Source organism: Mustelus asterias, chromosome 1 (genome assembly GCF_964213995.1).
Source record: "Mustelus asterias chromosome 1, sMusAst1.hap1.1, whole genome shotgun sequence".
Lineage (NCBI taxonomy): Eukaryota > Metazoa > Chordata > Chondrichthyes > Carcharhiniformes > Triakidae > Mustelus > Mustelus asterias.
Window position 1 is genome coordinate 11,455,739 of NC_135801.1, and position 52,462 is coordinate 11,508,200.

Genomic DNA, 52,462 nt, shown 5'->3' on the forward strand with positions numbered 1-52,462 from the left:
GAGTTTGCACATTCTCCCCGTGTCTGCGTGGGTTTCCTTCAGGTGCTCCGGTTTCCTCCCACAGTCCAAAGATATGCAAGTTATGTTGTTTGGCCAAGCTAAATTACCCCTTAGTGTCAGGGGGATGAGCTAGGGTAAATGCATGGAGTTATGGGAATAGGACCTGGGTGGGATTGTGGTCGGTGCAGCCTTGATGGGCCAAATGGCCTCCTTCTGCATTCTATGATCAATCCTATTTTCCAGTTCTAGATTTCTGATTTAATGAATTCTCTCAGACTAATGGCCTTGATGCTTATCCATGAAAATTTTTATAAAAACCTTTTATTTCTCATAGCAGCTTCTGTGATTTTTAAACTTGTGTGATAATTAACCCTTTCACCACCTATCTCAAGTTACTTGTAACCTGGGTAAAACCTCTATGAATCATAGAATTCCTACAGTGCAGAAGGAGGCCATTTGGCCCATCGAGTCTGCACCGACTCTCTGACAGAGTATCTTACCTAGGCCCTTTCATCCGCTCTATCCCCGTAACCCTGCACATTTACCATGGCTAAAACAGCAAGCTTCTTATTTTTCTCACCAAAATCCAATACCTCTTGGCCATCTATGTCAAAGTTCATTTGTCAATTGTACGCTAACTCTTCTTGTTGCTGCAAACTCATTCAGATCAAAGCCTTCCTCCTTATCAATGTTATATTAAAAAACAAAATGCTGCATTATTACATTTAATGTCTCTTATGATGTATAAATTAGTGTACCAGTTATTCATAACTTTTTTGCAATATTATGATTCATTAAAATAACTGATTAATTGATTTGATTTATTGTTGTCCCATGTATTAACATACAGTGAAAAGTATTGTTTCTTGCATGCTATACAGACAAAGCATACCATTCATAGAGAAGGAAATGAGAGAGTGCAGAATGTAGTGTTACAGTCATAGCTAGGGTGTAAAGGAAAACCAACTTAATGCAAGGTAGGTCCATTCAAAAGTCTGACAGCAGCAGGGAAGAAGCTGTTCTTGAGTCGGTTGGTACGTGACTTCAGACTTTTGTATATTTTTCCGAAGGAAGAAGGTGGGAGAGAGAATGTCCGGGGTGCGTGGGGTCCTTAATTATGCTGGCTGCTTTGCCGAGGCAATGGGAAGTGTGGATGGGAGGCTGGTTTGCGTGATGGATTGGACTACATTCACGTCCTTTTGTAGTTCCTTGCGGTCTTGGGCAGAGCAGGAGCCATACCAAGCTGTGATACAACCAGAAAGAATGTTTTCTATGGTGCATCTGTAAAAGTTGCTAAGAGTCATAGCTGACATGCCAAATTTCTTTAGTCTTCTGAGAAAGTAGTGATGTTGGTGGGCTTTCTTAACTATAGTTGATATAGTTAAAAAAGTATAACTATAATTGATTTTTATTGTTAAGTTATTTCCTGTTAAGACTTCATTCACAAAAAAGAACAAATAATACTTGGGTGAACTTCTGCTTGGGACTCTGGAAGTGAGGACTCTGCAATTACTTGATAGATAATTTAGATTCTGTGAGTGAGGTCAGTCAGTTCCTGTTGACGATGGGCCAAATGGACTTCCTCACCTGTCTTGATCTGAACCACAATTGCCAAATTTGTCTGCTGAGCAAAGTCCGTACCTCACGTTTAACTTGGAGGCAATGAACTTTCTAATCAGGTTTCAGCCAGGATGTTGTAACTGGGATGTTGCAATGCACTGCAGAAAGGCCACGTGGGCCTTTCACTGAACACCTGGAAAACTCAAAATAAAAACAAAATACTACGGATGTTGGAGTTAATGTTTCAAGTCTGTGTGACTTCTTCCGAGTTGAAGCGGGAGAAATGTGATGGATTATATTGTTCGAGAAGTGGGTGAAGGAGGTGAAGCAGAATAGAAGGTCAGGGATAGGTCGGAGCTAAAGAGAGATTGACGAAGATGCCATGTCTGTGTGGAGGTTAATCAAAACGCTTTAGGGATGTCCGCAAAAGCATGAGTGAAGAGATCAAACATCCCACTGACTCATGAGACTACTTGGCTTGTGACCGACCAAAGTCATAGAATCCCTACAGTGCACCGACTCTCTGATAGAGTATCTTACCCTAGGCCCTCTCTCCTGCCCTATCCTTGTGACCTACACACTTACCATGGCCAATCCACCTAACCCGCACATTTTTGGACACTAAGTGGCAATTTAGCATGGCCAATCCACCTAAGCCGCACATTTTTGAACCATGGGAGGAAACCGGAGCACTCAGAGGAAACCCACGCAGACACGGAGAATGTGCAAACTCTACACAGCTGGTCACCCAAGGCCAGAATTGAACCTGGGGCCCTGATGATGTGAGGCAGCAGTCCACTGTGCCACTGTGTCACCCTTATGTCACCGTGCCCCGAAACTGGAGAGGGTTTATTCAGGAAGGCACAAACACATTGAGAGACTTTGTCAGGAACACACAAGAGTTGAAGTCGAGGCTTCGGGGAGAATGAACAAATCTCCAAACATCTCAGCTACCCGACCTGATGATATCAATGAGAGACGGTATGTCACAGGGGCTGGAAACGTGACTGACCAACTCCAATACAAGATTTTGGATCATGTCCTAAGGCTGGAATATGAGCCAGCCTGGGCAAAGCATACAGTAAATAACTGAGTTGAGAGTCCAGCCATGGACACTGCATGAGCAAGGGAGGGTGACATTCAACATGACACCACAAATTCAGTCTGGAATGAAGATGATTGGTTAAATCACCTGTCAATCATACCTGGGGTAAGTATCTGGGATTGATTTTACATGCCTAATTCATATTATTGTAACCGCCCTCCATTCACTTCATTGTGTTGCAGAAATAATCCTGCTTTTGTCGGGAGATTCTGTTTGCTGTAGTTTTGTTCTTGAGTTCACAGACACTGAATTAAAACTGGGCTACCTCCACCTCCCTCACCTCCAAGGCATTGGCTGACACAATGGTGGTACTATTCACCTTGATGGGAATTTTATCCTGGGCTCCAAAATCTCAGTTCAAATCCAGACTTAATCATCTGTGATGTTTTACAAATGCCATAGCTGAACATGTAGGAAAGTAAATCTTTGTAAATCCAAAGAACAACCCCCAACCCCCCTCCAACTGATGTCCATTGACAGCAACTTTATCATTATTTCCATAATCTATCCCGACACAGCAGCAAGGTACTGTCTGACCTAGAAAGATTTTTAATCAACTCGAATAATATGTTCGCATAGCACCATTTAAATGTGCAGGAGTAAATGCTCCTAGTGCCCTGATTCGTGTTCCCCATCAACCAATGATACAGAGCAACAAATATATTTAGCTCATCACCGAACTTTAGTTATTGTCGTTTACAGATATCTGGCAAAGCAAGGGTTAACGCGGGGCTGGGACCACAGTGTGATATAAAGAGACATGTGACGTAAGACTAGAGAGAGTTGAGGACTGGACCGAGACCTGTGTAGAAGCAAGCATGGAGTTGGCTTATAGATTGGGCTATACCCTGTATATATGTGCATAATTTTATGTTATTATTAAACACTCAATGTTCATAGGAACATAGAAAATAGAAGCAGGAGTAGGCCATTTAGCCCTTTGAACAAGCTCCAACATTCATTTTGATCATGGCTGATCATCGAATTCAATATCCTGATCCCGCCTTTCCCCTATATCCCTTGATCCCTTTAGCCCCAGGATCTATATCTAATTTATTCTTGAAATCACACAACGTTCTGGTGTCAACTACATTCTGTGGGAGTGAATTCCACACATTCACCACTCTCTGGGTGAAGAAATTTCTCCTCACCTCAGTCCTAAAAGGTTTACCTCTTAACCTCAAATTATGACCCCGAGTTCTGGACTCCCCCACCATTGGGAACATTCTTTCTGAATCTACCCTGTCTAACCCTGTTAGAATTTTATAAGTTTCTATGAGATTCCCTCTTATTCTTCTAGCCACACAAGACTCAGATCTACTGAACAGAGAACAACTATGAATGAGGCAAATGGTAACATGGTGGTCATTTTATGGGATTAGTAATTGAGAGGCTGAAATTAATGATTCAGAAGCTCATGCTCAAATCCCACCATTGCAACTAAGGATTTTAAATGTGGTTACTTCAACAAGAACGTTATGGTGAACCTTTATAAAACAATGCTTTACCCTCATCTAGAGTGTTGTGTCCAATTCTGGGAACCTCACTTTAAGAAGGATGTGAAGGCTTCAGAGAAGGCGCAGAAAAGATTAATTAAGAATGGTTCCAGGAATGAGAGACCTCAGTTGCCTGGATAGCTTTGCAAAGCTGAGACCGTTTTCTTGAGAGAAAGAGGGTTGAAAGGAGATTTGATGGAAGTGTTCAAAATTAAGAGGGTACACAGAGTAGATAGAGAGAAACTTTTTTAAAGTTAATTTATTAGTGTCACAAATAAGCTTACATTAACACTGCAATGAAGTTACTGTGAAAATCCCCTAGTCGCCACACTCGGGCACCTGTTTGGGTACACTGAAGGAGAATTTAGCATGGCCAATGCACCTAACCAGCATGTCTTTCAGACTGTGGGAGGAAACCAGAGCACCCGGAGGAAACCCACACAGACATGGGGAGAACATGTCCGCACAGACAGTGACCCAATCCAGGAATCGAACCAGGGTCTCTGGCGCTGTGAATCAACAGTGCTAACCACTGTGCCACCGCAACTGTTGGCAGAAGGATTGAGAACTGATTTAAAGCAATTGGCTAAAAAAAAAAACAACAGTGGAATGATGGAAGATTTTTCAACACAACGACTGATTAGGACCTAATCATTGGGATTGTGGTGGAGCCAGACTCAATCAGAGATTTCAAAAGCAAATGTTTCCCTTATTCTTTCTTAGGATATGGCATCATATGACAAGGTCAGTATTTTTTATCTATCCCTAATTACTCCAGAACTCCATGCCATTTCAGAGGGCAGTTAAGAGTTAATCACAACACTGGGGGTCTTGTAGGCCAGACCAGATAAAGATGGCAGATTTCCTTCCCTAAAGGACATTGGTGAACCAGGTGGGTTTATTTTTACAACAATTGATTATAGTTTTATGGTCACCATTACTGACGCTAACTTTCTATGCCAGATTTTCTTTTAATTAGTTGAATTCAAGTTTCACCAGGTGCTGCGGTGGTGGGATTTGAATTCATGTCATACTAACCGGGGCTCTGGGTTACTGGGTTAGTGACACAATGCCACCCTCTTCCCCTATTAGGTAAGTACTGAAGCGGAAATAATATTTTGCAGGGCTATGAGGAAAGGGTAGGGAGCGGGATTACCAGAGTTGCTCTCACAATGGGCTCACATGGATATGACAGGCCAAATGGCCTCTTCTGTGCCTTAACATTTCTGTGATTCTATCCTTTGAATTAGATAAAAATGCTATCATCAATAATGGTGACCATGCAACTGCCAGATTGTTACGTATGTCCATCTAGTTCACTCATGTGTTTTAGGGAAGGAAATCTGCTGTCCTTACCTGGTCTGGCCTGTATGCTGATGACTGTTGCCCTCTGAAATGGCTTGGCATGCCCCTCAATTGTCAAGAAAGCTCACCACCCCCAGGGATAATTAGGGATGGGTTTGCTCAGTAATGCCCAGTTCCTGTGAATACAAAAAAAAAACCTGTCTACATAAATCAACACACTCAAAAGCAAATCATTTACAGCAGATCACAGTTATCGGAGATGTGATAAGGTACCATGTTTACTCTGCTATTAGCACATTTAATCATCTGGCAACGAGAGGGAGAGAGAGAGATAGATGTATTTATTTATGTAACTGCTTCAGAATGTCACAAAGTCTCTTCCAGGCAAACAATAGACAATTTGTACATTGGATGCTCCCAAGAAAAAGCAAATAAACACTCCAGGAAATCCTCTAAACTGTTCTTTCGATGAGGTAATAAATTTTCCAATCGCTTTACATTTGCAACATTATAAAGTGCGTAGAAAGAGTTTGCATGCTCACCTGTTTCCACTACTGTTTTCATAACGTAATTTAAGGAAGTATTTCCACTATGTTTACATTAGCAGAGTCATGGAAATCCTGTATTTCAGCATGCCAATAGGGCAGGTTAATCATTTGAAATCTTGGAGAACATTCTGTCGTATAACTCACGGCTCACAAGATTTGTATTTAACATAGTGGCACTAAGTATATTGACTCACTCATTGGTAATAAGTAGTCTGCCAATTTGAACACCAACATTGTGCAACAACTTCAGAATCGAAAGATTCAATATTGTCCACCGCTTTATCACAATGATGTGAAATATGCACTTAGTCACACTGCTTACCCGATCCCATCCTTAATTATGAATCATCCCACCAGGTATGGGGGTGGCACAGTGGCACAGTGGTTAGCACTGCTGCCTCACAGCCCCAGGGACCCGGGTTCGATTCCCGGCCTGGGTGACTGTGTGGAGTTTGCACATTCTCCCCTGTTTGCATGGGTTTCCTCTGGGTGCTCCAATTTTCTCCCACAATCCAAAAGATGTGCTGGGCGAGCTTTGACAAAGGGTTTCGAAACGTCAGCTCTTTTCTCTCCTTACAGATGCTGCCAGACCTGCTGAGATTTTCCAGCATTTTCTCTTTTGATTTCAGATGCCAGCATCCACAGTAATTTGTTTTTATTTTGCTGGTTAGGTTGATTGGCCATGCTAAATTGCCCCTTAGTGTCAGGGGGTTAGCAGGGTAAATAAGTGGGGTTGTGAGGATAGGGCCTGGGTGGGATTGTGATCGGTGCAGATTCAATGGGCCAATTGGCTTCTTTCTATGATTCTCACTATATTATGAAAGCAGAACACTTTCCTTCAATTTTATTACTGTAAGGTAGACATACATTTCCATTGGCCACTAGCTCATGCCTTTTAAGACTGAGGTGAGGAATACTCAGTAGAATCTCCCAAATATCTAAAGGCTCTGCGTTTCAATAAAACTAAGGCATCATCGGACAAGAAGAAACAGGGCAAACTCTCTAAACTGTAGGTTTAATGGTTGCTGTAGGACACCCGGTTGCGTTTTTAACTTTGTCGTGTAGTCATGGTCTGGCTGTAGGCAGGAAGCAGACAAGACTGGTGAAGGTGCTGTTAAATTAACTGAGCACCTCAACATTCTCCTGTGAACATTCCACCTCCATCTCTGTGCAAAAGTAGTGTGCTGGCTGTCACAGCAAAACTCCTTCAGGGTGCAACTTTGCCATTGTGATGTGCCCCATAGGTTTCCTGCAATAAAAGTGCAGAGAAGAAAAGTAATCTCTGGACTTTGCATTGCATTACTTATATTTGGATCATGACTTCCAAAATGTATTTGGAGTAGGGTACATTTTGATTTGATCTGATTTGATTTGATTCATTATTGTCACATGTATTAACATACAGTGAAAAGTATTGTTTCTTGCACGTTGTGCAGACAAAACATACCATTCATAGAGAAGGAAACGAGAGAGCGCAGAATATAGTGTTACAGCCATAGCTAGGGTGTAGAGAAAGATCAACTTAGTGCAAGGTAAGTCCATTCAAAAGTCTCACAGCAGCAGGGAAGAAGCTGTTCTTGAGTCGCCTGGTACGTGACCTCAGACTTTTGTATCTTTTTCCCGAAGGAAGAAGGTGGAAGAGAGAATGTCCTGGGTGCATGAGGTCCCTAATTATGCTGGCTGCTTTGCTGAGGCAGTGGGAAGTGTAGACAGAGTGAATGGATTGGAGGTTGCTTTGCGTGATGGATTGGGCTACATTCACAACTCTTTGTGGTTTCTTGCGGTCTTGGGCAGAGCAGGAGCCATACCAAGCTGTGATATAACTGGAAACAATGCTTTCTATGGTGATCTCCAAGTACAGTTAAACTTCTTTGGCATTTCCTCCCAGATCCTGCATCAGTTAGAATACTCCTTTAGTTTTGTCAATCGATGTTGGTTGAGGGAAAAAAGAAAAAGAAACGCATTAAAGGCTACCACATTGTCAAAGGTGGTGGTGAGAGCTTGGCAATGCTATTTAGCTTGTGGATTTTTAGACTTTGCTTGGAGCCACACTTCAAGTTTGGATTGAGGAAAGGGTCTATTGGTGCATTAAACCTTTCACTCTGGTTAGACACCATCTGTATCAAAAGGTGAGTGATTCACATGCTTTGCATGATTTGAAATTGGTCACTCAAAAACAAAACAAAACAAAGGTGTGCAAGTTAGGTTGATTGGCCTAGCTAAATTGCCCCTTCATGTTTATTATTCATAGTTTATTTATTAGTCACAAGTGAGGCTTACATTAACACTGCAATGAAGTTACTGTGAAAATCCCCTAATTGCCACACTCCGGCGCCTGTTCAGGTACACTGAGGGAGAATTTAGCACGGCCAATGCACCTAATCAGCACATCTTTCAGACTGTGGGAGGAAACTGGAGCACCTGGAGTAAACCCACGCAGACGCAACTCATTGGGAATATAAGTTTAAGTTTAAAGTTTATTTATTAGTGTCACGAGTAGACTTATATGAACACCGTAATGAAGTTACTGTGAAAATCCCCTAGTCGCCACATTCCGGCGCCTGTTCGGGTACACTGAGGGAGAATTTAGCATGGCCAATGTACCTAACCACCACGCCTTTCAGAATGTGGGAGGAAACTGGAGCACCCGGAGGAAACCCACACTGACACAGGGAGAATGTGCAGACTCTACACAGACAGTGACCCAAGTCAGGAATTGAACCCAGGTCCCTGGCGCTGTGAGGCAGCAGTGCTAACCATTGTGCCACCGTGCCGCTCCGGGATGTGCAGGTTACAGGAATTATCAGGTAAATGTATGGGTAATGGGGATTGGGCCTGGGTGGGATTGTGGTAGATGGACCGAATGGTCGCCTTCTGCACTGTAAGGTTTCTGTGATTTCTATATTTCCATCAATTCATTCGGCAGCCTCTTTGTAAGGTTGCCAATTGTGCTTTTCACCCCGGTGCCCTTACTATAAGTTCCTTCACTTCCAACCGGTCTGACAAGTCAAACTACTTTTATTCTCCATTTCCAATAAACCAATAAACAACCCATAAACAAAGCATTGAAACTAAAGCCAGAGGTTCAATGGTGTCCACCACTTTGACACAATACCGGGGACCATGCATTTTGTAATAATAATCCCATCCTTTGTGAAAATAAGGCGTCAATACAAAAATAAAGTACTGCGGATGCTGGAAATCTGAAATAAAAACAGAAAATGCTGGAAATAGTGAAACAGGGTGGCACAGTGGTTAGCACTGCTGCCTCACAGCGCCGGGGGCCCGGGTTCGATTCCTGGCTTGGGTAATTGTCTGTGCGGAGTCTGCACATTCTCCCCATGTCTGCGTGGGTTTCCTCCGAGTGCTCCGGTTTCCTCCCACAGTCTGAAAGGCCTGCTGGTTAGGTGCATTGGCCGTGCTAAATTCTCCCTCAGTGTACCCGAACAGGCGCGGAGTGTGGCGACTAGGGGATTTTTACAGTAACTTCATTGCAGTGTTAATGTAAGCCTACTTGTGACACTAATAAATAAACTTTAGTTCACGTTTCAGGCCTGAAAGGTCATCAGGATCTTCATTTTAAAGGCAGAAGACTGCGGCCGTCGGAGATGTGAAATAAAAACAGGGAAAGTGCTGAAAGAGCTCAGCAGGTATTCAGAGAGAAATAAAGTCACGCTGGATCCAAAACGGTTTCTCTTGTTTCTCTCACCACAGAACCTGGCTGACGAGCTGAGCCTTTCCAGCACTTTCTGTACTTGTCTGACAGCATTTGTGGCTAAAGAACAGAGCCAACGATTCAAGTCTGGATGACCCTTCATCTGACTAAGAGCCATCCAGGCTGAAAAAGTTGGCACTACTCTCTCTCCATAGATGCTCTCAGAGCTGCTGAGTTTTCCTAGCATTTTCTGTTCTTGTTTCAGATTCCAGCATCCGCAGTAATTTTCCCTTAGCTTTCTGTACTTAAGACCGGTTCAAAAGAGGGTTTGTATTGGGGCAGAATGGTGGCACCACGGTGGCACAGTGGTTAGCGCTGCTGCCTCACAGTGCCAGGGACCCTGGTTTGGGTCACAGTCTGTGTGGAGTCTGCATGTTCTCCCCATGTCTGTGTGGGGTTCCTTTGGCTGCTCCGGTTTCCTCCCATAAATCCGAAAGACGTGCCGGTTAATTGCATTGGCCATGCTAAATTCTCCCTCAGTGTACCCGAGCAGGTGCCGGAGTGTGGCGACTCGGGGATTTTCACAGTAACTTAATCGCAATGTTGATGTAAGCCTACTTGTGACACTAATAAATAAACTTTGTATTTGCATTTTGCAGGTTTTGACCTACAAGATCTCATCTGAAGGTTACCCTTTTTGCTATGGAGGCTTCATGATGCAGTGCAGGCAGCGAAGCATGAGGATGTTATTGGTCGGTAAATTGACAAATTGGATTGAGAGTTTGGCTACAACGCCCCATTCACACACACACACACAGAAAAGGACGGGGAGGAACGCTGCATGACTCATGCGATCACAACACAAGTAACACTATCACAGCTGGGGCATGACATTTCTCTTCATCCTTCAGTACGAATTATCCTCTATGGAATAAAGAGAGAGAGGGGGCAAAACAAGCATATTTTGGCCAGCCAAAAGGTGAGTTTAACATTTAAAACGAACGAGAACAAAATGTGTTGGGGGGAGGTGGGGGAACCTCAGCAGGTCTGTTGTGAGTGAGAGAGTTGACGTTTGGGGTCGAGTGTGACTTATTCTGATCTATATTAGCATTTTGCTGTCATTATATAGTGAAGGGGGGGACAATTGAGGCTTGATTCAGGCTTGATTCTCTCTTGGCTGTTATTGCAACCGTGCGAATATGGTTTTGTGAGTCGGGAAAGGGCGTGATGTTAATTTTTTTTCTGAGCGAGTGGAAAGTGGGGGCACTTTCTGTAAAAAAAAACCACTAAAATGTGAACTGGGGTGAATTTAAAAAAACAGAAAATTACTGGAAAAAAACTCAGCAGGGAGAGAGAAAGCAGAGTTACTTGGGGATTTTGTATAAATCAGGGTGCATTGTGTCACTGTGAAATATCCTGAGTTATTTATTTATTTTTGGCTGCATTCGGGACAATTACCGCCGGTGTTAAATTTTATCCCGAAGTGGTGGTTTATCAGTTGAGATATTGCTTTGCACCAGGGTGGGTTGTAAGCCTTCTGCAATGTGCAGCGCCCAAGCGGATACACCTCTGAGTGCAGATTGCTACACAGAGCCCGTCTCCCGGGGCAACTGCGGCCCCCCGGCCTCCCCATTGATAAAACGGCCGGCCCGGCCCGCCAACCCGCCCATTGGCTCCTCTGGCTGCCAATCAACAGCCGCCCTCATTAATCTTCTCTCAAAATAGATCAAAAACGTTATAATAATTTGGTTGGGTCCCCTTTCATTTATTCAGGCTGTTATTGATAAATATTTTTTAAATGTTTATGATGTGTGTGTGGTGTGGTCTGTGGCCGCCTGCGCGAGCTGCCCTCCTCCCTCAGCCCGCCCCTCCCGCGGCTGTGGATTGGCTGTCCGGCAGCAGCGGCCGGCGCTGTGATTGGTCAGCAGCGCCTGTCAATCAGCCAGACCCGCTCGCGCCCCCTCTCCCATCCTTTGCGGCTGTTGATTGGCTCGCTGCTTGAGGCGGAACGGGGGGGGGGGGAGGATGTTGGGCGGTGCAATTGGTCAGCAATAGCTGTCAGTCAGCCGGCCCCGCCCCTCCCCCTGCACTGCAGTCTGAGCCCCGCCCAGGCGCGAGCCCCAGGGGGGAGGGGCAGCAAACGGTCGCCGGCTGAGAGTGGGTGAGGAGGCGCGGAGCTGAGACCGAGCCCCGGGGCGGGGATGAGGCGGCACTGAGAGCCCCCCGGGGAGGAAGGGGTTGGGAGAGGGGATCAGTCGGAGGACAGGGGAGGGTGTGATATATTTGTTTGGGGGGGCGGGGCAGAGAGAGATTCCCACGTTAAATCCCCACACTGTGCAACATCTTCTTTCGTTCCCCCCCCTTGGGCGCAGCACCCCCCCCCCCTTCCCTGGGGTGCAGCACCCCCCCCCCTTCCCTGGGGTGCAGCACCCCCGCCCCCCTTCCCTGGGGTGCAGCACCCCCGCCCCCCTTCCCTGGGGTGCAGCACCCCCCCCCTTCCCTGGGGTGCAGCACCCACCCCCCTTCCCTGGGGTGCAGCACCCCCCCCCTTCCCTGGGGTGCAGCACCCCCCCCCTTCCCTGGGGTGCAGCACCCCCCCCCTTCCCTGGGGTGCAGCACCCCCCCCCCCTTACCTGGGGTGCAGCACCCCCCCCCCCTTACCTGGGGTGCAGCACCCCCCCCCTTCCCTGGGGTGCACCCCCCCCCCCCTTCCCTGGGGTGCAGCACCCCCCCCCCCTTCCCTGGGGTGCAGCACCCCCCCCCCCCTTCCCTGGGGTGCAGCACCCCCCCCCCCTTCCCTGGGGTGCAGCACCCCCCCCCCTTCCCTGGGGTGCTGCACCCCCCCCCCCCTTCCCTGGGGTGCAGCACCCCCCCCCCCCCTTCCCTGGGGTGCAGCACCCCCCCCCCCCCTTCCCTGGGGTGCACCCCCCCCCCCCCTTCCCTGGGGTGCAGCACCCCCCCCCCCTTCCCTGGGGTGCAGCACCCCCCCCCCCTTCCCTGGGGTGCAGCACCCCCCCCCCTTCCCTGGGGTGCTGCACCCCCCCCCCCCTTCCCTGGGGTGCAGCACCCCCCCCCCCCCTTCCCTGGGGTGCAGCACCCCCCCCCCCCCTTCCCTGGGGTGCAGCACCCCCCCCCCCCCTTCCCTGGGGTGCAGCACCCCCCCCCCCCTTCCCTGGGGTGCAGCCCCCCCCCCCTTCCCTGGGGTGCAGCACGCCCCCCCCCCTTCCCTGGGGTGCAGCACCCCCCCCCTTCCCCCCCTCCCTTGGGCGCAGCAACCCCTCCCCCCCCCCCCTCCCTCGGGCGCAGCACCCCCCCTCCCTCGGACGCAGCATCCACCCCCCTCCCTCGGGTGCAGCACCCCCCCCCCCTCCCTCGGGCGCAGCACACCCCCCCCCCCTCCCTCGGGCGCAGCACACCCCCCCCTCCCTCGGGCGCAGCATTCCCCCCCCCCCCTCCCTCGGGCGCAGCATTCCCCCCCCCCCCTCCCTCGGGCGCAGCATTCCCCCCCCTCCTCCCTCGGGCGCAGCATTCCCCCCCCCCCTCCCTCGGGCGCAGCATTCCCCCCCCCCCTCCCTCGGGCGCAGCATTCCCCCCCCCCCTCCCTCGGGCGCAGCATTCCCCCCCCCCCTCCCTCGGGCGCAGCATTCCCCCCCCCCCTCCCTCGGGCGCAGCATTCCCCCCCCCCCTCCCTCGGGCGCAGCATTCCCCCCTCCCTCGGGCGCAGCATTCCCCCCTCCCTCGGGCGCAGCATTCCCCCCTCCCTCGGGCGCAGCATTCCCCCCTCCCTCGGGCGCAGCATTCCCCCCTCCCTCGGGCGCAGCATTCCCCCCTCCCTCGGGCGCAGCATTCCCCCCTCCCTCGGGCGCAGCATTCCCCCCTCCCTCGGGCGCAGCATTCCCCCCTCCCTCGGGCGCAGCATTCCCCCCTCCCTCGGGCGCAGCATTCCCCCCTCCCTCGGGCGCAGCATTCCCCCCTCCCTCGGGCGCAGCATTCCCCCCTCCCTCGGGCGCAGCATTCCCCCCTCCCTCGGGCGCAGCATTCCCCCCTCCCTCGGGCGCAGCATTCCCCCCTCCCTCGGGCGCAGCATTCCCCCCTCCCTCGGGCGCAGCATTCCCCCCTCCCTCGGGCGCAGCATTCCCCCCTCCCTCGGGCGCAGCATTCCCCCCTCCCTCGGGCGCAGCATTCCCCCCTCCCTCGGGCGCAGCATTCCCCCCTCCCTCGGGCGCAGCATTCCCCCCTCCCTCGGGCGCAGCATTCCCCCCTCCCTCCCTCCCTCCCTCCCTCCCTCCCTCCCTCCCTCGGCCGCAGCATTCCCCCCTCCCTCCCTCCCTCCCTCCCTCGGCCGCAGCATTCCCCCCTCCCTCCCTCCCTCCCTCGGCCGCAGCATTCCCCCCTCCCTCCCTCGGCCGCAGCATTCCCCCCTCCCTCCCTCGGCCGCAGCATTCCCCCCTCCCTCCCTCGGCCGCAGCATTCCCCCCTCCCTCCCTCGGCCGCAGCATTCCCCCCTCCCTCCCTCGGCCGCAGCATTCCTCCCTCCCTCCCTCCCTCCCTCCCTCCCTCCCTCGGCCGCAGCATTCCCCCCTCCCTCCCTCCCTCGGCCGCAGCATTCCCCCCTCCCTCCCTCCCTCGGCCGCAGCATTCCCCACTCCCTCCCTCCCTCCCTCGGCCGCAGCATTCCCCCCTCCCTCCCTCGGCCGCAGCATTCCCCCCTCCCTCCCTCCCTCGGCCGCAGCATTCCCCCCTCCCTCCCTCCCTCCCTCCCTCGGCTGCAGCATTCCCCCCTCCCTCCCTCCCTCCCCTCGGCCGCAGCATTCCCCCCTCCCTCCCTCCCTCCCTCCCTCGGCCGCAGCATTCCCCCCTCCCTCCCTCCGCCGCAGCATTCCCCCCTCCCTCCCTCCGCCGCAGCATTCCCCCCTCCCTCCCTCCGCCGCAGCATTCCCCCCTCCCTCCCTCCGCCGCAGCATTCCCCCCTCCCTCCCTCCCTCCCTCGGCCGCAGCATTCCCCCCTCCCTCCCTCCCTCCCTCCCTCCCTCCCTCCCTCGGCCGCAGCATTCCCCCTCCCTCCCTCCCTCGGCCGCAGCATTCCCCCTCCCTCCCTCCCTCGGCCGCAGCATTCCCCCTCCCTCCCTCCCTCCCTCGGCCGCAGCATTCCCCCCTCCCTCCCTCGGCCGCAGCATTCCCCCCTCCCTCGGCCGCAGCATTCCCCCCTCCCTCCCTCCCTCGGCCGCAGCATTCCCCCCTCCCTCCCTCCCTCCCTCCCTCCCTCGGCCGCAGCATTCCCCCCTCCCTCCCTCCCTCGGCCGCAGCATTCCCCCCCCCCTCCCTCCCTCCCTCCCTCCCTCCCTCCCTCCCTCGGCCGCAGCATTCCCCCCTCCCTCCCTCGGCCGCAGCATTCCCCCCTCCCTCCCTCCCTCGGCCGCAGCATTCCCCCCTCCCTCCCTCCCTCCGCCGCAGCATTCCCCCCTCCCTCCCTCCCTCCCTCGGCCGCAGCATTCCCCCCTCCCTCCCTCCCTCCCTCGGCCGCAGCATTCCCCCCTCCCTCCCTCCCTCCCTCGGCCGCAGCATTCCCCCCTCCCTCCCTCCCTCCCTCGGCCGCAGCATTCCCCCCTCCCTCCCTCCCTCGGCCGCAGCATTCCCCCCTCCCTCCCTCCCTCCCTCGGCCGCAGCATTCCCCCCTCCCTCCCTCCCTCGGCCGCAGCATTCCCCCCTCCCTCCCTCCCTCCCTCCCTCGGCCGCAGCATTCCCCCCTCCCTCCCTCCCTCCCTCCCTCGGCCGCAGCATTCCCCCCTCCCTCCCTCCCTCGGCCGCAGCATTCCCCCCTCCCTCCCTCCCTCCCTCCCTCCCTCGGCCGCAGCATTCCCCCCTCCCTCCCTCCCTCCCTCCCTCCCTCGGCCGCAGCATTCCCCCCTCCCTCCCTCCCTCCCTCCCTCCCTCCCTCCCTCCCTCCCTCGGCCGCAGCATTCCCCCCTCCCTCCCTCCCTCCCTCCCTCCCTCCCTCCCTCGGCCGCAGCATTCCCCCCTCCCTCCCTCCCTCCCTCCCTCCCTCCCTCGGCCGCAGCATTCCCCCCTCCCTCCCTCGGCCGCAGCATTCCCCCCTCCCTCCCTCGGCCGCAGCATCCCCCCCTCCCTTGGGCGCAGCTTCCTCTCTTCCTTCCCCCCCCTTTCCCCCCAAAGTGGGCGCAGCTCCCTCCCACTGGGCACAGCTCCCTCCCCCTCCTGCTGGGCGCAGCTCCCTCCCCTCCCCCTTCTCTTGGGCACCGCGTCCTTCCCTCACCCCTGCTGCCTTCCACTACCCCCCCTCCATCTTCTTTTCTTGGGTACAATATCCTTTCTCCCCCTCACCCCCTTCTCTCGGGTGTAACTGGGATCTCATGTTTGCCATTCATCCACAATCACACACTTTCCATCTTAATTTAGTTCACTTGTGGAAAATGTTTATTGTGTCCAGGCTTTTTACGTAGATTATATTGTGGGGGAACCTTTAGACTCATCCAGCTTAGTCATGGTGGTACTTGGGAATTGCACAGTTTCTGGGCTTTTCCTCCCTCTGTGTCAGTATCAGGCACCCACTTCAAAGGAAGGGGTGCTCAAGTTTTTCCTGCTACCCATAGACTTCCAGTGGCTAAGTGATGAACTCTTGTTGTATCTGTCTGTTCAGCAAGTATATGACTTCTGATGGTTTTAACCTTATTATCATTATTCTTGCAGCAAACTGCTGGATTCTTCTGATATATGAAATTTGTCATCTGCGTCGAAGGAAATCTTTATTTTTTTCCAACTCAAAGCTTCGTTCCTGGGTGATCTCTCGGAGCATTGAGTTATGTCAACAGCTGCACTAATCACCTTGTGTAGATTTGGTGGTGTTCACGTGAGAAGAAGGGCACTGTTGACCTTCAAGCTGCTGCAGGACGAAAAGCGTGTGGTTCTCCTTTGCCAGAGCAGTACCAGCGATCAGAGGTCTTCGCGATTTGACGTGGACGGTGGTGGTCCCGTGACATCCTGGGATTCTTTTGGGATCTGGGACAACCGCATTGATGAACCAATCCTCCTTCCACCCAGCATTAAATATGGCAAACCCATTCCTAATGTCAGCCTGAGTAAAGTTGGATGCGTCACTCAAATAGGCCAACGCAAAGAGAATGAGGACCGTTTCAGTATTGGCATGCTGACTGACAACGTGCTGTATTTTGCAGTGTTTGATGGACATGGTGGAACAGCAGCAGCTGACTTTTGCCATAAATACATGGCAAAGCATATTGCGTACGTATCTCGTGGCAAACTTTAGCTTAAATAATTAACTTGGAGTTATCCTAAAATGTAATGAGAAGTATCTTTACTGACCCATAGCTTCATTGTAATTGAAACCTCAATAATGCACAAGCCGTTTTAAATTAATGAATATTACGGCAGTAAAAATGACATGGCTTGACTTTGGAAACACCTTTAGTTAAAAGAGGATTTTTAAAAATTCATTTGTGGGACATGGGCGTCGCTGGCTGGCCAGCATTTATTGCCCATCTGTAATTGCCCTTGGAGGGCAGTTGAGATTCAACCACTTTGCTGTGGCTGTACACTGGTGTTTGTGTAGCAGCTCTCCCCCGCTTCCCCTGATCTATACAGTATAAGCCACTTACTGTGGATTTATCGGTACTAATTTAGTTTGTTTAACATGTCAGTTTGTGGAGTGGAGTGTGACATTCTTTGTCCAGTCTGATTCTGTTCAGCCTCTGCCAGTCTTGTGTGGTCCACACTGGCTTTGTCTTTTCCAATCTCAATGGTAGACTTTCCTTCTCGATACTGCTGTATTGTAATCTTTTGAAATCTTTCACTCGCTTGTCTTCAATATTATGTTTTAGTTGTTACCATTCTATGGGGCTGACTCTGTTTCTGACATTCACACTGCACCGCCATTTCCCATAGATACAATGGCCTCCTCCAGCATCTTTTTCCCGAAAGCCTTTGTGTGTTGCAATAAAGGTGGCTGCAATACCATGGGGAATAAGTTCCATTTCAATCATCAAGAACCTTAGTCAGATAGTCAGACCCTGTCCGCAGTAAATAAAAATAGAAAGTGCTGACAGCATCTGCGGAGACAGAAACCGGAGTTACTGTTTCAAGTCCATGGGACTCCTCTTCAAAGCCTCAAATCATTCAGCTTGATTGGACACCTTTTGAGTCAGGAGGTTATGGGTTTGAGTCCCACCCCAGAGCCTTGCACACACAATCAAGGCTGACGCTAGGGCAGTACGGAGGGAATGCTGAACCCTTAGAGGGTGCCATCTCTTAGAACACATTAAATGGATGCGTTATTTCCCTGTGCCCCTCAGGTGGATATGAAAGATCCCATGGCAATGTTTTGAAACAGGTGCATTCTCCCTGTGTTCTCGCCAATATAAATCCTTCAACAACCTTATCACAGATACCTGGTCATTTTCTCATGTTGGTGGGAGCTTGCTCAAATTGGCTGCCACATTTACATCACAACAGTGACCACTTCAAAGTACTTAATTGGCTTTCTTGCCATCTTTTTTCCCCCAACTTCCTTAATCAAATATTCACATTTTCTTGCTTTCCCTCATTTGCTTGATTTTTCTTGGCAGTACTGTATTACTTCATGCTGTTCTGCAGCTTTGGTCTCCACTGACACATAGCCAGTGGAATTATGTGGCTGAGATGGAATAATTCAAATGAAGGGTGTTTGGTTTTGCTTTATATAGTGTCCGTTTTAAATATTTCTTTTGTCCTTGCGACCTACATCCCTGTGTGTTACTTTGTGTTACATATATTTATTATTTGGATTATTTGAAGGTTGTGTTTCAGCCAGACGTAATGCAGCACAGAATGTGGTTACCTGCTGAGTTTAATTAGGAAGGCTCCAATCTGATGTGCAGGAAGAGACAGTGGTGTAGTGGTAATGTCGCTGGATTAGTAATCCAGAGGCCCAGACTAATGCTCCGGGGGCAAGAGTTCAAATTGAATTTAAATTCAATTAATGAAATCTGGAATTAAAAGCTAGCCTGAGTGACAGTGATCATGAAACTTTAATCGATTGTTGTAAACACCTATCTGTTCACTCATGTTTTTAAGGAAGAAAATCTTCCATCCTTCCTTGGTCTGGCCTACATGTGACTCCAGATCCATAGTAATGTGGTTGACTCTCAATTGTAGTCTTAAATGGCCTAGCAAGCCTCAGTTAATGACAACATAGCCAGTGATGTCCACTTCCCATGTAATAGTTTCAAAAACACCATTAAAATATATCTGGGATGAGGATGTAGGTGGCATAGTGGTTAGCACTGCTGCTTCACAGTGCCAGGAACCCAGGTTCAATTCCGGTCTTAGGTCACTGTCTTTGCACCTTCTCTGTGCGGCTTTCCTCTTGGTGCTTGTTAGGTTGACTGCAAAATTGCCCCTTTAGTGTTAGGATGATGAGCAGGGTAAATACGTGGGGTTATGGGGATAGGGTCTGGGTGAGATTCTTGTCAATGCAGGCTTGATGGGCCGAATGGCCTTCTCTACTGTAGGGATGTCTATGCATAGTCACTTTGTATCTTTCTTTATTCACTCATGAGGTGGGGTGGGTTTCACTGGCAAGATCAGCATTTATTGCCCATCACTAATTACCCCTGTTTAGAGGGCGTTTGAGAGTCAACCATCATGCTGCTCCTTAATAGTGAAATAGATGAATTCTACTTTATTATACTTATTTCAGAAGGAGACATAATCCTATCCGTTTAGAACTTAAGTGCACTTTCTTTCTTGCATATTACTGCAGTAGTTGTTAACCTGATAGGTTCCTTCTCAAGTTAAACTTATTGCGACTTTAATGTTCTCAAGGGCATCCACTTCCTCCGGCTCAGCACCACCTTCTCAAGGGCAATCACAGATGGACAATAAATGCTCACCAAGTCAGCGCTACCCACATTCTGTGAATGCGAAAAAAAATCCCATAGCACGTCTCGGCCACTGAATTACTTTTTAACTGTAGTTACTGGCGTTATGTCAGCAAGCGCTGCAGCTGGTTTGCATATTGCAAGATCCTTCACCTAGCAATGGGGGAAAGTTGCAGGTCAACCTGTGAGGGCTTTTTGAAGTGTAAGTAGTGGAAATAATATAGTGAGGCCACCTCTTCTCTAATGCAAATGGAGGGATCTTTTGTATCTAATTGACTTTGAAGAAAGCTGCCCACAAAAAGGATTTAAGGATCTCTTTCTGTGGCATGAGGTTCACTTTTTCTGAGATTAATTTAATTCTGATGCCAACAATTGGACATCTCCAGCGTCCATCAGCAGCAATATCATGAAAAAGGCTAAACAACCCATTACTTTGAAGCGTCACTCCAGCATCTTGAGCACACAATTCAGCCTAACACAGCAGAGTGGTTGTAAGGGAGTGTTGCATTGTCAAGCATTATTGTCTTTCAGAGGAGATGTTAAACTGAGGCTCTTGTCTGCCTTTTCAGATGGATATAAGAAAATAATCCCATGGCATTATTTCCAAGATGGACCCAGGAACATTCCCTCCTATTAACTCCAGTCATCACTAAATCATTATCACATTGCTGTTTGTAGAACCATGAGTGCAAACTGGTCGCTGTCTTGCCCAATGTTACCCCAGTGTTATACCTCAAACATACTTAATTGTTTATAAAGGACTTTTGGATGTTCTGAGGCTGCAAAAGTCTCTACTTACTAAAATCAAAATTAGGATGATGTACCATAAATGCCACATAGGCTATATTTTTTGTTGAATTAACTGTTACTACTCAACGGTGTAACCCTTTATTTCACAAACCAGATATTTTACACTTTACTTCATTGTGACAGTTAAAAGGTTAATGATTCAAAATAGTGGTTAATAATTGGCATTCGTGCACAGAAGTATTATTTACGTATAATTTCATTTTTGCTTCCTATTCAGACAATGCCTTTCCCAGGAAGAGGATCTCGAAGTGGTATTGACCAAAGCCTTTTATGAAACAGATAAGGAATTTGCAAGATATATCCATTTATCTGAAAATCGTAGGTATCTCTATTTAAAACCTGCCTGTAGCATTGAAATGTCTAGTTCTAGCTTGGGCATTCGTAAACATATTTGCATTACTTGGGTAATTTAAATTAATGTTTCAAAATCTTCTAGTTGATCACATTACACTTCAGGGTTAATATTGTACACTAGTTTTATAGTTGATTGCCAAAGTAATGTTGGTATGGAAAAAAGATTCTGCAACTGAATTTGAATAGCATTAATGCATTCTTTCCAACAAAACTGAATAGTTATGCTGCTGGATTTAAATGTCATAAAATGCTGCACTCTAAACTTCTTTGCTTTCAGCTAAGCACATTAGTGTTTCGGTTTCTGCATTAACAGCCAAGTCCTTTAATGCTAGTTCCTAGTGGAATTAAATGCAGCCTTTTTATTGTCACACAACAAGTTAGTTCCATAAACTAATAATATTGCATATTTAATGTTGAATTAGAGAAATGCATGAAATACGCAACACCTTTTTCAAGGCAAAGCCTTTTAGTCGCTAGGAAAATTATAGTAGGTTTCATTTGAAAAATATGTACAAGACCGTATCTCCTGTTCACTTTCACAGTGATGGGATGTGCCTTTTTTCTTTGCAAGTTGTAAGATCTGTTTTAAACAAATAAAATAAATTTGTTAGTTTATTTTTGTGAAACATGCTGCTATGTTTGTCACATTAATAAAGGGTCATAATTCAGTGTATAATAATTTTATTCAAGACCCTTTTAGGTCATTAATGGCTAGATTCTGCTAAACGTGCTAGTCTCTTTTATTTGCCCAAGGGAGCTTATCAGCTCATGCTGCGTGAAGCTTGATTTGTTTTGGATATACTGATGACCTAAGGGCAGTACACACCCTAAAATTGTAAATTGATGCTTAGGGCTGCACTCCAGTATAACACCTGGAAAATTACGACTGTAGTGTTTACATAATTCACAAATCACTCCTTGTTCCATGTAGTTGAAAAGAAATCCTTTGCTGAAACACTAATTTAGGATTTTCTTTGTTGTAAAATCTTTGAAGAAGGGGAAATGAATCCAGTGATCATGAAAAATGTTAAAGCAAAAAAGGGCCAAATAAACAAATAAGCATTCTTCAGTGAATCGAAGTTAAATTTGTCATGTCATAGTTTAACATTGATTAAAAATGCAGTGCAAGTTGAGGAGTAACTGTTATTTTATATATTGCTATTAGTGAGACTAGGTGGCAAAATTCATTAAACCTGTTATTCTACCCCTCGAAGTAAACCTCTGCGACTCTATTTACACGGACAAGAAGGGTATGGCCCAAATGCAGGCAATTGTGATTAGTTTAAGGGTTTTTTAAAAAAAAGGGCGGCATGGACAAGTTGGGCCGAAGAGTCTGTTTCCATGCTGTAAACCTCTATGACTCTACCCCTGACGGTGAGTTTTGGAGTCAGCTGAGATTGAAAATCTCATGTCATCCTTGGTTCAGTTTTCACAAGGATGACTGTACAAACTGCCTAACATAAGTTGAAATTGACCATCCCCTTAGAAGCAATGAGCGGGACCAACGTAGGAAAGAAAATGTTACACTAGTACAATTGGAGCATTTGAGTACTGGATGTAAAGTACTTTGTTGAAGCAACACAAAGGGATCCTTTGCACCAGCTCCATCCCACTTGATGTATAACAGCCTCTTTTTCTTTGAGCAGGACTGTTCTTCCACTCTGGCGTGAATAATATTGCAGAGCTTGACTGGAAGAAGAGGTTAGAATTGTCAGCAGTGAAAGGCAGTGGCAGACATGTGTGCTCGAGCTAAAAGAGGAACACTTTTTAGATTCCGTGTGTTTGAGTTGCTGGCAAATTTTTCAGGAGTCGAGCACTTGACGTTAATGGTGTCGTTTACTTGCATGTGGTTCACTTGTGTGTTGCTGATTTAGAAAGAATGCCAATATGCATCTGTAAATGGAGTGTAGTACGTTTTTGGATGTCGAGTTCATATTGCTTTAATTTCAGGAAGTCATTGAGTTCATGTTTTTTTAAAATTCCCAGTCGAGACTCAGCTGTTCCTGTCAGCAGTTTTTTTTGGTTGTGGGCATGTTTGATTAACAAAGTACTCCTTACTTGTACGCAACTCTGTGCTGTGTGTGGGAGGGAGGATTGCTGCCTTGAGCTTTAAACCCAAATCATCGCTCCCTCTGGATTTTCATAAACACATGGGAGAGGTGCAAAAAAAAGGAAAGAAGTTTTTTAAAAAAAGTAAGTACTGGAGCAGAGAGAGAAATTCATGGGGAAAAGAATAAAGGTTTCAGAAGAGAAAAATCAGTGAAGTGGAAGGAAAAGGAAAATTATTTTGAAACACTTCTCACTTCATGCTTTTTGCTGACTTTAACATATTATTTTCCCAAAATGTTACCTTGCCAAAATTAGAACCATAGTTTTAGTAGTTTACCATCAAAGTACAGTTTATTTATTAGTCACAAGTAGGCTCACATTAGCACTGCAGTGAAGTTACTGTGAAATTCCCCTAGTCTCTACACTCCGGTGCCTGTTGGGGTCAATGCACCTAACCAGCACGTCTTTCTGACAGTGGGAGGAAACCGGAGCATCCGGAGGAAACCCATACAGACATTTGGGAGTGCATAGGAGGAATAGAGTTGCAGGCCAAGACAGAACATCTTTTAACAGCATTGTACAGATGTTTATCAGCCTGCAGGTTTGGGTTTATAAAATGTTCAAGGTGACCCATACTTTCACCTTCCATGTTCCCACTGAATATATTATGGGGTGATACAATTACATAGCTTATGACCAAAGGAAACTTGTAGGATGGTTAGAGAAGAACTATTTCCTTTGGGGGGCTGGGGGACGGGAGATCCAGAACAAGGAACATAACCTGAGAGTTAGAGCTGAGCTATTCAGGAGTGACATCCCAAAACACTTCACTTAAAAGAATAGTCTATAATCTGTAAATTCTTGCCCCAAAAGGATGTGGAGGCTAAATCAATCGAAAAGCTCAGAACTTGGACAGTAACCAAGTTTTGTTAGACCAGTGAGGGCTAGGAAGTAAGGTGCATTGATGGAGTGAAGATTCAGACTTTATTGAATGATAGAACAGGCTCAAAGGGCTGAATGGCCTACAGTTGTATTTGTATTTTTATCATAACTTCTACATTAATCTTTGCACTTCTTTCAGACAGAATGAAGTCAGGCATGCATAAAGAGTCCTGAGTTCAGAATAGTTCTGTGATGAGTCTGCATTCTAAAAGCAATGAATTAAATATTTTGTGGCTTATCTGGCAGATGCAGAGAGGTTTTGCAAAATATTATGGAAGAGTTAGAGGTATCAGTTTTCAGCCAGTGACCTTTGTGTGATCAGGTGGCTGCAGATCATCCCACAGTGGCAGTGTGTGAAAGGTAAAGTCACTAATACCAGATGACCATAGGCTGCCCTCCCCTTTGAGGGGGAGAACTGACTGGTATGATGTACCCTGAAGATCACCACACCTCAGGCGAGAGGCAAAGTTGAGAAGGCAGGAATAACCTCAGCCGACATGGGAATCGAACCCTTGTTGTTGGCGTCGCTCTGCATCACTAACCAGCTGCCCAGCCAACTGAGCTAAGCCAACCCCCATTACTAACATCACCTAAAGTCTTGCTTTCACCGTTTGGCAGGCTTGCCTTTTAGCAATCTTCATCTGAAGGGGGAGGGGGCAAAATTCAGGATTTAAACACTCAAGTGATTTGGTTACATGTGATCCTTCACTAGTTGTGGTGCTAAGATCACGCCTTGCTGTATCAGAGTGTGCAAAGCTTAAATTTTTCAGAGCCAACAGCTATTGAGATCACATAACAAAGGTGAATATTGGTCAGGACACTGGAAGAACACCCCAGCTATTTTTCACATCTTGACGTGGTTCGTTTTCATCTGTCTGAGTGGAGAAATGGCCTCAGTTTAATATCTCCTCTGAGACGTGTCAGCATGCTCAGGATTGCACTGCAGTGTGGATTATGTCCTGGAGTCTAGCTTGTATTGATAATTTTCTGATTCAGAGCCAGCAGTGTTGCCATGAACCAAGGCTGACGTGTAATCGCTGTTTCTCTTTACAGTTCCATACCTGATTTCCTGATCTCTGTGCAGGAGCACTGAATGGCAGCTTAATGTTTTTGTATATTTTTTCCTGTCTCAAAGTAGAATTTCCTGAATAATTTAAGTCACCCACTATGTTGAACATGAATGGTGCAATGAGACAGTAGGCAAAGGGAGAAGATATCTAAGGTGACCTTAAGTTGGCCAATCTTAAACGGGCCACTTGGGGAAATTACTGTTAATGTTGCTGTCTTTGAATGAGGGGTGAGAGTGTTTCAGTCAGGGTTCCAATTCCCAGCTGTTGTTCCTGCTTTAAAAAGTATACTGGTATTTGTTTGATGGACAAGATGAGCCTTGGCTGTGATGTGCTCTGTAATCAAATAACATGCCAACACTTGCTGTGCTGTGTCACTTAAAGAAAGAAAACCTGCTAGATATGGAAACTAAAGGATGGTTAAACTTGTACATGTTTGCTACAAGAGCAGAAAAGATGCAAGCAGCAAAAGTCTCGAATAATTTAAATAGTATAACTTGACCAGTTTGAGTGCAACGCTTTACTGGGGACTCGATCCATTTATTGGTAATAATAAATGCTTGTCATACACAAGCACGAAAGTACACGAAAGCTGTAACGAATTTCGTCAAGAAGAAAAGAAAAGCCTACAAAAGGTTCAGGGAGCTAGGTAATGTTAAAAATCTAGAAGAGTATACGACTAGTAGGAAGGAACTTAAGAGGGAAATTAGGAGAGCAAGAAGGGGTCATGAGAAGGCCTTGATAGACAGGATAAAGGAAAACCCCAAGGCATTCTACAAGTATGTTAAGAGCATGAAGATAAGATGTGAAGGAGTAGGACCTATCAAATGTACGGTGGGAAAGTCTGTATAAAGAACAAAGAACAATACAGCACAGGAACAGGCCCTTCGGCCCCCCAGGCCCGCGCCGCTCCCCGGTCCAGGATTGAATCCTGAATCCAGGATCCCCGCCCAATTTTCCAGCCTATCTACATACCAATATCCTATCCACCGAGCTGTCCCTCACAGCTACGATGCTTTGTTCATTACAACCTATTAACTTACCCCCACCCCCCCATTCCAGACCATGTGATCTCCAGGGAGAGGCGAAAACCCAGAGTGAAAAACCCCAGGGCCAATATGGGGAAAAAAATCTGGGAAATTCCTCTCCGACCCCCTGAGGCGATCGAAACGAGTCCAGGAGATCACAATGGCCCCGATCGGAAAATGCTTCCCAACCCTAGTCATTTCCACTTCCACGGACACCATATGAATTCCCTGCCCCCGAGACAGGTTCCCAACTATCCGCAGTCTCACTCTGTAGTGGCACCAGCAAGATGATCATAGAATGAAGCCTTGAAACGAGAAACCAGGAACAATTAGCCCGCGCCGCTCCCTGGTCCAAACTAGACCACTCTTTTGTATCCCTCCATTCCCACTCCGTTCATATAGCTGTCTAGATAAGTCTTAAACGTTCCCAGTGTGTCCGCCTCCACCACCTTGCCCGGCAACACATTCCAGGCCCCCACGACCCTCTGTGTGAAATATGTCCTTCTGATATCTGTGTTAAACCTCCCCCCCTTCACCTTGAACCTATGACCCCTCGTGAACGTCACCACCGACCCGGGGAAAAGCTTCCCACTGTTCACCCTATCTATGCCTTTCATAATTTTATACACCTCTATTAAGTCTCCCCTCATCCTCCATCTTTCCAAGGAGAACAACCCCAGTTTCCCCAATCTCTCCTCATAACCAAGCCCCTCCATACCAGGCAACATCCTGGTAAACCTCCTCTGTACTCTCTCCAAAGCCTCCACGTCCTTCTGGTAGTGTGGCGACCAGAACTGGACGCAGTATTCCAAATGCGGCCGAACCAACGTTCTATACATCTGCAACATCAGACCCCAACTTTTATACTCTATGCCCCGTCCTATAAAGGCAAGCATGCCATATGCCTTCTTCACCACCTTCTCCACCTGTGACGTCACCTTCAAAGATCTGTGGACTTGCACACCCAGGTCCCTCTGCGTCTCTACACCCTTTATGGTTCTTCCATTTATCGTGTAGCTCCTCCCTACATTATTCCCACCAAAATGCATCACTTCGCATTTATCAGGATTGAACTCCATCTGCCATTTCCTTGCCCAAATTTCCAGCCTATCTATATCCTTCTGTAGCCTCTGACAATGTTCCTCACTATCTGCAAGTCCTGCCAGTTTTGTGTCGTCCGCAAACTTACTGATCACCCCAGTTACTCCTTCTTCCAGATCATTTATATAAATCACAAACAGCAGAGGTCCCAATACAGAGCCCTGCGGTACACCACTAGTCACAGGCCTCCAGCCGGAAAAAGACCCTTCCACTACCACCCTCTGTCTTCTATGACCAAGTCAGTTCTCCACCCATCTAGCCACCTCCCCCTTTATCCCATGGGATCCAACCTTTTTCACTAGCCTACCATGAGGGACTTTGTCAAATGCTTTACTAAAGTCCATATAGACAACATCCACGGCCCTTCCTTCGTCAACCATTTTGGTCACTTCTTCAGAAAACACCACCAGGTTCGTGAGGCATGACCTCCCTCTCACAAAACCATGTTGACTATCGTTAATGAGTTTATTCCTTTCTAAATGCGCATACATCCTATCTTTAAGAATCTTCTCCAACAACTTCCCCACCACGGACGTCAAGCTCACCGGCCTATAATTACCCGGGTTATCCTTCCTACCCTTCTTAAATAACGGGACCACATTGGCTATCCTCCAATCCTCTGGGACCTCACCTGTGTCCAGTGACGAGACAAAGATTTGCGTCAGAGGCCCAACGATTTCACCTCTCGTCTCCCTGAGCAGCCTTAGATAGATTCCATCAGGCCCTGGGGATTTGTCAGTCTTTATATTCTCTAACAAATCTAACACTTCCTCCTTTGTAATGGAGATTTTCTCCAACGGTTCAACACTCCCCTCTGAGACACTCCCAGTCAACACATCCCTCTCCTTAGTGAATACCGACGCAAAGTATTCATTTAGGATCTCCCCTACCTCTTTGGGCTCCAAGCATAAGTCCCCACTTTTGTCCCTGAGAGGTCCGATTTTTTCCCTAACAACCCTTTTGTTCCTAACGTATGAATAAAATGCCTTGGGATTCTCCTTAATCCTGTCTGCCAAGAACATTTCGTGACCCCTTTTTGCTCTTCTAATTCCCCGTTTGAGTATTTTCCTACTTTCATTATACTCCTCCAGAGCTCCCTCCGTTTTTAGCTGCTTGGACCTAACATACGCCTCTCTTTTCCTTTTGACCAGTAAACCGGTAGAAATAGCAGAGGTACTCGATGAATACTTTACTTCAGTATTCACAGTGGAAAAGGATCTTGGTAGTTGCAGTGCAGACTTGCAGTGGACTGAGAAGATTGAGCATGTGGACATTAGGAAAGAGGATGTGTTGGAGCTTTTGAAAAGCATCAAGTTAGATAAATCGCCAGGACCGGATGGGATATACCCCAGGTTACTGTGGGAGGCGAGGGAAGAGATTTCTGAGCCTCTGGCGATGATCTTTGCGTCATTAATGGAGACGGGCGAGGTTCCGGAGGATTGCGGATGTGGTTCCGTTATTCAAGAAAAGGAGAAGAGAGAGCCCGGGAAATTATAGACCGGTGAGGCTAACCTCAGGGTTGGTAAGTTGATGGAGAAGATCCTGAGAGGCAGGATTTATGAACATCTGGAGAGGAATTGTATGATCAGAAATAGCCAGCACGGCTTTGTCCAAGGCAGATCATGCCTTACAAGCCTAATTGAATTTTTTGAAGATGTAACTAGACACATAGATGAGGGAAGAGCAGGAGATGTGGTTTATATGGATTTCAGCAAGGCGTTTGATAAGGTGCCCCATGCAAGGCTTATTGAGAAAGTGAAGGGGCATGGGATACAAGGGGACATTGCCTTGTGGATTCAGAACTGGCTAGCCCACAGAAGGCAAAGAGTGGTTGTAGATGGGTCTTTTTCAGCATGGAGGTCGGTCACCAATGGAGTGCCCCAGGGATCTGTTCTGGGACCCTTGCTCTTTGTGATTTTTATAAATGACCTGGATGAGGAAGTGGAAGGATGGGTTGGCAAGTTTGCTGATGACACAAAGGTTGGTGGTGTTGTGGATAGTGTAGAGGGATGTCAGCAGTTGCAACGAGACATAGATAAGATGCAAGACTGGGCGGAGAAGTGGCAGATGGACTTCAACCCAGATAAGTTTGTGGTGGTTCATTTTGGCAGGTCGAATAGGATGGAAGAATATAATATTAAGGGTAAGATGCTTGGCAGTGTGGAAGATCAGAAGGATCTTGGGGTCCGGGTTCATAGGACGCTCAAAGCAGCGTCGCAGGTAGAGGCTGTGGTTAAGAAGGCGTATGGAATACTGGCCTTCATCAATAGAGGAATTGAGTTTAGAAATCAGGAGATAATGCTGCAGCTGTATAGGACCCTGGTCAGACCCCACCTGGAGTACTGTGCCCAGTCCTGGTCGCCTCATTACAGAAAGGATGTGGAAGCCATAGAAAGGGTGCAGAGGAGATTTACAAGAATGTTGCCTGGATTAGGTGGCATGCCTTTTGAGGATAGGTTGAGAGCTAGGTCTTTTCTCCTTGGAGAAGCGAAGGATGAGAGGTGACCTGATAGAGGTGTATAAGATGTTGAGAGGTATTGATAGAGTGGATTCTCAAAGCCTTTTACCCAGGGCTGAAATGGTTGCCACAAGAGGTCACAGGTTTAGGGTGCTGGGGAGTAGGTACAGAGGAGATGTTAGGGGTAAGGTTTTCACTCGGAGGGTGGTGGGTGCGTGGAATCGGCTGCCGGAAGTGGTGGTGGAAGCGGTTTCGATAGGGTCTTTTAAGAGACTTTTGGATAAGTTCATGGAAGTTAATAAGATAGAGGGTTATAGGTAAGCCTAGTAGGTAGGGACATGTTTGGCGCAACTTGTGGGCCGAAGGGCCTGTTTGTGCTGCAGCTTTTCTATGTTCTATACACAGTATTTATATTCAAAAAGCTATTTGTATATTAATCCTAATCAATACAGCTATCAGTTAAAACAATAACATCTCCATTTATCAATATAATGCTTTGAATTGTACTTGGATTTATCAATTCCACACAGCTTCATTGTGAGTTAGTTCATTATAATTTTTACAAGTACCTGAGCATTGTATCAGCAATTTTATTGATTCCCTTACCGGCTAAACTACTCTCCCAAGTCATTTACCTAATGACAGATCTAAAAGTGCTGATGTGTAATTTATGTTGTAAAATTGGGTGAATAATTTTCAAAATATTTGAATATTAGCCAGTTTGATGCTGCTTTTTATAAGAATAACTTGCATTCTTCAAGTTTGAACCTATCCATTTTTTTCCTCTTCTGCCTTACAGCAACCAATTTGCAGTAATAAGAAGTTATGTGACACCTATACATAGCTCTCTGCATAGTACATCATCTGCCTAAATTTCGTGTAGTGATAAGTCTAGGTTTGCAGAATAAAAGTTTAACTATATTGCAGTTTAAGGTGGGCTGTTTGCCATTGAATTTTTGAAACACCTAATAGTGCAAACACGTGAGCGCAAAATAAGCTTAGCTCACGAAAGCAATGAGTTGCAAAATCTTTTGAAGCAATCAAAAAGCCAACACTGCCCAATTGTAGTTAACACCGCTTTAAGTAAAACTGTAAAATTGAACAGCTGGAAAGCACATTTAATCTTGCAGCATGATTAGTCTCATCTGTTATACAATAAATGACGGTTGTGACATTCATATCCAAATCTGCCTTGACTGTTGAAGTATTGTTGTATTTGAATAAAAATTGTTGCATTTGTAAAATACATTGGCTTTTATTAGATAATGTCTTAAACATTGTCTCCATTCACTGTATTTTGTACTTGGTATTTGCAGTTTATTTTGTTCTGCCTTTTCATGGTTGCTATGAGATGTCGTTGCACGCTTACAGCAGGCTATTCCAGAGAACCAAATGGGAGGAGGGATAGCTTTTAAACTTTCAATGTAGCGCTCAAGTGCATCTAGTGAAACACAACCATATGCCAGATCTGTAGCTTAAAAGTAAAATGTGGGATGTTTCCTCAATTCTATGTATATTTTGCAATTTCTAGAATTTTTTATCGTTGTATAATATTTTGATTCTACAAATCTTTACCATTTTATCAACATGGTAAATTCAGCAAGTTTTTCTTGTACCAGGTTGGGCACCAGTCCATGATGGAATACCTCAATTTGGATCCGAGTCACTTTGGTCAGTGGCTTTGCCAGTTTAATTTTCTAAGTTTGTAGAGTTGTCATTTTTTTTTCTCAATGACAACATGCTGAATGAGAACTACTGTTTTTATGCACTGTTATGATGTAATGTCAGAAAGCACTTTTTTGTACGAAGGGTAGTAGAGATCTGAAATACTCATTTCCAACCCCTCCTCCCACAAAAAACTATTGAGACTAGTTCACTAGAAAAGTTCAAAGCTAAGGGTTCTGTTAGACGAGGCTGTTATGGGGTACAGGATGAAGGCGGATAAATTGAATGGCAGAATGGGCTCAAAATGTTGAATTGCCCACTTTCCTATTTTCCTTTTGTGTTGCTGCCACCACAATGTTTGTAGCCTGATCCAAATTCAACAGAGTAGGGTCCAAATGACATCTGGCATAAAAGCTGACCTTGTGACCAGGCTGTCATCCCAGTTTCTGCAGGAATCTAGAGCGCCGTTCACTACAGAAACACTCCTTTCATCGGCATAATATTGGATAAAAAGCTTCACTTTAGACACTTCCTCAAAGTATGGTCTCCAAATTAAGCAAGGAATTACCCAAGTTGCTTATGAACAGAGCAGTCCTGACCTTGTGTTCAAGCTTCATCCTGGAACAGGTTTTCTGAGGCACAAGGCATTCCTATCACATGTCCAGCATAATATGAGAAGGTGAAGTGGCCTGAATGCCAGCAATGAAGTTGCTGACATTCATGTTACTTCATGGGGGATTTACGGTCTCGGCCTCGTTCTTTCCAGTGCCCTTTTATCTCCCGGCTCCGCTCTCGTTCTTGCTCTTTCTCACATTCTCTTATCCTCCCTGCTCCACTTTTACTCTCGTAAACTTCACGCTCATTCTCAACAAAATGTCTCGTGGACCGCAGTCAGAACCTTGATGGGTCACAGCAGGTTGCCCACCGCTGACATATTCCAGAAAGGAATTATTTGAGGATCAAGAGTAAATGAGAGAACTGGATATAACTGGTTTGATCTTGGTACCGTGCCTTAACAAAAGGCCTGTCGAAAGTAGCAAGGAAACAGGGGTGCACCGCTACCCATTCTCAGTCATCAGCACCAGCCAGCAAATGCCTGGTTGGCATTTCTATAGTGACTTTTTTAAAACTGCAAGATAAGGTTTATTAATTCTGGCATTTAATTTGTACAAATCCAGGTTAATGATGCAAAAACAATTAACTGTGCATTTTTAAATGTTATACTCCAGTGATAGCAAGGGGAAAATCAACAAATATTTGGATTTTAAATCAATTATCTGTTGTATGAAAATGAGCATTTCTTGCAATCTGAGAACACAATTTTTCAGATCAACTTTCACCAAATTCCTAATTGAACATTTGATAAAACACCATTGGACTGGTTTCTATGCAAAAGCTGTTAATTTAATGCTGTGTACTTCATCTGGGCTTCTAGCATGCTTGATAACATCTTGGATTATTCATCAGGAAAGCTGTGGGATCCAAGTGAGATCCTGGATCGGAGCCTGGCATGTGTTTTCTCAACTTGAATGCACCTGACATTTTTCTGGTGCTATTTACAACCCTTATGATCCGCTACAGCTGGAATCTTTCTCCATGTTCACCACTTCCCAGGGATGTTACAGTAGATTAAACAATAATTAATATTCTACAGCCACTAAGTAACCAGCTTTTAAATAATTAGCGCTCTCTCATCTCACAGTCTCATTAACAAACCTTAGCTTCAAGCATGAAGGCTGCCCTGAATTATCTTGATCGCTCTTCAATGGAGTTTTGAGAATAAGGATGAATGTTTTTACTGCTGTTTTGTTTTCCTCTGGGGAATAGTGGGGAAGTGTTTGGAAGGATTAGTAGGCTGATTATCAATCTGTTTGAACTACTTCATGAACGCCCTTTCCATGACCATTGCGTCCTGGAGTGAGGCTTGAATCCCAGAGCTACTGGCTTATAGGAAGCTGTGTTACAAACTGAGCCACAAGGCCTCTGATTACTGATCTGTTACTTGAACAGATGGAGCAAGACTTAGGCTTGACCCTATTGCTCAAAAGCAGCGCCATATTTGTGATAGAAAAACATGTTTCCCCAATCTATAAGCTCAGCAAACTGTAGGCGATGGAGCTAAGCTAAATATGCTCTTGGCAAGGATTGGGTCTCACTGCATGACTGTTGTATCCACTCAATCAATCACGGCCAAGATCCTTGACAACCTTGTGTTGTTTTAGTAGTGGAGGCTTCAGTACACCCCTTACTGTTTGCCTCTTGCAGTGTGAACCACCCAACATTTCTTCATTGCTAGAAATAACAATTTGGGCCAATTGACCAATGGAGAGTCTTGTGGGCCAGAAGAATGTCAAACATCAGCTGGTCTATTGAGGTCCTGTACAGATTTTGATATGTGGAATTAAAATAATCTTTTGTATATTTGTGTCCTGATCTGAGGAATTGAGTCTCATTTTGATGGGTGGTTAATTTGTCTAGTTATCAGGTTGGCTTTTCATCAAATGAGGGAAATGAGGTTGGTTACCACCCAAACTAATTAACAGACAAACTTTTTTTGTAAAAAAGATAATTCAAGGAATATTTTTGATAAGATTTTATGGGCTGAATTTTGCAAGAAAATTAACAGTTTGGTTACAACACACTCCATCATTTGTGCACAAATCAGCCAGTAACTTCAAGGGATAAAATCATAAAAATTAGAAGCAGGAGTAGGCCATTTGGCCCTTCAAACCGGTTCCATCATTCAATATGATCATGGCTGGTTCTCTATCTCAGTGCCATATCTCTGCTATCTCCCATACTCCTTGATGCCATTAAAATCTAAAAATAAGTCTTTCTATGGCATGAGTAATGATCTTCAGATCTTGCTAGTCAATTTACTCTTCGTTTCACACAAATGCCATCTTGTCCTTGGCCTCCCACTCACTAGAAAGTTAAGGCTTGTGATGAAGAGCATTTTAGTATCTTTTTTAGCTGAATGATAACTTTTGATGCAATACCAATCAACCTATCTGGACCAGAAATAGATCAAATATCAGCTGCCCTATCTCCTTTGCTGCATGTAAGGTTTTTAATTCTATTATTTCTCTGCTATTTTTGATTTGTCTTTGTAAATTCTTTGTGGAGATTCAAAAAAAATCTTCATTTTATATCAGTGTTTTTTTTCTTTCTTTTCTCCTCTTTCCTCAATCAAATGCTTTTGGGTTTTTTTCCCGCACCTAATTTGACTCTAATTCTCCCACCTCCGTTGTTTCTGTTCTTTCTCAAATCTTTGATCCCACTGATTAAGAAGATACGCTGTTGGCTATGTGTTAACTAATGTTCTGGGTTGCCATTGCTGCACTTTTATAACCTTGTACTTTCAGCAAAACGGAGCACGACAAGATGTTGAGTTGTTGATGCAGGATAGAGTCCAATGGCAAAGGCCGCAAGATGTTCCAATCGGCAAGATTTGGTCCAACGTTTTTGATATAGATTTCCCTTCTGACGACTGTAGTGATCTAGTTATTGACTCTCGCATATGGTTGTGTGATGTTCCTGCAATGAAATGAGCTACAATATACTGTTGAATAATATAGGTGATCACTTTAACTTTATCCACAGTCTAAAGGTGTGTAGGTTAGGTGGATTGGCCATGATAAATTGGCCCTTAATGTCTCAAGATGTGTAGGTTAGGTGGATTAGCTGGGGTAAATGCGCGGGATTAAGGGGATTGTAATGGGGGTAGGTCTGAGTAAATTGGTGCAGACTTGATGGGCTGAATGGACTCCTTCTGCACTGTAGGGATTCTATATCCATATTTCTCCAGATTTATGTCAACATTCTGATTGGCTTACATTCATGGTCACGTAACTTGCTGATTTGAGTCTAAGAATGTTGCAAAGAACAATTAAAATCTTAAATACTGCGCAGTAGTCTTTTCCCTTTTACTGCTATAAATATTCTTTTTCATTTTATTTCATTTAAAATTTCAGCAAAATATCACACGGTGGCACAGTGGTTAGCACTGCTGCCTCACAGCGCCAGGGACCTGGGTTCGATTCCCAGTGGGTCACTGTCTGTGCGGAGTCTGCACATTCTCACCGTGTCTGCGTAGGTTTCCTCTGGGTCCTCCGGTTTCTCCCCTCAGTCCGAAAGATGTGCTGGTTAGGTGAATTGGCCATGTTAAATTCTCCCTCGGTGTACCCAAACAGGTGCCGGAGTGTGGCGACTAGGAGATTCTCACAGTAACTTCATTGCAGTGTTAATGTAAGCCCACTTATGACTAATTAATTAGTAAATAAATGTTCAGTTCCCTGATTTTAATTATCTAAACCTTGTAAATAAATTCAATCCAGACTCCTTTTATACTTGAGCTCATTGCATTATGCTCAACTTTTAAAATGTGCTAAAATTAGTGATTCATTACCCTGTAAAAGATTTGCTTTGTATGTTTTAAAATAATACACTAATGGAATGCATTGAGACAGTGGTGCACATCCCATTCAGTACTCTGGTATAGCCTGTTATATAGTTAAAAAGCTAATGAACAAAATCTGCACTAAAATCGTATAAAATATATTACGGCATTCTATACTTGATGTATCTGTTAGACCACACTAATTGTAGTATATATTTTCTTTCAAAAACATTATCTTGAAACGAAATCATGTTTTGGAAATCTTCAAATACTGCAAAAAACATTTGGCTTTTTTAAACATTGCCTTTTATTTCTACCATGATCTATTGTTGCCCTGTAACACTGGGTAATATCTTAAGAGCTGCAGATAAATAAATAAATTCATATGTATAATGGTAATTTATGCCTCGATGCCAGGATAGGGGAGTTGGAAATCCAATTTGGAAATTAACATAAGTTTATTTTTGTAATTGCTGAAGCTATTTAGCAGAGGATTGTGTCAATATAAATCGATGCAACGTGTAGATAAGTGAATCTTGCACATTTTCCTACATTACAAATCTAGCCAAGACTGTTTACATGCAGCTCCAGTTATTATATTTCCAGTGTTGCAGATATTGTTTAGACATCCCTGCGTAAATTTCCTATTTGCCTCTGTGTACGTGTTATCTATAGCAGAGTTTGTACCTGGTCTGTTGCGCAGCACCAGCAGCTCTAGAACTGGAGGCCCTGGACACTTTGTTGGGCTTCAGTGGAAGGAGAACTGCTCCCTTTTACTCCCAGGTGAAGGAGTCCAGCGGTTCCTAGCCTGGACTATTGGAAGGTCCCTCACATCCTCTTTGTCCCATTAGTAACGATGGCATGCAATAAACTCTGCTCCAGTGAGTGTTCAGTCCTGTTGAAGAAATTAGTAATGTAGTGATATTAATGTGAGGAAAGTTTTTATTAATGTTATGCTTTTTAAATAGTTTTTTTTTAGAATTTACATTCTTTTGCCTGCATAGCTAGAAAGATACAGGAATTGCTTTTTAACCCTTACAGCTAGTAAATTATTTAGTTTTCTACCAGAATCTGCAGGAATTAATTTAAAAGCAGGTAAAACAATTTATAGTCATGGAATGTTTTTAAAGTATTTTCTTGTGTACTATATTGAGCAGGTATTTTTCTTTTCAAACTAAACTATTTTGATTTGGAGACCCCTCAAAAGACAATATATCTAGAGTCTCTCTCACTGTCATCTTCGGTTTTCTCTCACTTGACCCCTCCTGCATGCACACCCCTTTCTATTCTCGTTCGTTCTTTCTGCTAACTTAATCTGACTGTTTCTTGTATTGTTTCTGATTTTTACTCTTTTGGATTATGTGAAATATTTTGTAACATTCCCCAACACTCTTAAGCTCGGCACCATCCAGAGCACAGTAGCCCACTTGATTAGCCACCCGTCCACCATTTTAAACATTTATTCCTACGACTAACGCACAATGGGAGCAATTTGCACAATTTACAAGATGCCATAGAGCAACTCGCCAAGGCTCCTTCAACAGCACCTTACAAGAGCAGCAGATGCCTGGGAACACCATTGCCTGCAAATTCAACCCACCCCCCAACAAACCACCCACTATCCTGACTTGGAAATATATCACTGTTCCTTCATTGTAGCGAGTTCAAAATCCTGGAACTCCCTCCCTAACAGCACTGGGGGTGGACCTACACCACATGGGCTGCAGCGTTTCAAGAAAGCGCTCCCCACCACCTTCTCAAAGGCAATTGGGGATGGCCAAAAAAATGTTGGCTTTGACAGCAAGCCCACATCCTGTGAATTTGTTTAAAAATGTAATAAGTGGTATTGTGAAACCTTCATATTTATGTTAAAAATTCCGAGCTTTCATTTTGAGAGTCTTTAAATGGAAGTTGTTCATTTTTTGCTGCTACCCTTCACCCCATTAAATAGTATTTTTCACAGCACCATGTTGTTTGTTCTATACCCAATCTTGAAAACTGAATGTTTTTAGAAAGATAAAATCACATTAACCACAATGAAATTCTGTGTATCTTTGATATAAAGAAAATAACACCAATTGTTTGCAGTTGAGACTGGAATGTTTCAATGTATGTCATGTTTTGTGAGGAACCTGTGTGTGTGTGTCATAGAATCCTACAGTGCAGAAGGAGGCCATTCGGCCCATCGAGTCTGCCGCAATCCCTCCCAGACCACTATCCCCATAACCTCATGAATTTACCCTAGCTAGTCCCCCTGACACTAAGGGGCAATTTCTCTTGGCCAATCCAACTAACCTGTGCATCTATGTATTATATAAAATGTACACATGTAATTAATAGTTTGGAGAGGTAAATAGACAAATGTAATATCTAAATTTGCTGAAAGTATAATTAGCTCTGCAAGTTAAAAACGATTTATAATCTAATATCGAAAATTAGAACTGACACAAAGCTGCCAATATTATCTTTTCACGACCTTTTTAAGAGAAGTTGCTCCACCAAATTAATTTGCTGTTTAAGTACTGGGGAGGGGGTGTGGTTACTACATTAAAAGTTGTTAATGCGACAGGTGACTTTTTCCTGGTCCCATCTTTAAGGATAAATGTTTAAATATCTTAAAATTCCTGAACTGATGTCAAACAATAGATCTGTGACTAAAGTCAAATGAGATATGAGTCCCGATTGGAAGTCGAATTGTGCTTATTGAAATTCTCACCTCCAGTTTGTTTTTCTTTTTTTTTAGTTGGGTTGCTCCTGTGCCTTTCTGCATAAACAAGCTTTTATTCTACTCACCCCTGCCTCTAATCCCCACTGATAAACCCAACTTTATAGATCTTCTGAAAATAGTGTTGAAATACCTGCCCTTTACAGAAAACCTTCCTTGGCCTCTGTAGTTTATAGCATGCATTATTCTCCCCCGTCACTGCTGTTGATGTTTAGGTGATGCAGAAGTGGGGTCTGGAAGTCAAGCATGCTGTGATTGAGAATTTTGTCCGGGTTGGACATTGTCTGATCTGAATCTCACAAAACTGTGTACTTTAAAACTGAGTTTTTACAATCAAGTACCTCCTAAAATCTCAAAGCAGCAATTAAAAATACCTGCTATATAGTATACTTTTTAATTGAGTACTTTATGGTATTTGTTCTTTTGCTTTCTAGTTACATTATTTCCTTAGTAATTGTTTCTACATAGTTGTTACAGCAGGGCCTGATGCTAACTGCAAGCTGTACTTGCTCCAAATATTATTAGTGGTCTCAAACTTGCCACAGTTCACAAGCAACAGTCTATAGTCTATAACAGTTTCCTTTGTTTTTAAACTAATACTAACATATTTGCTGCTATTGCCACACTGCTTTATATGATGTAAATTAAGCATTGAGCCCTGTTAGCAAAGTGTAATCTTCATTTTCTAGCCTAATTGATTAATAATGCTTGCATGCTATAATTTTTTGTTTGTGTATTAACTGATCTGATACATTATTTTAACAATAATTTTAAGCACATTTTTTAAAAAAAATGTACGGAAGTTGATGCTTTCAAAAGTTTTATAGCATGTTTTCAAAGACTGTCATTTAAGTTCTGTTTTCTGAAAATTTTAGTCTCCTTCCTTGCATCGGGGACAACTGCCACTGTGGCTCTGTTGCGTGATAGCATTGAGCTGGTGGTAGCAAGTGTGGGTGACAGCCGTGCAATTCTTTGTCGTAAGGGAAAACATAAGCGACTGACAGAGGACCACACCCCAGAGAGGAAAGACGAGAGGGAAAGGTAATGTTACTGAAAATTTGATACAAATAGTCTAAGGAGAATTATATTTCATACTGTAAATCCATTTGCTTTACTGTAAATCATTGTGATCCACAGCTACATTTATTTGTGTTTCACTTACTTAATGCAAGTCCCTATCATCCATATCCATACCGTCATTTATTACCTTCTGCTGTATTTGTATTGACAGAATTAAGAAATGTGGTGGATTTGTTGCCTGGAACAGTCTGGGCCAACCACATGTAAATGGGAGATTGGCTATGACACGTAGCATAGGAGACCTAGCTTTAAGGTCTGTGGGGGTCATCGCTGAGCCAGAGACCAGGAGGATTAAGGTGAGCCTGCATGTTGCAGCCTTCTGTCATGTACTCTTAGAATTCCATATCTTATTTTCCAATCCAAGTTGAGGATTAAAAATTGTGATTTTATATTATTTGGTCACCTAAATATATTGCATTTTTAAGTATACTAAATCGATCTGAATATTGTTGAAAGGATTTCACACACTATATTGTACAGCTAGCCCTGCTTATAGATAAACTAGAATACGTATTCCTGTTTGGTTGGAGTTATCAAATTTGGATGGCATCATTGAGACTGCATGCTGAAACAGTTTAAAATACTTTTTTTTAGGATGTTGTGACTATTCACTGGACAAAGTCACGACCTAGTATTGTACTAGGTCATGCAGCCCAAAAGCTCCCAGGTTTGATTCCAAATCTATACTGACTGAATTCACAGTGTAGCATTTAGCTTCGATACTCCAGGTCAAAAGGTAGAAATCAATTCAACATCCTTCTCCCCTTCTCCGAAGCTGTCCACCAGCTGGTGCAGGAATGTTCCTGTTTGGAAAGTGGTTGAGAATAGGATCGGGCTGTATCATTTGTTCCAATGAAAGAGTCTGTTCTCTCAGTCAAAACTGGAAAGCCATGTGAGAAAATTTATTAAAGGTTTGCTGGTACCTGTTTAATTGTATCCGAGGAAAAGGTTCAAGAAAAAGGGTCGAAACTTATGGGGAGTGGCAAGAGAATTTATTATATTCCATTATCCAACCGTTTCCTTTTACTTCTGATATCAGCTAATATGTGAGTTCTGTTTTTGCAGCTGCAACATGGAGATGACGCTTTCTTAGTTTTAACAACAGATGGGATTAATTTTATCATGAACAGTCAAGAGATTTGTGATCACATCAGTCAATGTCATGATCCAATAGAGGCAGCTCAGGTTATTATTGAACAGGTAAATGGAGCTTGATTTAATCATGTACCATTTGTTGGGTTTGCATTTACCTATGTACTAGAATGCCCACTCATGTAGCTGCCTGCCTTGAAAGCAAGACTGTTTTAACAACTGACGTGTTTGCTTTTATATTTAATGTGTTTGCTTTTATACTTCATGTGCTAATGTAAGTGCCTCGGTTTGATTCAGGGAACAATAAATGGTATCTGAGTCCATAACCCAGCTTTTGTAAATGAGAGAGAGTTGGGAGGTTAAGTATTAGTCTAAATTTTAAGTCCATTAATTACTGTAACATGAATTAAAATCAAGTACCCAATTAATTTTGCCCAGAACCATATGGTTTACGTATACTGTATTCCTTTTCCCTTTTGAAGGTCATTAGTTGAAAGTTTGTACCTGAGCACCTCAAAATAAATGTGAGCATAAAACAGTTTGTAAATGCTGATTTTTAAAAAAAAAATCCTCTTCAAGGGTCACCAGATCAATGAAAAGGCGCTGATGGTAAAATGGAGCATGTTTCATCCAAACACTGGTCGTGAAAGATATCACATGTGGAGCTTGCAGTATAGAAATAGAACATTTGGACCAACAGTGATGTTTAATTTTTTGAAGTAGCACAACAAACTGGAATATTCGGCAAGAGCCGCATACCCAACGCTTTGGAGAATGTTTAAGTGTGTGTATAACTTCTCAAAAAAGGAGAAGGTTCCAGGTGACAAACTATCGCAGTGCTCAGTGTTTTGGAAGTTATTCTTTTTTTTGAAATAACCAATGATTTATTTATTAAAGATAAAAGCAAATTACTATGGGTGCTGGAATCTGAAACCAAAAGAGAAAATGCTGGAAAATCTCAGCAGGTCTGGCAACATCTGTAAGGAGAGAAAAGAGCTGGCTTTTTGAGTCCAGATGACCCTTTGTCATAGGGCTTTGACAAAGGGCCATCTGGACTCGAAACTTTGGCTGTATTCTCTCCTTACAGGTGCTGCCAGACCTGCTGAGACTTTCCAGCATTCTCTCTTTTGATTTATTTATTAAAGATTGATGTGCAACTGAAAATTTTCAGCTCTTACTAGTGACTCACGTCATCAGATTTATCACTCCCAATGCAATATTATTCAGAGTTGTTGGAGGCCCTTTGCAATCCATGAGTAAGTGTTTCTTTTTCCATAGTGGTTGCACCTAAGGTGAATTTTGGCTGGGTCTGTTTTCTGGCTTATAAATGTGCCTGTTTCATGCATAGATTTGATTTATTATTGTCACATGTATTAACATACAGTGAAAAGTATTGTTTCTTGCGTACTATAAAGACAAAGCATACCATTCATGGAGAAGGAAACGAGAGGGTGCAGAATGTAGTGTTACAGTCCTAACTAGGGTGTAGAGAAAGATCAACTTAATGCAAGGTAAGTCCATTCAAAAGTCTGACAGCAGCAGGGAAGAAGCTGTTCTTGAGTCGATGGTACGTGACGTCAGACTTTTGTTTCTTTTTCCTGACAGAAGAAGGTGGAAGAGAGAATGTCCGGGGTGCACAGGGTCCTTGATTATGCTGGCTGCTTTGCTGAGGCGGCGTGAAGTGTAGGCAGAGTCAGTGGATGGAAAGCTGGTTTATGTGATGGATTGGGCTACATTCACAATCTTTTGCAGTTGGGGATGTAGGTGTAAGTAGTGAACGCCACCATTTCTGGCAGGTGGGGAGCGTTGGGGACCTGGTGAAACTAGTTCGCTTTATGATCTCTGATCCATCCAGCTAACTTAATGGGACTGTCGTAGCTCAGAATTAATGCACCCCATGGTACTAACCTAATAACTTCTACCAATTATCAGTGAGGATGTATGCTTGCAAAATGTATGTTTCCCAGCACTTCAGACAGAGCTGTTCCTGCCATAATGTGAGACTGCAAGAGTATGAGGAGCAGCTTAAAAAAGACCAAACTAAATCCCAGACTGGAACAAAATCAAACTATCTCTGGCTTAGTTCCAAAGCTCGCTTGCCAGAAAGATCAGCTTTGTAAACGTTCACCAAGCTAGAGGGAACAAAAACAGGCAAAGCACAAAAGAAAATATTCAACTTTATCTGATTTTTATAGACTTGCCATTAGCCAAGGGGCTGGAGTTATGACTGATCCCAAAAAAAAACAAGGGGATTGCTTCAATGTAAAGAGATAATTGCAACACAGTGAATATTTTTATGCAAATAGTTCAAAAATTAAGAGTTCTAAGATAAATCCAACATTCTCATTCTCCCAAAGGGAGCATGGGGTAGAGAATTGATGATACATTGCTGTAGCCCTGTATTCTACCATCCTCCAATTGTTTGTGACTTTGGTTAGGGCCATTCCATTTTGGCAATGTGAGAAAGAGAAAAAGGTGAACGTAAGGGATTCAAGTAGGGTGTTTCGGTGGGGGAGGGGTGGGGTTGTTGAACATGGGGCTGGAACCTGGCACAAATATTGTGAATAATATTGGTTTTAAAGGGAATAGCGGTATGCCTGTAGACCATGCAGCAATATGAATATTCCCGTGCATGCTTGAGTTACTATGCGTGAGTGCCTGCACAAACTGATTGAAAGGACTCGGGCTCAAATTAACTACACACAGGGGGGAAAAAAAATTGGTTGGGAATTTGGTGGAAAGAACATAGAAACAGCAGGACGTAGTTCTATACACGGTGAAGCAGGACATTGAGGCTGAGACTAAAGGAAGTGGGACCATAGGCAGCTGCGTAGATGGTCTTTGTCTTGTCGGAGAAGCACTCAGTATTTGATAAAGTTGAGAAATACAGAGGCAGTTTATTGCAGCAGAAAGGAGCCTCGGGTTATGCTGGTGCTCAAGAATGATTGACAAATAACGTATGGTTTTTGCTGAGGAGATTGGCGTAATAATACTTTGCTTGGTCAAGCCAAATTTAGCAATGGGTCAGTTGTGTTCCTATTTTGCGCAAAATTACACCCCTCAAATTTGAGGTTGGGAAGAGGGAGGTTGAGCAAGGTGGAATTGCCAAAACTGATAGTTTTATCAGGGAGGGAGGGAGAAAGAACACATTTAAGTGAAATAGAGTTGGAGTCACGATGAGTGGAGGACCAGATATACGGACTTAAGAATTTGAGAGTGAGGTTCTTGGGGGAGTTTTTCCCCCCCCACATCAACAGTTGGTGACAGTCAAGAAGCTAAAGCAGTATGGATGGTTAAAAAAAATAAGACAGTGATCACAGATTGCCCTGTTGGAGATTGAGACTACAGGAGCAGAGAGGCTGAGAACAGGCAAGATTGATGGAGTTGCCATGGATAAAAGAAACAAAGTTTTTATATGGTGGGTGGTTAGGAGGAGTCCAAATTCAGAAGAGATGGGGTTAGCAATGGCAAAAATAAAATAAAAGCAGATGCTGGAATCTGAAACCAAAAGAGAAAATGCTGGAAAATCTCAGCAGGTCTGGCAGCATCTGTAAGGAGAGAAAAGAGCTGGCGTTTAGAGTCTAGATGACTCTTTGTCAAAGCTAAAAGGCAGAGAAAGTGGGAGATATTTATGCTGTAGGGTGAGGGAATTAAAGATGAGTCATTGCCACAAAAGCAGGGGGAAAGGCTGCCAATGGCAGTCCATAGAGAGAATAGAAGGTGCGATTGGCCAAATGGCAGGGAAGCTGAAATCCGAGGGTAAGCTGTGACAGACGAAGATGTGGGGGGAGGGGGGTGGAAGAGAGGTAAAATTGAGAAAAGGGTGGAAAGAGGATATGGCGAAGATTTGGTTTGATAGAAATTTTAAGGCATCAGGAAGATGAGAATGAATGGAGTTGAGGTACGGATCCTGCATGATCTAACAGTCTCAAGTGATGGACTGACCTCCACTTGTTCACTTAACCCCTGCATTCGAAGAAACAAGGTTGGGCACCTTGAAAAGGAAGACCTGATAGCCAAGTGACTTAACTAAAGTTAGTTCTTTCTTTAAAATAGTTTTACCCCGAGAAGCATTTTACTTTGACAGTGTAATGATATTAATCTCCTTTTTGTTGCAGGCACTGCACTATGGTGCAGAAGATAACAGTACAATTATTGTGGTGCCGTTTGGTGCATGGGGAAAGCACAAGAACGCCAGCACCAGCTTCTCATTCAGCCGTAGCTTTGTCTCAAGTGGAAGATGGGCATGAAGTGCAAAGACTGTAGTCTGTATCCTGTTTTCAAAAAGTATCCATATTGCGGCCACTTTCAAAGACCACAAACTTAGTGTTCCCATTTGGTGAATGTTCCTACTGTTAGGACAGTAATGTGAATAAAGGCAGCTAGCCAGACATAGAATCAGAACATTGCTGCGTCATTTTAACAAAGGGTTTGACAACTGGACATAAATAATTGGTCTTTGCAGAAGAATAGGCAGAGGTATTGACAATTCACTTGTAATGTCGGTTTAACTGTATGAAAACTTTTATATAAACTCTCAAATGTTTTTTTTTTGTTGTAAGTCACTATCTGGCAATATTCAGCTTAGTCCAACAGGGCAGAGACAATATGTGCCCATACTAATGTGTTTTCAGTTCTGGCACTGAAACAAGTAGATTTGTTGGAATACAAGTACTGGATGTTACATCCGACACTGGGAATTTGGAGTAAAACATTGTATATTTGTGCCATCTTCCAATAAACTAATACCGTTTATCTAATATATCCTTGAAAGTATCCGGTATTCCTCTGCTCTGAACAATTTAAAATACATTGGAAGAAAATTTTGTCCTGTCCAATCTTGAGCTACTTTATTGCTAGTGTTCAACCAGCAAAGGTTTTGCAAGCACTTAATCTTTTTCACTTTTCCCTGACTGTCTAGTTTCCTTTGCTTCAAGCATGGCTGCCGAAGCACAAGGAGAACTATATTTCTATGCAGTCTGGGAATTTGAGCTTTATTGCATTGTCACTGGAGCTTGTGTTAAGAGATTTTCGTTTGTTCCACATTGTAAACTAAACGTGGTTGGTGTTTGAAACTGAAAGGTTAACTGCTAATACTTAACAGGTATGGGCTGTCACAGTAGTTGTAACTTCTGCCTCAAATATCTGCGACTCACTTACAGAATGGCTAAGTGGGAATGGTGTGCCTTTCTAGCCCTACTTTTTTCAGCATTCATCTTGAATGGAATGTGAGAAGTGTAAAGTGTAGTACATTTGTATCTATGATGTGACTTTCAGTGCAGAGTAATGGGATCTAACGATCCCAGATCAGAAAGGCATTAAAATTAGTCTGTTTTGCTCCTGAATGTGGGCCTAAATCATTTATGCCTCTGAAGCTTCTTGGGTTGAGCACCATTTAAATGCAAGTCTTTGTAAATGATACAAAATATTTGAGATAGACTGAATGCCTTTCCTTTGTTATTGTCTCATGCTGTTGAATTTACCACAATATTAAGCCTCAGTGTCTCTCTGTAGTCCAAAGATGTGTGGGTTAGGTGGATGCTAAATTGTCCCTTAGTGACAGGGGGACTAGCTAGGGTAAAATGCATGGGGGTTATGAGGAAAGGGCCTGGGTGGGATTGTGGTTTGTGTAGACTTGATGGGCGAATGGCCTCTTTCTGCACTGTAGATTCCGTGATAAGATCTGTGATAAGAACGAGCACAGCTATGTGATCTTGAACTTTCCAATAGTAATTGGAGGGTGGCAATCTTGGGAGTATAACTTGGGTTAAAATCTCCCCCTTTAATGCTTAAAAAAAATTACAATTCTGACTAAGGTCAGTAATGAACTTAGACATACAGACTCCTCTTAGGGCAGGGAGATGTGTGAGGGGCAAGAAAAAAATGATCAAACTTGATGGCACAGTGTGGGCATTATGGAATAAACCAGCAAACCACTTTGTGGGTATAAAGTATGAATGGGAGGGAACTCAAGAAAGGGATATGTTCTTTATTGTAATTCTGAAGAATAATGTAAATTGGCAGTTCAAGTCATATCAGCATGTGTCTTTCCTTCCTTTCTCTTGCTTACCACCCCAAATCCCACCGTCTGAAAGACTGACTTGAGATCCTTATTTTAACAGTGGCATTCTGCAAACCTCTCGAACCCTTGCAATATATAGTCAGGATTCGCTTATTTTTTTGAAGCAACTCTGCATGGTACACACTGGCCTACCTTAAATTTAAACTAAGGATTATCCCTTGGGTTTAATTTCTTCAGTCATGATAATGTGGTGTTATTATTTATAAATAGGTCAAACTAAAATGCTGTGGGTTTAGTCATGGTGTGGAAGCCAGAGGTAGGAAGGGATTTTCTGCAGGTTTCGTCCAGTTTGGATCGTCTTCATTTATGCGCTTATTTATCAAAAAAAATGAAATATTCAAAAATAATGTGATTTTTATAAAATGTACATGTTTTTAACCATGTTTTTCCATATTGTCCAGCTCGCCTATGGCATCAGTTAATGTAGCAAATGGTAGAAATTTGCAGAGAAGATTTAGTACCTCAAAGTCATCCGTACGCCAGCACACAGTGCAGTAGCTATTTTAACTGTGATTTTAAACCAGCGGGATTTACCGTCTTTTTTCTCTTTGGCGTAAAGACTGATCTGCACTTGGTATGTGCTGATAACTAGAAATTGGATAAAAGCAAAATACCATGGATACTGGAATCTGAAACAAAATCAGGAAATGCCAGAGGATCTTAGCAGGTCTGACAGCATCTGTGGAGAGAGAGAGAGGCTCTGACGAAGGATCATCCAGACTCGAAATGCTGGCTCTTTTCTCTCTCTCTCTCCGCAGGTGCTGTCAGACCTCCTGAGATTTTCCAGCGTTTTCTGTTCTTGAATTAGAAATTGGATCCTTGGAATGGTTGTTGGCGGTGAAATGAACATTGCGTACGATGCAGAGAGATTTTCAGAAGTGCTTGCTGCCATAATGTGGCAACAAACCTAATTGACCATGAATTTTGTTAAAATCACCATATTCAAAATGGTTGATATTGTCCAGATATTTTATGACTGTGCATGTGGGTACTTCTCTTGTATTATACTGTGTACAATATGTAAATACTTGTGTTGTAAATAGCATTAAATCAGTAAATGTACATTAGAACTATATTTGTCCTGTTTATTAAATATGTACTATACTATGGTTAAACTGGCTTTGTTTATACAGATTTTGCACTTGTATTTTAACCATGTCTTTTTATGAGCCGTTAGAACCCTAGCAAGCTAAAAGAAAGGATCAGTTACATTTTGGAGGCAATACTAAAAGGCGTGCATTGTAGTTATCTGAAGGACTGCTGTTGGCAAGCTACAGCTATGAATTCAACTTTTAGTGAATATTTTCTGTTTCAAATAGACCTCGATTTGGAAGGAAATCTATTCTTTAAAGGAAGATTGTTTGCTTTTGTTGGGTAGTCACTGCACTGTTTAGCACATAGATGTTTTCAATATATAGTACTGTACTGTATTCTGAATAAAATGTTTGATTTTGTATGCTTTGAGTGCATACAGCTCTGGTATACCTCTGTGCGCCGCTCCCAAAACACACAAGCTTAGTCCGTGCGATTAGCCAATCTGGACAATGAAACCTAAAAATCTGAAATATAATAAGACAAATGGCATCTATACTCAGTATAATGTACGCAATGTCATGTTGCTCTACCAGACTGGCTGGCCTGCTGCAGTGTTTGGATGTAAATTTATGTGCTTATTGCAATCAGTACCCAACTGTGCTGTGGTATCACTTGATTGATTGTAGAGGTGTGCAAATGTGATTTAGTGAAATCAGTAACTTGAATGACTCACCTCAATCACCGCTTATTGGTGATAAATTACTCTTCAGCCATTACACGCCACACAAAATTATCATCTTTAATTTTAGTGGAACTGGAGAACGATTAGTTGTGTGGCCCTAGTATTGTCTAAGGCAGCACTGTTAAGAGCAGCATATCATGAAGGTGGTGGTTGTAGTTTGAACCTTATAGCTATGTTGGGCATGTTACTGGACTGATAATCCAGAGAATTCCAGTTCAGATCCCAACGTGTCAGTTCACGCGACCTTGACACTGCCGAATTTTCTTAAACCCAACTGGTTCACTAACACCAATTTTTTTAGGGAAGGAAACCTGCTCTTTACTCGATTTGCCTATATGTGACTCCACACCAACGTGGTCGACTCTTAACTACCCTCAGATGTGACCTAGCTTAGCAAGCTGCTTAGTTCTTTGAACCTTCAGTGCAGGAAAGAACATCCTTACTGTGAATTATCCGGAAGTATTTTTTATTGACATGAATGCCTTTCATCAGATTTGGATCAAATCATTTGGCTAGTAATGTAGAGCAGCAATTAAGCTGAATGGAATGTGAAAGCAGCTGTATAGAGAATTCAAGCTGTCTTTTAATTGTCATTAAAATGGAGCAGTGCTGCATTTGTAGTTGTCTTCATTTTCAAGTATGATGTGTTTCTTATCTGTTTTATTTCCCTCGGTTTAATTCTAGTACACACAACCATTATTTGCTGGGGAATTTGCCAAATTAATCTGTAATTACAGCAGCTGTATATTAATCAATAATATGCGATTACGTTGCCTATATTTGTAATATGGCTTTATTCTAATTTGCTTTGGAAGTCTGAGCTTTGTGAAGGTTTTCCATATCAAACTGTATTAGAGTTTCCGCTTTTTCCCTTTTCTAATGTCCTGTTTAGGAATTGGAAGATATTACTTGTCTGATGCTGGCTACGTTGCATCTCTTTCAAGTTCAAATTGTAAATGTTTTGGGTAAAGCATGATGAAAACAGCACATACTGCTGTTGTACAGTAACTGTGAAAAATGTAAGCTGTATGTAACCTTTCAGTATATTGAAATAAAATTATTTACATATAATCTTGTATATGTGTTTTGTAAAGTCTTTTGCGGGGTTTGAGAGTCACTGGCAAGGCCAGTGTTTGTCGCTCACCACTTAAGCGCTCTTATTTCTGCGAGGGAGGATCATTCTGCTAACTTACCTGCCCCCCCCATTAAATCTTTAGTAAAATATAATAATGGCTGGCACAGTAAGTTAGCACTGCTGCCTCATTGCACCAGGGACCCAGATTTGATTCCGGCTTGGGTCACTGTCTGTGTGGAGTCTGCATGTTCTCCCCGTGTCTGCGTGAGTTTCCTCTCGGTGCTCCAGTTTCCTCCCACAGGCTGAATGATGTGCTGGTTAGGTACATTGGTATGCTAAATTCTCCCTCAGTGTACCCGAACAGGCGCCAGAGTGGCAACGAGGAGATTTTTGCAGTAACTCAATTGCAGTGTTAATGTTCTTGACGTATAAATGGCTCATTTTCTAACTTTTATCATAGAATCCTACAGTGCAGGAGGAGGCCATTCGACCCATCAAGTCTGCACCGATCCCAATCCCACCCAGGCCCTATCCTCATAACCCTATGCACTTATCATAGCTAGTCCCCCGGCATTTACTTTTATTGGCTTAATTTTACTTGGGGAAAATTGTGGCATCTTTCCTGCTGCCCCGGTTGAGGTCCTTGCCTCTGGCTCAGTCGTAAATTATCCAGGCAAAGTGGGATCTCAATCCACAGAAGCTTAGTCCTGCTTCAGTCTCTGCAAGTAAGCTGTTTTTGTTAACTGTCATTTCTACTCTGTGCAAAGGACACTTAATGTTACTGTTATGTAATACAAAGAAGATTAAGTAAGCCAGTTTATGCCACTCCCTTGGATGTGGACACGCTTTTTAACTTGTTGGGAGAATAGAGATGAACTTGCCAACATTGGCTCAGGCTTCACCTGACATCCGCATAATCAACTTTGGCTGATTCCTCAGATACCTTGGTGATAGCTACCATTGGATTGGTTTCAAAGATTAGTGCGGGGACAGATAAGGGAATGACCTGCTATGGTCCTTGTCCATGAACTTAGCACGGTCTCACACTTGGCTCAGTGAACAGGACGATTGTATGTTCAAAACCCCTCTCCATAATCTAACCTGACATCGCAGCTCAGCACAAATGATACATTGTCAAAGGTGCCATCCTCTGAATGAGATGTTGAACCAGGAATGGGTTCTCAGGTAGGTATGAAAGCTCTCATGAAGACCAAGAGAGTTCTTCCAAGTGCCTGGTGAATATTTATCCTTCAACTAACAACACTAAAATTGAATCACGGGACATGCATCACATTGCTGTTTGTGAGAGGTTGCTGTGTTGAAATTGGTTGTTGAATTTCTTACAATGGTGACTACACTTCAAGACCACTCCTTTAGCTGTTAAGCAGTTTGGGGATTAGGAAAGGTGCTATATAAATATCAGCTCTTTGTTTAACTGCCAGAGGACTGCACATGGGACATCACTCCAGTGTGACTCCCCAGATGCAGTTGACTAAGGAAGGTTGCAATTGGTCACAAAAACTGTAGGAATAACTGGAAGGTTAGAAAACAAATTTGAATGTGTTCGTGTACACTCAACATTGCATAACACCGCTATACTTTCTGACATCTGTCTAGCTATGTGAGGAGAAAAAAAAGGTTAGAATTGCAGAATGGGTTCCTAATATTTCCAGAACAAAAGAATGGAATTAGAATGAGTCATCTAATGTGTCAAATCCCTTAATTCCACCAACCTTCTACAACCTGCTCCATAATGAACAATACTCCACCCGAGCAAGGGTTCCAGAAAGTTCCTTTTTGCCTTCCAATTTCAGTTTACCTACTTAAACTTTCACCTGATGTAATTTGCTCTTCATCCATCTTGTTCCTTGGTGTTTTAACGGCCCATTACAACTCTGTTTTATGACCTTTAATTCTTCCCCTGATTGAATTATTCAATATTTAACAAATTAGCATTTTGTATATGGGATCTACGTGTCCATGGGATCACCCAAAGATAATGAAGTCTTTTTTCCAAAAGTCACTGCTACATAGACACCCAGCATTATCCCACAAACAGATTCAAGATGAAAAAGTGCTTCTATTTAGTAGGGCCATTTGTAACATCATGCTGTCCCAAAATGGTCACTACTTAAAATGTAGGAAACACAACAGCCAATTAGAACATAGAACAGTACAGCACAGTACAGGCCCTTCGTCCCACGATGTTGTGCCGAACCTTTTCCGAAAGCTATCCCAATCCCTATCATTCTAGTGTGCTCCATGTGCCTATCCAATAACCGCTTGAAAGTTCCTAAAGTGTCCGACTCCACTATCACAGCAGGCAGTCCATTCCACACCCCAACCACTCTGAGTAAAGAACCTACCTCGTACATCCCTCCTATATCTTCCACCACGGACCTTATAGTTATGCCCCCTAGCAACAGCTACATGCACCTGAGGAAATAGTCTCTGAACGTCCACTCTATCTATCCCCCTCATCATCTTATAAACCTCTATTAAGTCATCTCTCAACCTCCTCCGCTCTAAAGAGAAAAGCCCTAGCTCCCTCAACCTTTTCTCATAAGACCTACCCTCCAAACCAGGCAGCATCCTGGTAAATCTCCTTTGCACTCTTTCCAGTGCTTCCGCATCCTTCTTATAGTGAGGTGACCAGAACTGCACACACTATTCCAAATGTGGTCTCACCAAAGTCTTGTACAGTTGCAGCATAACCCCACGGCTCTTAAACTCAAACCCCCTGTTAATAAACGCTAACACAGTATAGGCCTTCTTCACGGCTCTATCCACTTGAGTGGCAACCTTCAGAGATCTGTGGATGAACCCCAAGATCTCTCTGTTCCTCCATATTCCTCAGAACCCTACCTTTGACCCTGCAATCTGCATTCAAATTTGTCCTACCAAAATGAATCGCCTTGCACTTATCAGGGTCAAACTCCATCTGCCATTTTTCGGCCCAGCTCTGCATCCTGTCAATGTCTCTTTGCAGCCTACAACAGCCCTCCACCTCATCCGCTACTCCACCAATCTTGGTGTCATCCACCCTTCAGCCCCCTCCTCCAAGTCATTTATAAAAATCACAAATAGCAGAGGACCCAGCACTTGTGGTACACCGCTGGTAACTGGTCTCCAGTGTGAAAATTTTCCATCCACCACCACCCCCTGTCTTCTATGAGATATGATGTGGATAGCCAGT

The 52,462-nt window shown here is 44.2% G+C and overlaps 1 protein-coding gene across 2 annotated transcripts; it reads left to right on the forward strand.

Annotated features, from left to right (window-relative positions):
• Window positions 1–10,485: 10,485 nt before the first annotated feature.
• ppm1kb (protein phosphatase, Mg2+/Mn2+ dependent 1Kb) lies at window positions 10,486–46,119 on the forward strand. 2 transcript variants are annotated; one of them, XM_078209373.1, is made up of 7 exons: window positions 10,486–10,648; window positions 16,378–16,929; window positions 20,590–20,690; window positions 39,036–39,201; window positions 39,392–39,536; window positions 40,306–40,440; window positions 44,451–46,119. In XM_078209373.1, exons 2-7 carry the CDS (start codon window positions 16,490–16,492, stop codon window positions 44,580–44,582), a joined length of 1,119 nt encoding a protein of 372 aa, XP_078065499.1. In that variant the 5' UTR covers window positions 10,486–10,648; window positions 16,378–16,489; the 3' UTR covers window positions 44,583–46,119. The 2 variants fall into 2 exon arrangements, with proteins under 2 accessions (XP_078065499.1, XP_078065508.1); XM_078209382.1 differs by lacking the exon at window positions 10,486–10,648 and adding an exon at window positions 11,811–11,830.
• Window positions 46,120–52,462: the final 6,343 nt, after the last annotated feature.

Coding starts and splice junctions, on each gene's coding strand:
- ppm1kb (XM_078209373.1), top strand. CDS start 16,490: ATGTCAACAGCTGCACTAATCACCTTGTGTAGATTTGGTGGTGTTCAC. Junction 16,930..20,589: donor TACATGGCAAAGCATATTGC/GTACGTATCTCG, acceptor CTTCCTATTCAG/ACAATGCCTTTCCCAGGAAG. Junction 20,691..39,035: donor TATCCATTTATCTGAAAATC/GTAGGTATCTCT, acceptor TGAAAATTTTAG/TCTCCTTCCTTGCATCGGGG.